We start from the raw sequence: 72089 nt of genomic DNA on the forward strand, positions 1-72089 counted from the left end.
AGACGAACACAGATGAGCCTGCGTGTGTCCACCTATTAGGGGCAATGTCTACCATACAAGCAGGACTGAAACAAGCCCTCCACACACAGAGACCTATCCTTGGTGCATTCATTCCCACCCAGAACTGGCTTTCCACATCTCCATGGCAGTGTGGAGTTAGGATCTGGTTTTGCTGTCCTGCTCCCAACTGGCTGGGACGTACCAAGCCATGAGTGTCACATCAGCAGCTCCACAGCAGCATCCTTGCTAGAACCTGATCAGCAAACAGCTCCACGCAGCATCCTAAAGGGAACAGCAAACTGGGCTTCTTCAGATACCAGCTGTTACCCTGGCATCACTGTGCATGCCTTTGTCATTCCCTGAATCCCTGCCCACTGCACAACTCTTGGAATGAGTTGAAATGACTTTTGGGATGTTTTCCTCTTGCCTTAAAGGACTCATCTGCTTTGTTTTTCCCTCAGTCACAGCAGAACACAGAAAATGATCTACATGGAAAATAGAAAGAATAGTTGCTATGTAAATTGGAGGTTGTGTCAGCCAAATTAATTTGTTAATTTACTGTCTAAAAATCATTTCGTATTCCACATTCCATAGAAAGACAGATTTATAATCTTTTTGATGGGAATGTATTTTCTCCATATTCAATCCATGTTTTAACTGTTCCAACCATTTTTCACCCTCCCACAAAGCAAGTTCATTTACAAATGAGGTTTATCAATCACGAGGGAAATTACATCTTTTATTCCTTATTCTGAGATTGAAGTCCTATCCATTTCCTGGGAAGATTATGTGGTATCTTAGCATAAATTCCTTTCAATTGAGGAATCAGGGCCCTTTGGGAAGGTCAGACAAATACTGCCAAAGGAGTAAAATTGTTAGCCCCAGTGCATTGAAGAAACCCCAGGTACAGTCTGTGGAGTAATGTGGAACAAATACATATTTATATAGTGCCACAGAAAATACAACCTTGTGTAAAATTCTGTCATGCAAATGTGTTAAAATTTAGGTGATTTATTAAGAGACCATAAACCAGGCAAGCTCTTCATAGGGTTGGTCATGCTCCTGCAGGAGGGATGAGCAACAAACTCTCACTGATACTTTCAGATTGGGAAATTCCTATCTGAAGAAAGAAATCAAAGCTTTGGATCACACATTCAAGGGCTTCTCAGTGAGAGAGAGCTGAAATAATCTGAACTAAAATTCTTAGGTATTGAATAAACACCACAGCAGCACAGACGCTGGCAGAAGGAGCTTGAACTGCAACATCCTTTCTGTGAACACATTATGGTGTTGGCTAATTACAACACCTCTGTGTATTGCCAATATCATACAAGGGATTCATACATACAAAGGATATCATACAAAGGAAGGGACCTTAAAGCTCATCCAGCTCCAACCCCTGCCACGGGCAGGGACACCTCACACTAAAGCAGCTTGCTCCAAGCCCCTGTGGCCAACCTGCCAAGGATGGGGCAGCCACAGCTTCTCTGGGCATCCTGTGCCAGCGCCTCAGCACCCTCACAGGGAAGAGCTTCTGCCTTAGATCTCACATCAACTTCCCCTGTTTCAGTGTGAAACCATCACCCCTTGTCCTATCACTACAGTCCCTGATGAAGAGTCCCTCTCCAGCACCCTTGTAGCCCCCTTCAGACACTGGAAGCTGCTCTGAGGTCTCCATTCAGCTTCTCTTCTCCAGGCTGAACAGCCCCAATGTTCTCAGCCTGTCTCCATATAGGAGCTGCTCCAGCCCCTGCTCATCCTCACTGCCTCCTCTGGACTTGCTCCAACAGCTCCATGTCTTTCTCATGTTGAGGACACCAGCACTGCATACAATGCTGCAAGTGGGGTTTCACGAGAGCAGAGCAGAGGGGCAGGATCCTCTCCTTTGATCTGCTGCTCACACTCCTGTTGATGCAGCCCCTTATATCCTTACAAACATCGTGCTCTTTTTATGAGCCACAGTGACTTCACACCAATAGTCAGAATTGGAGAAACATATCTGAGAATTAAAACCCAGCCTCCTTCTTGACTCTCCTGTGGGGCAGAGGCTCCCAGATGCTGCACACAGTGACAGGCTAGCAGCTATTTTAATGACAGCAGACAGACTCTATTTACCCAGCTGATGGTGTCCTCTGATGCCACTACAGTGGGCAATAACTCTTCCCTGGACTAACTGCCAGCGAGACAGATGTGGATTTCCTTAAAATAATAGAGGTCTGAAAAGAAAATTTATTTAAGCTCTCTTGTCAATCACAGGAAAGAAGAACAGCCCAGCAGCTATAATGTAAGGGGAGTTTGTAACAGAATGTGCTTTTGCTTCTAAAGACCAGCAGATATAGTTGGTTTTCATGTTGACTGGATGCACTATGGGCTTCCAAAAGTTTCTAAGATAAAATATTTTGCTGGAGACAAGCAAGACCAAGAGAAGTTTTCTACTGGGTCAAAATAAAATGGCTCTATCAATAACATCATTAGCACCTTCAAAGACAAAGCAGGAAGAGCTGAGCAATATGGACTTGGTGGGCAACTGGTATCTCTTGCCTTGCACACTGTTGGCACTCATGCATTGCCAGGGTTCCTGAGGATGCTAAACTGGTGGGCTATTTGGTTGTTCTGGGATGCTACTGGCGCAAAAGGTCAGCAGCCTTCCATGGTTTATGACAGAATCACAGCATCATAGAGCCATTAGGGTTGAAGGGCCCTCTGGGTATCATCCAGTCCAACTCCCTGCCAAGGCAGGGCCACCCAGAGCAGGGCACACAGGAATGTGTCCTCGTTAGGTTTCTCTCCAGCCTGTCAAGGTCCTGCTGAATGGCAGCACAGCTTCGGGTGTATCCCCAGCTTCATATCATCAGCAAACGAGCTGAGGGTGCACAATACCCCTTCATCCAGGTCAAAACTGCAGTGGTTTGAATTGTGCTGTGCTCCCCCTCATTGCCAGCAGCAAGGATGCTGCCAGCCTCAGTCATGCTGCATCATGCTGCCTCCTAAAGCAACCTCCCAGACCACTCCAAAACAGGCAGTAAGGGTACTCACTGCCAGCCCTGCAGCAGGACAAGGCAGCACAGGGCTGCACAGACAGACGCACAGTATAAAAGACTATAGAGCTTTTACACGAGACCCTCAGTGCCATGGGTTAGTGGTTCTCTTGGCAGTGCTGGGTAATGGTTGGACTCCATGATCTTAAAGGTCTTTTCCAACCTGGTTGATTCTATGATACTATGATTAAACAGAGCTTCAAAAGTACAAAAAAAAATAACACCCACCAAACCCCAGAAGCATAAAGGTCCTTTAATAGGCCTATACCACTCTTGCCATAAGCTCCAAGCACTTTGAGAGGAAGTGACCTTTACAGCATTATTGTTTATGATCTCTTCATGTGTGCTGGTATAGGCACAAAGAGTATTCCAATTTATTTAAAAGGTTACATATCAAAACTGAATATGCAGTACAACTGTGTTATCACATCGGATAGCTTCTACCCAGGAAATCCAATCCTTGGCATATATGCCTTCTAGGCATTGGGCTGGATTCCCTCACCACCAAAAGCAGAGATGAAGAAGTAATATGTAATGAAATAAGTTATTCATCCTTCTTTTCTTGTTTGTAAATAGTCTATAAAACACTTCCAAAACTCCCTAAATAATCCCTGGCTTTAAAGTACTCACAGATTTCTTCCAATAAATAGCATTTTAGCTTGCAGAATATTTGAAGATGGGATTTGAGGCACTCAGGACCTTTGCAAGCAAAGACTGTTCATGCTGAATAATTTAGTTGTCTTGGTTTCAGAAAACTGATCTGATTTCTCTTTGACCCTCTTAGAACACCTTAAACATCATAAACAATCTCCTCCTCACCTGCTGCTTGTTAGAGGCACTGGCTGTGTCTGCAGAAGGAGAATGACCCAGCACTGCCCGTTACCTGCCCTCGAGCTGGCTCTAATAATTAGGTGAGAAACCACTCCTCTGCTCCAAGGGAATACCTGTGCACTAGCATGTACTTCAGTTCTTTGCTCCCCAAGTAACCAAGTGATCTGAATCAGCCATAGGACCTGGGGAAAGTAAAAGGAGAAATCCAGACACATTTGGTCCAGCAAAATAAGTGGTTAGACTCTTAGAATCATGGAATCAGTGACATTGGAAAATCCCTTTAAGCTCATCCAGTCCAACCCTTACCCCAGCACTGCCAAGGCCACCACTAACCCATGGCACTGAGGCCTCGTCTCCACGGTGTGTGAACACTTGCAGGGACGGTGACTGCAGCCCTGTCCTGGGCTGCCTGTTCCAATGCCTGAGCACCCTCTGGGGAAGGAATTGTTCCTCAGCTCCATCCAAACCTGCCCTGGTGCAGCTTGAGGCTGTTTCCTCTTGTCCCATCCCTTGTTCCTTGGGAGCAGCATTGGATGCACTCAAAACAGAAATTAAACTAAATTTGGAGAGCACATTTCTAGGCTGCAGTTATGGATAAGGACCTCTCCTGCCTGCTCCCTGCTCCTGAGATCAGCAGCACAGTGGTCTGGCAATTGCAGGTAAAACCTCACCTAGGCTGTTCACCTGTACATGTGCCAAGCAGGACACATCTCACCCTCCCACCTTTCCCACTGTGGTTGGTTTCTTCCCCTGCTATGGAAAATTTACTGGACTATTTCTATCACCATCCTTAGTAAGAATATTCATTCCAGCTTCAGGTCTTCCTGCAAGTAGCAACATGCTCAAGATTATGCTGAAATTTCATATACCACAGGAACTGTTTTATACCAACATCTTAGTAGAGTTAGTGTGTCTTAAGTGAAGTTAGCTTCCTGTGTGAAAACAAACATCACATTTCTGAGTTCCAATGAGTTTTGCAGTTCCATTGCGTATACAGGGCTTTTTCTAACTATTAGCCATTGATTTCTATTACAATTCTTGTGTCTTAAATGGTTAAAGAAAAAATCCAACCACTTTGTTAATTCTGCTTGGACATAGTCACCGAACTTGCCAGCAACAATCTCCTGTCAGGACAAATGAGGAGAAATTGGCCTCTAAGATTCACTTTCTGCTGAAGTACAATGTCCAATACACTGAAACCCAATATTCCCCAAGTAGAACATGGAAATCTGCACAGTTTCTTATTTTTTTGTGTCTTCTAATTTGGTTCTGCTTCTGGTGAATTCTGCAGTTCACAAGGTAAAGGTTCTCCAAAGAAAAACTGCCCTAAGGTCCATCAGGTATGCAGTCTCATGGAATAGATCCCAAATACCAGGCCCCATGATGGGAAATCCAAATCTCACAATTAAATAGATCACTGAAAATGTATTTTCTGCAAGTATCCAAAAACTCTAATTGAAAATTTGCTTTGGCAAATATTCATGAAAGAGAATTTCAAGTCCTTGTATGCTCAGAGAGAGCAAACTCACAAAGTGCCATAGACATGATCAATTTGGAGCTAATTTCTGAATTGAAATGAATATTCATAGACATTTTTGACTCTTCCTTTAACTTCACTACAGACTCATCAGTGCTCATTTGTACCTAGTTTTTATTAGTGCAAATCAGGATTAAAACCACAGAAATCAAAAGTTAAGCATGTCTGAGAAGTGCTGAAAGGAGGAGAGAATTCAGCCAGATCCTTTCTTCTCTTCTGAATGGAATAAACCCAGCTCCCTTTTTTAATTAAGATTTGAGACTAATTTGTGATCTTTTGAAGTTATTGTTCTGCCGTCAGCTCCAGCTATTTATATGCTGTGATACTAAACATTCCTTTACATAATGGTGTCTCTTCCTCCCAATCCCTTAAAAAGCATTCATCTGCAAGACTTTTTTTTCCCCTCATTTCCTTGGATTCAGTTGAAATGAAGTTTATCCAACTCTCATGAAATTATCTATTTCAGGCTGTTTTCAAATGCTAGAAAGTTGAATATTAAAGATACTTTCATTTATGAAAAGATTTACACAATCAAGAGAAAGGAGGAAGATGTTTGAGACAATAAATTTAAACAGTTGCCCGTCAATGAGTTATTGAAACATTTTCCTAAAGAGCAGCAATAGTCACACTTAGTTAGATTGCTGATATGCTTCAAGGTCTCATGTGAACGAAGAACTCATGGGATATGATAATACAGTAAAAATCCCACTGTTTGGAAAAGCTTTAGTCCCACACCTTTCTTTTCTTCACATCTTGTGATTTATTCTTTCTGCCTTTGAAGCTGATCTCAGCAGCTCCTCATTTGATTTGCCTCCAAAGTTCTCTGGAAATTCTAGGATGACCCCTGAAGCTGTTTGGAAAGATGGAACTGGATTAAAGGTCACATTTTCAAAGATATTCGAGGTGATTTAGAAGTATAAAGGTCTATTGACCTATAGGATTCAAAATGTCTTAGTCACTTTTCAAAAGGGCATAAATCTGGGACTACTTGGCTCTTTCAACCATCTCCCTACTGTCACTTCGTCAACACACGCTGAATTGCATCACAAAAGCTAACAAAGACAATCACATTACAGCTAATCAAGTTTGTGCACTATGATGCCAAAAAGCCACTGGTGAGCCTGATGTCCATCATTCTTGAAGAGCAACCTATTTGTTCTTCATCATTTCCCCTGGGAAGCTGAAGGGATGTAGAACAGAGTCTTCTTAACATTATACCCTCCAATAACCACAGCACCTTCTAGAAGTTACAACTGCATCGTTCCCAGTTAGTGTTTGCATCTATATAGAGCCAGTTGCTTTTCTACAAAAGAATTTGCTGGAAAATATTGGCAACAAATAAGCAAGCTCAAAAATCCAAAATAGAGAGGAAAGGGGCTTCACTCCTCCCCCTTTTTCTGTTTTTGAACCATTTTTCTTAGATTATCCTAACATCTAAAATCAATATTCTTCTCCCTACTTATTTTCTTCAGTACCCAGCTTCTGGGCATGTTTTATACAAGGCAAAGGGAAAGGTTTGGCTTTGAAGTCACAGCAAACTCAGTGGCCAAGTGCATCAGGAATTCAGGGAAATACACATGAAGGCAGAGAGCAGAGAATTGGTACAGATCAGAGAAAGTACACAGGCTACCGCATCAGTTCAGCTTCATTTATTAAAAGGAACTGACAAGATACTCTGTAGTGGAGGCTCTGCTATATTACTTACAGAACAACAGGTCAAACTTTATGAGAAATCTCTGGTGCTGCCTTTCGGGGATGCAAAGGTCTTTCCTCAGGTGGATCATTTAATTCCCTTGAGATAAGGCATTCTGAATCCATCCAGCCTGATCACTTTCCACCTTTCTTCCTTAGATCACATTCACCATTGTTGCAATAATCGCTGATTATCTACAGTTCTGAAAAGACAATCAAAACATGCCATTTCCTTAAATCCCCTTCTATTAGTAGCATATGGAGGTGTGCATATACCTCCTATGTTAACTGATTAGCTAAGGGAGGATTGATTCCTCCCTTGGTGGAGGAAACCGGTTTAACATAGCTTTCAATTCAGACCACAAAATCCTGCACTATTCTCTCCTATTCAGTATAAATAATATTCATCCTTGTCCTCTTTGCTTCCTCATTTGCCCCACAGTCATTTACTCAACTATGGGGCTGTGAAGATTGCAGGATCTGTTAGTCTACATGAAGACACTGTTATATTCACACCAAAATATGATATGCAAATACACCATTGTAATTCATCTGTTTCTTTAGGCTAATTTGTATTTTAATGCGTTTGGTCATTGGGAATTGAAGTACTTTAGCTTCAGAAATAAAGCTTGTGGAAAACCTTTTTCTGAAACACAGAATTTTCAAGCGGGTTTTCAACCAGTTCAAATCATTGTTGAGAACCTTTATTTAGTGAACCAGCACTTCAATAAATAAGACAGAGATATGACTTTTGTATAATAGCCCATCATTTTGTATATGAGATATAGGGATAGCAGAGAAAGCCCTGTACCACTGGGATAGTCAGACAAGCTATTTCTGAGGTATAATGTAGTCATAAACCACAGTTTGATTATTCTAAAATTACTTTTTCAGAAGAAAATTTAAATCCATTTAAAAGATGTCATCAAGAATTGATAGACAAGTTCTGGTCATCACTGGGAAACAGAGTTGTGAGTGGCTTCTGTGTCAGATAGCTGACGGAATAGTGATGGGAATACTCACAATGTTAAAGTGGTGGGTGTCCCAGTCTGGCATCACCAGAGAAAAGAAGGCTCAGGGGAGACCTTATCACAGTGTTCCAGTATTTAAAGGGGGGCTACAAAGAAGAAGGAGACTCCCTTTTTACAGTGAGTCCCATGGAAAAGATGAGGGGTGATCAGCACAAATTATTCCTGGGGAGATTCTGGTTGAACACTGGGGGAAAACGTTTCCCAGTGAGAACAATCAGCCACTGGAATGATCTCCCCAGGAAAGTGGAGGATTCACCCACGCTGGACACTTAAGATTTGGCTGGACAGGATGCTGCACTTCTAGTCTGGGTCATGCTTTGCCTGGAAAGGTTGGACCAGATGATGCCTGAGGTCCCCTCCAACCTGGGATTTCAGGATTCTATGAATTCCTTTGGGAAGGGATGTAAGCCTTGTGTATGCTGGGTGTGGCACTGGCCAGCCAGTGCCTTCTGAAGTCACACAGAAGCTTGAAGACATTAATTTTCCCTATCAAAAAGCATCCAACTCAATTTTTATGTAAACTGGATTTAGTCTGACGTGAAGAAGCTGGATCCTCCATTGGCAACATTTACTGTAGGAAACCTGAGCTTTTAAAGACACACACACCAGATACCTTGGAGCTCTTGTTCATCAGCAGGGGATTGCTGAGCTCGCTGCTGCTGGAAAGCCTGCACTATTATGGTCAAGCTAGAGTGGTGCATGGTGGCAGTTGTTGGCTCTTTAAATAGATCATTTCAGTTTGGATGGGAAGAACATGCAGATTCCAAACCACAGGCTGGGAGGATGGGGAAAGAGACTGAGATTAAGAGAGCTATCACTAACAAAACTCAGGTGCTGAAAATGAGGGCAGTAGAACTGACGACAGATCATTTCTATTGTCATATTTGAGAGTTTGAGTTGAGAGTTTGAGCGAACATCGATTTAAAAGGTGCGATCAGATCCATTTATTGCAAGGACTGGGAAAAAAATATGGCAACAGTGAAAGTGAATACAAATATATCCTTTGCTATATTTCAAAACAGTAGCATAGCTTTACCCAATTAGAGTGAAATCCATCTTATAAGAAATATCTAATTAGATATGGTAAACTTATTTTCTTTTAAAAGAAAGACATTGATGACTCCTAATTATACACATACATGTTCTCTAAGTAAATTAGTTATTGTCTAAGCCATGATGCCGAACATGGCCTTATACAACAGTGTCATCTAGTGGTCAGCGGCCAGACTCTGCCTTAGCTGGGAGATGGTCCAAGGGAGAATAACCACCGGGTTTGTTGGTTGCCTGTTTAACAGATTGCATTATCCCACATAACAAAACACTTCACGGTTCATGATGTCCATGTTAATGACGAGCATTTCAGCACACGAGCAGCAGGCATGAACGGAATGATACATGGACACTGGGAGAAGAAAGGGAAAACCCATCCGCTGCCAGTTCAATAGGCTGTGCCAGGGTTGCTTTCTGCTATGTTAGCAACAGTTCTACATTTAATCTCTTTCTTTGCCTCCAGATTTGTTCCCTGTAGTGCTTTTGGTCCAGATTTATAGTTTAAGTTGGGGGATGTTTTGCTGTCGACTGTGCACAGTGCTGATGGCTCCATAGCCTCACCTTGCTGTCAGCAAACAGGTAACAGCAACCCTGCATGACTGAAGTGATTTAGATCAGCTCATGCATTCAGGTCTGCAGTCCCTCACATGGAGCTGTTCTGCTCTCTCGTATTCCAGAAAGCTGGCTAATACTTTGCTTCCTATCAGACAGCTAACAGCACTGAGTGAGAGTATAGGGAGCTTGTGATGCCTCTGAATGCGACATTAGAGACAAAACTCCCAGCGGAATAAATAATTACATCTTACAGGCCTGTATCCTGGAAGCATTCATAATTAATGGAAACAGAAAAATCCTGATGCGATGACAACATGCCCTAAAACCTCTGCATCACCGTGGCCCTGAATAACCTGCCATCAGCTGAGCCCTCTACCAGGAACTCATATTATATGAAAAAGAAGAAGTTTGTATTCTGGAACTAGGTGGAAGTTCTGAGTGACAGCATTGTGACTGTACAGTCTTGATAGAGACACCTACCACAGGCTCCAGTGAAAGCCATGTTTTAGAAGGTATATGCCTCTGAGATCCAACACTGATCATAATGGCCAAACATGCAAACCCAGACAGTACTTCTCCACTCGTCGCTGGACAGGTTCCTTCTCTTCCCAGAAAAGCCCTGTGGACCAATACCAGCAATCCTGACAAAGCCGACAATCCAAACTGTCAGACTGGCAAGCCATGACCTTTGAGATAACCAAATACAATCCAGATTCCAGCCCAAATCACAGGACTGCAGCACTATTTCCAAGGATCGACTCATTCAAACTTATTCCTGGGAGGCTCAAGCCTTATTTCTTGACAAATAAATGCCACAATTAGGATTATTAAAAGACGATTTCATTCAGAATAGGTCTTTTTGAGCACGTGCTACAAAAATTTCACAACACATTATGCACAGGTCTTCAGCATCTGGTAATTACAACTGGTATTGTCTTATATTCCCCCTGAAAAATGACATCAAAATAAGCTTCTTTGGAGGTAAGAAAGAAATGAAGGGCTGGATTTGATGCGCCAACCCTGATCTCTAACCAGCATGGGGTTTTTCCTACTCCCTGCTTCTGGGTCCCACTTACCCAGCTTTTTCCCTCAATCCAGCACTCCTGAGCAGGGCTGCACTAAGTCAGCATTCTTCCACTGGATTGTTCCTGTGATCAATAGAGAAAGGACAATGATTTATTTATAAAGCAGCAATGCAGCACTGCAAACATTAGTTCTCTTCTGGAAATGTTTCCCATTTGATGCATTTCCTACAGGAAAGAATGCACAATAAACTTCAGTGGGAATTGTAGCCTTTCGTTAACTTTACCCCTTCATTCTTTTTCCTCTTTTTTTTAAAGTACTGTTTGGGGTTTTTTACTTAAAGCTTGCTGTATATTGATTTAGCAAGGAATAGGTTATAGCCACATCAATTTTCTCCCAGTGAGATGTATTGGTAGAAAACAACTTTTTAACTAGAAACAGAAATGACAGATCTATTGGCTATTATGAGCTATTCTGGTTATATTATACATAGATCATATAGTTGATCTATATAAATAACATAGGCAAGCTTTGTACTTTAGCTATGCTTCAACTAACATAGGCAGTATTGTTAAATGTAGGAGGTCCAGGTCACAGTATAGGATACTAGAAATTGCTATTTTGCATAGGAGATGGGATCTATGTCTCCAAGATCCTTATTACGCTGATTATTACAGTTAGGAGAAATAACATTCTGTGCTATTATGGCAATTTGAGAACTAAAAATGCATCTGCAAAAAATACAGCTGGCAACAATCTGGGCACACACTCAGTGTTCCCACAAGAAGTAAATGGGGTAGAAAGTGTGTTTTAGACCTTCAAAAAGAGATGATATTTTCCCCCTTTTGGGTTGCATGTTTCTTCCTAATCATCATTTCGCAATATAATGTCAGAATGAAGCACAAAAGGGATTTTTTTTCCCCCCAACAATTGGAATTGCCATGGCAACACCCCAGATCTCAGATAAAGTTTGGTCCTGTACTGATAGTCACATTAGCATTTGTTTTTGTGCTAAGCGCAGCACTGCATGTGAAAAGCACTTTGGTCTCTCTAGCTAAATATAAGAAGGTGTCATTTGATTATTTCAGGAATGGGAACGATAGGAATTTGATAGCTCCATAGGAAGCTTCATCTACAAAATCACATCTTTTCAATAGGACACAAATCATCACAAGACAATTAGGCACAATAATTAGCTGCCAATATTAAGAGCAGCTGTTTGCACCTCTAGTCTCAATTATGCTGAATCTTAATAACTGTCCACTGTCCCTTTTCCATCAGCTTTTAAGTGTCCCAACCACGTTAATCTTCAGTCTTTGTATTCAAACCACACACACACATATATATATAAAGAGATGACATTAAATGATGCCTTTAAGCTACTGAAGAATCAAAGGAGACTATTTTTCTTAGACATATTTATGAGGAGAATTTCCTTACAGTAATGTAAAGAATCACATGAATTTAAACATAGACTTTTTCTTCCTGACGCTCCAAAATTCTCTCCAAAATATAAGGAAATCAAAATCCTTTAAATTATGACTATTCTGTCATATCTACATATTTATGCACATAAAGGTATTTAGGATGTGTCCAGGAGGTTTTTATCCTGTTGTAACACTACTCTGTAGGCTTGTAGAACAACCTCACAGAAACAAAATACAGATGGAGAATACATGACCGCTTGAGCTGAAAGCCGATTCCTCCCCAAGCAGAAAACAAACCCAGAATATACTTTCTATCAAAGCAGCATACAGCTCAGATTTCAGTCACTGATTTTCTCAACTAGTGCAGAGACAAAGGCTTTGTTTTCACAAATATCGTGCTGGAAATATCTTCAAGATAACCATACTTGTTCCCAACTAAACTGCCTGACAAACAAGAGCGTCAAAGTGCTTACTATGAGTTTCAACAGTTCTTATGGAAAAAGAAATAGTGCAAAATACAAAATGAGACTGAAACTGTATTGCAAAAATAAGTGATTTCAGACAGATTTGATTATCCATTACTGGGCAAATGTCAGGAACTATACAAACAAAACAATACAAATATGTGGTGTTGGTATACTCAAGCAGGTGCCACATATTCTGTAAAAAATGCAATAAAGAGTATAATAGGCAATGTTTCCAGCTGGAGACTGTGTAACTCAAACGTAAGATCTGTGCTTCCCTTTCTCTTCAAGGGACAGATGGCTACATAGCACTGGCTAGGAAAGGATCTTCCAGAAGCCTGACACTAAACAAGGCAGTCATGGCTGTCACTGGAAAGATCATAGAATCCTAGAATCTCAGCCTGGTTTGGGTTGGAAGGAACCCTAAAGCTTATCCAATTCCAACCCCCTGCCATACGGGTTCCACTAGAGCAGGTTGCTGTAAGCCCCTGTGTCCAACCTGGACTTGAACACTGCCAGGAATGGGGCAGCCACAGCTTCTCTCAGCACCTCAGCACCCTCACAGGGAAGAGCTTCTGCCTTAGATCTAACCTGAACTTCCCTTTAGATCTTAAATTCTAACTTTTTATACAGGGTCCACTTGAAATACTGTTGATATTAGAGGTACAACTTCATAGGTCCAGGATGACACACAGGTCCTCAAATGATAAAAGTGACAAGCTGCAAATGGTATTTAAGGGCAGAATAAGCTAACAACCAAAACCAAACCCATAAATATCTGAAAACAAAAGCAAAGCACAGAGCTAGATGCTGTTAGCTACTGCAGGGCTCAGTTTCCAAGCATCCAGAAGTACTTTAAGTCCTTATTTACTTGCCTCAAGACGTGTGCATCGCTCTTTACTAGAAATCTTGATGCCTTGATACACAGAGTCCTTCCTTGGACACATGAGTATTTTGGGTTAGATGAGGAATCCTGAAACACTTCTGAGGTCAAGAGCCTTGAGACCTCCAAAACTCTTGCCAGATAACTCCACCATTTCACAGAATCACACAATCCCAGACTGGTTTGGGTTGGAAAGGACCTTAAAGCTCATCCAGGTCCAACCCCCTGCCACAGGCAGGGACACCTCACACTGGAGCACTTAGAACCAACTTACATGTATTTCATTTTTGGTATTTACTGGTGGATACTCTGGAAGAGAAGGGGATTACTTGCTACCATTCTTCAATGCTGTTTACTTTTTTCTTTATCCTCTAGATTTTGACACTGCAGAACAGCAACTTGCTCTAGTGAAAGGTGCCCCTGCCCATTGCAGAGGGTTGGAAATGGATAACGTTAAGGTCCTTTCCAATCCAAACCATTCCATGATTCTCTGGGAAATAACTGGCATCTTCTTGAAAACATCTGCTTACCTTGAATCAACTTTTCCAGGTATCACACTTATTATTACTGTTCCCTGGGATGCAAGCAAATAAATGAGTTGAGTGATGAAAACTCAGTACTTTGGAGATTGTAAACCAAACCAGAAAAGTGGGAAGGACCTGGGAAGAAAAGACAGACAGCAGTGAGTGTCTGGGGGATTTTATACCTTTCCTTGCTCCCCTACAGTTTCTCTAGTAGTTGCTCTTTGAAGGGAACAATATGTAGGTAGCTGTGTCACTGGTAGATCTATCTGCAACCATGCAGTTGTGATTTTATTATGCAGTGTTGTGTTTTAAGAGCCATTTGAAAGCATTATTGAAATATCTCGGTGCACATTACGATGACTTCTGTACCAGTAACTAAACATGTAGTCCCCAGGAAGTGCCATTTATTTCAGTGGAGCACAGCTGCACTAGAGGAAAAAGCCTGGGGCACCCACAAGAAGCAATAGTGAAGCAGAGGAAATCAGCAGCTTCTGTCTGATTTGAAGGAAGAAACATCTCTTCTAAAGCATTTATTTGCAAACACCTTGCACAATTACAGGTATTTCTAGAGGAGCCTCCCATTTGTTTTAGTTCTGATTTATTTGGTCTTCAGCTGTTTTGGTGATTTTGCTAATCTTTCCCTTTGCAAATAAATCTACTCCTTGCAAAGAAGTCTAGCGGGTCTTTTTTTAGTATCCAACATGCCCACACATGGAGGTTACACACTGAAAAACATATGCCCCTTTTCAACTTGTGCTTGTGCTCTAATGGAGGAAAAGCAACAAGTCTCTGAAATGTCTTTCTTCCTATGTAAAAATTGGGGGTTTAATTTTGTTTCCATTTTAGACAAACACAACTGAAATGACAACTGGGAACAGCAGTTTCTGAAAAGCAGCCAATGTTGTAACTATTGCTGTAGAAAAGCACAAAAAGGATAAAAATAAAATTCAAGCCAATACCAAACCCCTCGCCTTTTTTTTTTCCCTAAAAAATGAGGATTCCATTTCTGATTACTCCAAATTTAGGAGGTTGGTCTGGGAATTTGCTTCTCCTGCTGTCAAAGTTGTGCTTTGTGTTCTGGAACAGGTCACTTTATCTGCTGTTTTTCTTCTTCCTTCCTTAGCTGTCTAATTTATACAGTGAAATATCAGGACAGACTATAGCACTCTGCTGCCAATACAGCACATAGAAAAATGAGGCATGATCTTTTAAATACAGTATTCATTATAATACTGGCATTAGAAATGCTTTGCTCTTTTACAATGCAAATGAGAACATCTCAGTTATGGAGGTTACACATACACATGTCACAGAAGCACATTTAAGGACAAGCAAATCTATGAAAAAAGCAGAAGAATCTGACTGATGAGTAAATTTCATGGGGTAAAAATCTGATCATGAAGGACACTGTCTGCACAGTGCATAATGCAGGAGACGGTACATTCATTTATGTGTCTCACTGTACGCAGTTTCAGTAATTAGAAAAGAAATATGATGCTAAAGTTGCCATAAATAACAGAAGTAATCAAGATGCCTTTTGCTCTTGTGTGGTTTCAGAGGTTTTTTTCTTTATGTCTGACTTACAATTCTCTTATTTCCTTTGTGTGATCTCAAGAGATTAAAGTCCAAACTACCCAGCTACATCACCGGCAAAATAAGTCATTATGACATGCTCAATTTTTAGAGTCATTAGCTACCTGCAGGCATCGTCTTAAGCAGTGGAGTTAAAAAACCTAAAGAGAAAAAGACAGGATATATGAGAGTAAAAAGCCTTTGTGGGTGTTGATGGAAGTATATGGAAGAAACCAGCAAGAACAGCGGATAATGGAAGATTGCTAGTGCAGGTAGTGGGCTTATCTAGATGACAAATTGATGAAGAATGAGGAGGAAAACTATGTTGATTTAATGCTGGCAATTTGAAGCATAGGCTGCACAGCTGTTTCAGACAGAAATACCAAGATAAATTCAGAAGCAACCTCTGCTCTGACAGATTAATAAAATACCAAGAATTATTTGAGCTTCTTGGAGGAAGGGATCACTAAAGAGCCCTTCGAATACCCAAGATACTGCATGTAAGAATAAAAGAAGAACTCACCCAGCCCTTGCCTGACTATTATCATGAACATTCTTTAAACTGATAGCCAAGCTTTTCTAAAAGACGTGAAAAAATACATACTAGAAGTGAAAAAGTAAAGAATAAAGTTAACACCTTCAGCCTTAGATCTAACCTGAACTTCCCCTGTTTCAGTTTGAACCCATCACCCCTTGTCCTGTTGCTACAGTCCCTGATGAAGAGTCCCTCTCCAGCGTCCTTGGACCTCCCTTCAGACACTGGAAGCTGCTCCAAGGTCTCCACACAGCTTCTCTTTTCCAGGCTGAACAGGCTTAGGGTTGCTGCTCCAGCCCCTGATCATCCTCGTGGCCTCCTCTGGGCTTGCTCCAACAGCTCCATGTCCTTATGTTGCAGACACCAGCACCGCACACAGTGCTGCAAGTGGGGTCCTTAAACTCATTACACTACTACCGTTTATCCTGGTAAATGAGAAATCCGAGCTTTTTACACTTCCCAGAGAAGACAAACTGATTCCAGGTAAACATTTTCACTGCTGCTTTAAACATGCTTGTGCATGCTGAGCCCTCCAGTCCCTCACCAAATATGAAAGCCCACAGTTCTGCCAGGCATGTACTATGGGGTCTGAATGCTCACTGCTAACAGTGCCAGTCTACTCAGCCATTACACATTACATTCTAGCACATTTTATTCAGCAGCCAGCCATGCCTTTTGCCTGGAATTATGAGAGAAAGTTTGATTTAGCAGCATTTTTGCCCAGTTGCAGACAATCCAGCCCTCTTAGAAAGGCTATACCACTGCATCAGCAGCTTTCCACTGCTCTGCTCCAGAACTCTTTGGCAAAACAACATGGATTACCTTGCAGACCTAAAAGATCAGAGCTGAGAGCTTGCTCTTTGCTGGGAGAGAAACTTGCTATGGAAGAATGCTTAGGCAATGGTAAGACCACAGGAAAACATATCAAGTCTGCCAGGAAATACCAATGGTGTGGAGTAATTCTACCAGAAATGGTACAGTTGCCTCTCTAATGATATGAGCCCTTTTGAGGAGTGTATCTGAACTACATTCCTATAAAAGATGTCAGGCATTCCCAATGATTTTTTATCAGCATTCCCTAAACTTATTATTCATTGCACAGCCCTCTTCCAGCACTACCTGTAACAGTATAAGCACTCTAAGCATTAATTAAATACTAAGATGGCCTATGCTGTAAAACTGCCCACCACCTCCTCATCTCAGTTCTGGGAAGAACTGCTCAAGCCTCAGTCCAACATACAGTCCAAAAGGGTGGGGAAGAGCAGAGGATACAACATGTAAATGACTTGCCCTTGATATCTGGGTTGAACCTATTTTTCTTGCAGTCCCTATAGATGTAGTACAGAAAATGTGGCATTTGCTATGCTTTTTTGTCAGGCTGTTGGTTGGTTCTGGTGGTCAAGAAGGAAACTCCTTTATGAAGGAACCTATTGGGAAAAGCCTGTTGTGATTTCTCACCTCATTTGCAGCACCAGTGCTTAAATACAATTTGAAAATCAATTTAAGTTGCAAATTACATCTTAATTGATGCTTAGTGCTAAGAAGAGGTATAAAGCACTTGCCTTTCAGGACCAAACTTGACATTTATCTAGGAGACTTCATTCTTATGGGAAAACCTCTGTAGACTCAAATGTGTCCTTCACAGTCTTTGTCATGAGCTTGTCTCCTTCTGGTCATGAAACTTGATTGCCATCCTTCACTAATTGCTTGTGTTTTACTTGTGTACCAGTTGCAATGACCTTGATTTTAAAGCCTGTGCACTCATTCCTATGGGGTAACTTCCATTTCCCACCACGGTCAGCAGCAGCATTTCCTGAAGAGAGAATTAAGGATTTTCTTCTTTTTAGGGTCACATATTTAATTTCTGAGCAGTGACCCCATATTCTTCTTTCTGATTTGTTTCTGAAATTGCTTGCTTAAGGCTGGGTAATTTTATCATGTTTAATATCCAGTACAAGGTCTAACTCTGCTTGACGTTTGTTCAGTTCATCTTAGTCCTGTGCTTCTTCACCTCTTTTGCATAGATTTCTTGGCCTGTCAGTCCTTTCTGCAATTTCGTTTCATTCTCCTCATTTATTTTTAACAATGTGGCCTTTTCTCCAGTTAGGTTTTTCACTACAATGTTTCCTTCTTTGTTCTGGATATTAACTCCAGATAATTTGCTACCTTTTGAGTAACAAAGTTCCAGACCTCCTCCATATTTGAGTTCCTGAGCTTCTGCAGTAGATTGATTTAATCATTCACACCTGTACAGTCTTGAGCTTTGAAATCCTCAGTTACCTACCTATTTGTTTTACTCCTGTCATTTAATGTTATCTGAATCACACATCAAAAGTTCTTTAATCATGACTTAAATGAAACCTTAAAATTGGTCTCTTATCGATGAAGTGAAAAACTGGCAGCTCTTACCAGCAGAAATAAGCAGTATTATTAGCATTTGTTCTCCAAGCTCTACTGAAGAAATTAAATACTTCCATATGTGGGGCTGCCCACCAGTATGGTCACAGCTCCTGGGAGTACTTAAAGCTTTAACTATGCACAAAATGTCAAAACACAAAATGCTTTAAAAAGATCCCCTTTAGTAACCAAACCCAACCCTTCAATACCTTCCAGATTGATGGCATTTTTATAATCATCATCCCCTGATTATGAAGCACTTTTGATTCAAACAACATAGTTACAACTATTGCTGCTTCATATTTTAACCTGCCTCATAAATTAACATGCAATTTTCTTTTTTGATGACCACATCCCATTCCATATGCTTGTACACTGTAAATCTTGTAATCCTTCTGAAATCCCACATTTTGCCAGTACAGCTCAGTTTATGTGAATACAAACATTTCAATCACTGTTTCCTAAAATTCAGTTTTTACCCAGATGAATCAAAATCCTTCTGCTAATTACAACACCTAACTATACTCCTGAAGAACTGCTCCAGCCTGTTGCTTTTTCCTCTGGCTACTGCAATTCCCTTGACAAATCCATCCCAGTGGATGCAAGTGGGGTCTCACCAGAACAGGCAAAGTCATCTTGACATAAAGTCTTGAAATTCACGTTGTTTCCTCTGCTGTTCTTTTCTAGAATTTGGCAACGGTTCTTCTTAGCATTTGGAGACAAATACTTTTCAGTTTTGAAGACAAAGAGCCTCCAAAACTGTACACGGTGCAAACACATCATTCTAAGAGAACATCAAATTTGGGCTACAAAATAAATGAAGTCTAGTCTCCCATGTGCTCATGCCACAACTCACTCACACATTCACTAAACAGCATTCCCACCAGATACACCAGATGTCTTAGCTAATCCTGAGCAAGATATGCAGTGGTGGCAGAACAGGCAGTAGTTCGTTCATTGCATTTCATTGGGTATAGGCACAGGGAAACAAACACCCTCCAACACTTAACTTGTCAAGTAGTAGCAACTGATATTTTTAAAACATAAAGATATTTGGTATGGGGTTATATATAAAATAAGTGGATATTAGTAGAACAGCTGTCTACTCCACTATCAGTTTCATGTATGTATGTATGCCATCAGTTTGCCAAGACACTTTGCTTAAGTAAGGGGTAAAAGATCAAGGCAAAATGTAAAAACTATTCTTCCATCTAGAAATCAATCTTGGCTCTTTTTTTTTGGGTACAGGAGGCTTCCCTTTTAATGGTGTTGAAACTATTTTGAGCTGTTTTCGCAATTTTGTAGCAAATACTGCATGGAGAAGAAGAATTTTCTGTTGGACCAACTGCCAAGTTTTCACACAAGGGCTTTCCCACATGTTAATATTTGATAACGAAACTATCCTAAAATGTTGTAAACACAGCTGTTTCCATCCTAGGATTGATGTCTACTATGCTGGGCAAAGCCCAGCACTCACAAAGTTCCTAATATTACTGCTTTTTATTTATTCATAAGCCTGCTTCTCTGGCTAATCATATTGTGTGATAACACACATTGTTCTTTTGGTCACTTATGTGTTTCAGCAGTTTCCAGGTTTCTAAACCAACCTCCACTCCTAACTGACATGCATCATTTGTTTGCAAGGACTTATCAACAGATCTTCATAAACTGAGCCTGACAGGCTGCAAAAGAAACCAGTTACAGTCTATGTAAATGGCAAGAAAGGCATCCATGACGCAAATTCAGAATTTACACCTGAAGAAACTATCAGACCCTGTGGATTTCCTTCCAACTCCAGCAGCCTCCCATTGTTTGCTCAACCTGGATATTGATTGTAGTTAGACTGCTGGCTTGCTTCCTTCAGCTGCGATTCTCAGGTTGGCAGTTCCACATACATCATTCAAATTCCTCTCTGCAGCCATGTTGTTCACATTCTTTCCTCTGAGTCATAATCCACTCTCCATGATCATTCCTTCTTATCTGCATAATAATGTGATGTTTGGGTTTTTTTTTTTTATTTTCTGATCTCTGGAGAACAAAAAATGGCAGGTTTTAAGCACTGTCCTTTACAATTAGCAGTACAGAGTTCTATGAAAGAGAAGAGCTCAGTGACACAAGATAGAAGTGAGAGATTCTGTGGCCACAGAGCTGTAGAATGAACTATCTATGTGTGTTCTTATGACTATCTACATCAAATTTTCTATCAATAAGTATTAAAATATTAGGTCCCATATAGATCCTAATTTTATGTCACTAGTTTCACACCTTTTATATGAAAAACTTTCTTATTAGTCATCCTGGTACTGAACTAAGGCAAGATGTACAAAAAGTTTCTGTCTAAGAAGAAAAGAAATCTATTAAAGCATCATGAGTAGGGAGAGTTAATTCACACACCAGTCTGTAAACCTGGATTGGTTTATGTAGGCTCACCTACCTGCCCTTGATTAACTGGGTCACTGAAAGCATGTGTGAACAAAAGATTGCTAAATCCTCATGAAGCAAATCTGAAAAGTCTAACAACAGCCTAAAAAAGATAAACTAAAGATCACAGGTTTGCATAATACTTTCAGAGCCTGTTCATTACACTGCAAGAGCTAAACCAGAGAATTGTTCCATTTTGATGGGTTATAAACAGACATTGGTAAATGAATAACACTCCTATCAGTCACTGTCGCTTCTTTTCAGTTATTTAACAACCAGAACCACACCTGGTCATTGATAAACAGGTTCACTGACGTACAGTGTTAATCTGTTTCCTTCTCCCTAAAGTTCAGAGCTCCCAAATGAGGCATCAGGGAAATTAAAAATAGAAAGAACACAGATTCATGTATCAAATGGATTCAATAAGCCTTTAAAGGTAAGTTAAATATTAATATATTGGTTGCATACTTTGGGCCTAGGAGATACTCTAGTATTTCATGGCATGAAGGACAGATTGCTAAATATGCTATTCATCACAAAGCAAGGACAGCAGCAATTATTTGGAAACGTGAAACCATTCCTTCAGCAGAAGAGACAATGCAAGATTAGAACAGATGGACTCGATCTGACAAGAGTGCAAAGTATTAAAAACAAAAAAAATCGATGCTTTCATATCCAATGAAGCTTGGCAACTGTTCTTAGATATTGTAAAAATTATGAAACCCAATAACGCTTCACCTGGAACATTTTCATGTCTGAAATTTGGCAGAGTCACATCACTTAAAAGGATAGCACATCTCTCGCTATCGATCAGGGCTTTGTATATCTACAGTGTCGTAAAAATGATCTGCAGCTATAAAAGAGATAACACGATTATGAGTACCCTACATTGTAATTTCCTTTGGGCAGTCAGAAAGCAAAGACAGTCCTCTGAAAGAAAATCACCTTGGAGGCTATCCGCTGTCTGACAGAGAAATCATTGTACAATATTCCAGTCAAAGCACCTTCCCAACTTACAGAAGAGCTTAACAGTCACCTTTCAACCAAAAAGCTAAGCAGCTCACAACTGATCTGAGAGCTTTAATGCTCTGCCTTGGTAGTTCAGCCATGGAACACAAAGTTAGCCTTATTTATTTTGAACCACAGTATGGAGCTTACTATAAAGCTTGCTCTAATAAATGGTATGATATGAAGGTCAGCCTTTAATTTACCATCAAGCTGTCTTCTGAGTGTAAACATAATGCCTTCTGCTTACACACTACACAACCCTGAACAAGAACTCTACTTGACAACGCATTTCGGTCCTGAAAAAATGTCCTCTTTGAGTCAAGGTGCCCAATATCAGCACATTTACTAATATGCTGATTATTTGCACTGCAGTGGTGGAACAGAGTCAAACACCAGGAGCCTTCCATACCCTGCTTCTGCCTGCCTACGGAGCCGATGGAATAAAACAAGATTTAATCCTGTCCGTATCACTGTGCAGTTGGTGAAACTCGACAAGTCAACATTAAGCATTCCAAGTGGGATTGTAGCCTAAAGGGATCGCATGCAGGCTGCACATGAGAGTGAAGGAATAGCTTGGTTCTGCTTCAGTGTTTGTAAATTTAATTTGTTCAAGAAAAAGCAGCTCTGGAAGGGATTATGAGCTAGGATCAACACTCTAACCAAAGGAAAAGGGGAAGTGCAAGTAGGAATAATATTGACATTTCTGTCATACAAAATAGCTTTTTGGGCTTAAGTGAATAAATAAAAGTTGGAGGCAACTGCAGCTCAGCCCTGGCATACGTGAATTGGTGGTCCTGAGTAGGAGGGCCTAGAAAGGCTGAGTATTTCATGGAGATTGTACAGGCATCTAGAAAAATGCACACTTTACAAAATGCTCAAATTTATTTAGCAAACTACTGCCCAGTATTGTCTCAGTGCAATAGCTATTTCTTTAAATAAGGGGGTAGTAATATTCATGGCATAACAACTTCTGACATATTGACCCTTAATTATTTCAAGATCTAATTCCACAGATTCAGGGAAGAATCACAGAATCCCAGGCTGGTTTGGGTTGGAAGAGACCCTAAATCTCATCCAGTTCCAGGCCCTGCCATGGGCAGGGACACCTCACACCAGAGCAGCTTGCTCTGAGCCCCTGTGTCCAACCTGGCCTTGAGCACTGCCAGGAATGGGGCAGCCACAGCTTCTCTGGGCACCCTGTGCCAGCACCTCAGCACCCTCACAGGGAAGAGCTTCTGCCTTAGATCTAACCTGAACTTCCCCTGTTTCAGTGTGAACCCATCACCCCATGTCCTGTCACTACAGTCCCTGATGAAGAGTCCCTCACCAGCATCCAAACATCTGTGGTTAAATGTGTAAAAATCCCAGGCACTCTGGAGCCTGTCATCATACATGTGCACAATAACACATTGAAATGAAGAATAACTAGGATCTGCACTTGTAAATCCCCTCTAGCAAGCGTAGCTCTGTATTTATGCTACCTGCAGTATCTCTGAATAGCACAATCAAAGTGTTTCAAGTCACATCTGGTCCTACAGCAGAAAATGAGGAACAAATTATTGGATCTGTACAAAGCTCTTGTTGCTAAACACTAAAGAGGGAGAGGTGCTGGAAACCCCACTGGAAAATCCCATTTGGATTTGCTCCCTGGGCCCTTTTGATAGAGATTAGGGACAATTTGGGTAGAGGGTGGGGAGGACAGGTGGAAGTGATGGCAGAACAGTCTCCTGTTTTGTTTTACCATGGGTCTTTATGATGGTTAAACTCCAAATCACTGTTAAACGTAATGCATATTTTCCTAGAGCCAAGGACAATGCATACCTTTTCCTTCCAGATTGGTACTTCAAATAGAAAGCATGAGAGATAAGCACTGCCAGTAAAGAATCTAAAAATTTGCCTTCTTAAGCTTGATTAACAAGCTAATAAAACGCTAGAATAAGAAAAAAATCCAATTAAAGCATCTTGTGAGCTTTCTCTCAAACAGAAATAAAGAACCCAAGAGAATGGTAAAACTTTGAAACTTCAGTATGATCCAGATGACAGCTTTAATATCCAAGCCTATAGTACATCAGTTTTATGCTTTCTTTGACTAGCTGTCCTTTATTTATCATCTCTGGTGTGTGTGGTCTAGAATTCTCATCTTTGATGAGTTTTGTTATTGCCTCACAAGGATAACACCTGAATTTAAATACAGACATTGAAAAACTCAGGCAATAGATGGGTTGTAGGTACTTGATTCAGAAAACCTGTAGGCCTCTGGCACAACACATAGAAACAGTGAAATACAGACAAAACCAGGAAAGAAAACTCATCCATCACATACATAAAGTCAGAAACCAAACTAGTTACACTTGCCTTATCATTGATGTACAAAGGACAGAGGAGAGAATAGAAAATTAATATTGATATTTACTCTTTTTCAGCATCTGGTACTACAGGGTAACCAGAGGATGTGGGAGCCGTGAGGACACTGGAAAGCAACTGTAAAGGACAAAGAATTGGGAAGAGCTGTAGATTTAGATCTGGATGAGAAGAACCTGCACCACAAGGAACCCGACGCTGTGCCTTGCAGAGCCTGGAGGTGAGCAGCAGCTGGGCAATGGCTAGTAGCAGCCTCCAAGGAAGGCAGTGCATAGGAGAAATGCCAAGTTCCCCAGAGGCACAGAGCAGGGCACAGCAAACAGCCGCAGGGCAGGGCCCGTTTACACAGGGTTGGAAGGGCAAGAAGCCTGGGGTTCTCGCACCAGCGCCAATTGTTATTGTAAAACCACGGAAACTGTCTATTTTAACTTAAACCGTATTCTTGTCATCAGTGAGCATCCAGGACAAACGCATCCCATCTCCCTCTGGTGGCTGGCCCATAGAAGTCCAGCAAGAGGTTGCCTGCCAAAATGTGTGCTCAGATCTGTGTAAAGCCCCAACCTACAGTTCCCCCTAAATTTTAGACTCTGGGGCTCTTACAAGCAAACACGAAAATGTCTTAGTATGCATTTAGTAAATGTATATATAGTAAAATGCCTTACACATTCTCTAATTACACAAGCATCTCCTTACATGCTTTTCTTTGCACAGCTCAGTGAACAGTTTAACTCCTTCTTTCAAGTCGTGACTCAAGACTTCACTGAAAAGCAGGAATCACTGCATGAGTTTTCTCCTTAACTGCCTGGAGCGCTTCCCGGATGAATGCTTTTCAAAACAGTTTCCTTTGATTTCCTGGTTTGTCTGTTCTAATTTGACTGTGAGGGAACCAAGGTACACAGAGATCATGTGGTGTCCACAATAACCTGCTGAAGTACCCACCCAGGGCTCTCCAAGCCTACGTTAACAACAAAAGCTCCATTGACTTCAGATGTTTCAGACAGAGCCTGTAAAGACTTGCCTTGTTTTTTTCCAGTGATGCCCTGCAACAACACGAGGAGCAGTGGCCATAAATTAACACAGGACAAGTGTCACCTCAACATGAGGAAGAACTTCTTTACATGAGGGTGTCAGAGCCCTGGCACAGGCTGCCCAGGGGGTTGTGGAGTCTCCCTCTCTGGAGCCGTCCCAAACCCACCTGGACACATTCCTGTGTGCCCTGCTCTGGGTGGGCAGGGAGGTTGGACTGGGTGAACTCCAGAGGGCCCTTCCAGCACTGATGGTCCTGGGATTCTACACCATACAAACAATTGATTGTCCAGGGAGACTGTGATTGCTCCATCCCTGGCAGTGTTCAAGGGCAGGTTGGGCAGAGCCTTGGGTGACCTGGTTTAGTGTGAGGTATCCCTGCCCATGGCAGGGGGATTGGAACTGGATGATCTTAAGGTCCTTTCCCACCCAAACCAGTCTGGGATTCTATGGCCTTGCTGACGAGGAGAAGCTCCGTTCTCAGCACAGAAGCTGATTGTTTAGGGTGGTGGGGAACCCCACCACAGGTCAGACCAGCCTTCCCCTCCCTCACCTTGGCAGCCCACTTAGTACACACCCCTGGCTTTTGCAATTAGCAGCGCTGCTCATTACTTCTTATTGAACACTGGCAACTCCAAATCCCCAGTTCTGATATTTGTACTTTCTGCAGCTTTTCAAGGTTTGGCATCCCTTTCCCTGCTCCTTTTCAGACATAACGTGGTGTCAATTTGTACTCACAAGTAAATCTCTGACCCCAAAGTAGTATCTGTCCTCAGTACCAGGAAGTGCACCAGACTGTATGATGGAGTGAGTAAGCCTCCAGTTACAAAGGGCAGAACAGCTATTCAAGGCAAGAAACAAGGCCAATTTTGTGTCTGCTGCCTCAGTCGCAGCACTGAGTGATGTGGGACCTGCAACCTGGAGGGAGGAGACCATCAACCCAGAGAAAGAAGGAAAGTCTGGTTATGCCCACCCCTGCTGAGGAATGTCAGGGCTTCTGAAGACACCGTCTGGTGCAGTTTGGCTCCCCAAGGCTCTGATGTTCTGACTGGGGGCACCTGCAGTAAATCTGCAGATGACACCAAGTTGGGTGGGAGCATTGATCTGCTGGAGGGTAGGAAGTTCTGTAGATATTTGGCTAGGCTGGATCTATGGGTTGTGGCCAAAGGGATGAGGTTCAAGAAGGCAAAGTGTGGGTCCTGCACTTGGGCCACAACCCCCTGCAACGTTCCAGACATGGGGAAGAGTGACTGGAAACTGCTCATGGGAAGGGAGCTGGGGGTGCTGACTGATGGAGCTGAACACGAGCAGCTTGTGCCCAGGCAGCCAGGAAGCCACCAGCATCCTGGCCTGTATTAGGGACTGTGCCCCTGCACTGGGCACTGGTGAGGCCGCACCTCGAAGCCTCGGCAGTGCTGGGAACGGGTGGATTGCATGATCTCAAAGGTCTTTCCCAACCCAAGCCTCCCCAGTGACCCGGACCCGCAGCAGCGCTCCCCGCTAACCAAGGGCCGCTCCCGCCGGCCGCACCGGCCCTTCGGCAGCCCCGGCGGCTGGAATCCGGGACACCGCAAGGAGCTCGCCGCCTGCACGCACCCGGCTGTGGGCGTTGTGAGCCGCCGCCTGCTCCCACCCCTTCACGGGAGAGGCTGCGGCCTCCTCCATAGCCCCAGTGCCCTGCCAGGGGCAGGCCCGCTCCGCTTGCCGCTTCCTCCCGACCCCGCGGGGCTGCCCTCCCGCCGCCGCTTCCACTCCTGCGCACTGGGGTGGGCGGCGGGCGGCCCATCGCAGCCCCCAGGGTAGCGGCTGCGGCGGTGCCGCCGCCCGCGCTCGCCGGGCAGGATGGCGGCTGAGGGCCGGGTGCTGGCTCCGCCGCTCCTCCCGCCTCCCCCCGGCGGTGGAGGGGCCGGAGCCACCGGCGCGGTGCCGGGGCCGCTGCTCGCTGCTGAGGTGCTGGCGTTGGACGATGAGGAGGACCTGGAGGTGTTCAGCAAGGTACGGAGCGCGCTCGCCGACGGGGCGGGAGCGAGCGCGGCCTCTGCCCGGCTGCCCCGGGCCATGCAGCGCCGGGCGGGGCACGGAGGAGGAGGCACGGGGACCGCCGAGCCCTGGGGGCCTCTGTGCTTGAGCACGGCAAGGGGGTGAGAGGGTCCTGGTGTGTGACGGGATGTGTGACACTGGGGACAATGAGCAGATGTGTTCCCATGGTATTTTAAGGGGATTTTATGGATTAAATGTGCATGTTGTTCTGTTTCTGTCAATGAAATGCACCGTGAGATGAGATGAGCAAGTCCTGACTGCGCTTACCTTCCATTTGCTAGGTGATCGCTGTAACCATCGCTTACGTTTGGCATGTGCCAAGTATGTGTCTGTAAATGTCGATACATTTCGTAGTTGCCGTTGTATTTAAATATAGACAAGTAGTGCCAGAGTTTTCTTTTAAAAGATGAAGGGAAGCCCAGCTCCTTTGCAGAGATGGTTTAATGAGAAGGTCATGTCTGTTTTAATGATGAGAATAAGGTGAGGTATTAGGGTCCATGTTCCACAAGCACACAGGGTTAGCTAGCTACATGGGCCCAGGCTTGCCAAATTGCTCATTTTCATTAAAGCAGTGAAGTGAGGCTACCATGTATATTGTTTCTCTTTTCATACTCATTTGGCTAAGATGAGACCCCTTGCCTTTGCCTCCCTTAAAGAAAGCATGTATTGGATCTATTTGCCTTATCAAGGCAGCAATTAAAATACAAGGACATGCAGAGCGCTAAGGTGGAAAATATATATATATATATAGGGAGCTAAGGCCCCATTCACCTTCTGAGGCTTATGAACTGCTGTGTGACAGGATGTGTGACACTGGAGAGATACGTTTCCTGTTTAAAAATGTGACATCAAATGTATTTTCAGGAGGTCATACAAATTAAAGGTGCAGCCCTAACTATTCTATGATTCTATGATTTTGCTATATTTCTGTAAATGAGGTTTATTTTTTTGGTATACGTAAATATAGACATTGCAGTAGGAGCTTCGTTTTTAGATGCTGTGTATTTAAACTTTGACTGTAGTAAAATTCATGGATTTAAGGCCAGAAAGGGCTATTAGGTGAAGTAATGGTCTGTAACATGCATGAGGGCAGGGTGAAGTATAACTATGGTCTGGCTAAATCATATTCTCTAGTCTTGATTTGACATAAAGAGATGAACGATTCACTGAACTTGCATGCAAAAGTGGTGCTAAAGTATGATTTTAGTGGTTTGTTTCTTCCTTTGGATTCTTTTGCTTTTACTGGGTGAGCTCAGGCAGTTGTGCGTGCAGGTTATGCTGCTTGCTTGTCGTGAGCAATGCTTCTTGTGAATCAAAGATAAAACCAAGTGTAGCTGATGCAAGTTACTGCTGCTGTATGGCAAATTCATGCCAAATACTTCTTCCTTATATTAAATCTTAGCTGCTATTAATGTGTGATGGTAACTTATTCCTGCAAACAAGACCTTCTGTCATGCAATGTGAAAACACAGCATTCTTTCCAAAGCTTGGACAACTGCATGTGGTGGCTATAGGTAGACCAGAAATTCAGGCTTTACTTTCAAGTGCAATTTGAGGGCTGATCTTTTGAGCTGATGAAAGAAAATCTGCGAGGTTCATTGGGCATTACACCCCATTTTTGTTCATTTTCCATGTATTCACGGGAAACTGACAGCCTAAGTGGAGCTTCATACTAAGTTTTGTAAACCTCATTTTTCCATAACCTACTGTTCCAGGATCGCCTTGTTTTAAATTGCATCCTAATGGGGTTTCTCATACCACTGTCTTAAAGGTAGTGGTGGAGCATTTGCAAGCAAGGGGGACAGTGCAGGGCTCGGTGCTTGTCATTAACATCAACTTTATCGTTCTCCGTTTAGTCAGTGAAATGTACCAGCTACCAAAATGGTGAAAAATGAGATTCTTAAAGCTTGTCAACCTCAATACCAGAAGTTATTACTCAAGATGTAAACACAGGGCTTTTATTTTATGAACATTTGTAGAGATTTAACCTGAGAGCATCAGAAACTGTTGATCCAGTATCCTGTGACATAGCTCAAATATTACAGACTACCATCATCGGAGTCCTGGTTTCAGCTGGGATGGAGTTAATCTTCCTAGTAGCTGGTTCAGTTCTGTGTTTTGGCTTTAGTCTGCTTTATCAACTCTGCTAAAGCACTTCATGATGTGATGTGCACTTTACCCTGGTTTCCATTACCATCAAAAATGTTCTGGATACTTCTTAGCAGAGACAACTTCTGGGGTGGAGTCACACAAACGCAGTGTTTCCAACCTGCTTTCTTCTATTAGCTTCCAAGTACAGAGTACCACATGTATCCATTCCTTTGTTAACCGATACAATGACCTAGCATTGACAAGGCTGTCAGCACTTTGGTTAATCCTTAAAACCTTCAGCAGCTCTTCTTTCAGACTCTGTTTCACAGTGTTTGTCTCCATTTCATAGTTACAGGAAACTTAATTAATGGTATTCCTGGAAACATGCCACTTCATAATTGCACAGGGGCTAATTTTTCTTCTATAACAAGTTGATAAAGGATTTGAGGCTGATTTATAAGTGATTCTTTTGGCCAAGGAACTAGTCTGTCTTCCTGAACCTCTTTGCTTCTTTGAAGAATGTGCCAACAATGAAGTTCTTCTCTTCTAAGACAAACTCTGTCACCACATCCTTTAGCTCCAGACCTGCTTTGGATGCCTGGCCTCAGAAGGCTGCAAATTCTGGATCCTCCTTGGGAGGGATGGATGAAGGGAGAGATGGATGAGGCATGGAGGCACCCTGAGTCGAGGATCTGTGCTCTGGGGAGGGCTTTAATGTGATCAGGCTGTGGAACAGGCTGCAAATGTTCACACACCATGGAGACGAGGCCTCAGTGCCATGGGTTAGTGGTGGCCTTGGCAGGGCTGGGGAATAGTTGGACTGGATGAGCTTAAAGGGCTTTTCCAATCTGGTTGATTCTGTGATTCTTCTACAGAGAGCTGAGGCTCAGTGGTGTGCTCAGCCTACTTTGAGGCTGCTCCTGCTCTCCTGCTGTATGAGTGTTTTACTTCCCTTATTTTGGAGTCTTAATGACCGATTGCAGCCGAATGTAAGAGTGAGATACAGTAACCGCAAGTATTAGAAGAAGGAGACCCAGAACAAGGCCCTAATGCTGCCAGGAGCTCATTGATTTTCTATCTGCTTGGTCTACTGGCTGGTAAATGAAAATGCATTAACCTTTTTGCTAATTGGCACAAACAGCTCTACCAACTGCCATCTATACAGCCCAAGAGCTAGAAGAGTTGCCTGTCTTGTGCCACAAAACTCCTTCTGCCCTCATCTGTATGCACACAAAACCAGAGTTCCAACCACAAAATTACCCTGTTTAGAAAACAATCACCTTTTTTTACTGTGTTTCTGTGATGTCATCAGACTTCTATCACATGAACTTCAAGAACTACTGGAATTAAACCTCAAGTATCATAAGGACAAAGAGGAACAGATGCTTGTTTGAAACTCCCATGCATTCATTCATGTGCAGATGAACACTAGAGATGTATTACAACAAAACAAGGGTTTTATTGCCCGTGTTTTGTTTCACAAACCACATATTCATAAGCCCTCCCAGATCAAAATAGACTTTCAGAAACCTGCTTGTGTAGAGCAATTTTTAGTAGCAAGCTAGCAGGAGGAATGAGACATTAAGATATCAATGGCACATGGAAAATTAAAAAATATGAAGCACATTTACCTTGATCCAATTTAGGCCTTGCTGAGTCCTTATTCCTTAAGTTATATGGCCATTCAAATCCTGTAGATGCTCACAGGCATTCTTCTTTCCCTGGAAATTTCCTTTTGTCTCAGTACTTTGAGCTGCTCTGAACCAGCAGTCCTCATGCTTTATGCAGAACATGGCCAGTTAGTACTTCTCTATCATACTTGGGACAGTGCTGGCTGGATACCAGTATAGAAATGGTGTAGGAACACACTGAGTGAAAGAAAAATGACTGTCAGATGTATAAATGCATATATTTATATAATATTTGAAGAGTAGTTGTAGTTTTGCATCTTGTTTTTGTTTCCCTGTTCAGAGAACTGCACATAAATGATAGGAGGAGAACTGGTACATCAATGTTTTCCAGGCATAATTCCCAATATCAATTTCTACTCTTTATTTGTGGGGGTACACTGATAAATATACTGATAAATGCACGATAAAGGAGAGAGAGATGACAGTAGGCAGGAAAAGAGCAAGAGAGAACATGTTCCAGAGGAAGTTTCGATCCAGATGAATTCAAAGGGAAGACAACTTTCAGCAAGCCCAGCAGCAGTGCTGTGCTCTTCGCTCCCATGGAATCGGCCTTGGGATGATGCCGTGACTCTTTGTTTGTGTGGACTTCTAGGTTTCTACTCCTGGCATTTGAGTGGGTTTTTGTTTTCTCCTTGCTCCATAGTTAGCAAGGCACCAGAAAGGGCAAGCCTGTGCAACTGGGTAGTTAGTGTAGTCTAACTACACCTTTAGAAAATTTTGAGGTGAATTTTAAAGTTTGTATTGTCATAAATTTTAAAGTTGTTGAATTTTAAAGTTTGTATTTTCATAAAAATACTTCATTGCATTGGATATATTAGGAAAAATACGTAAAATGCATCGAAAGGAACATGAGCAGCAGGTCAAAGGAGGTGATTCTGCCCCTCTACTCTGCTCTTGTGAGACCTCACTCTTGTGAGGCACCACAGTTCTAATGTCCTCAATATAAGGACATGCAGCTGTTGGAGCAAGTCCAGAGGAGGCCACGAGGATGATGAGGAGCTGGAGCACTTCTTGTATGGGGACAGGCTGAGAACACTGAGGCTGTTCAGCCTGGAGAAGAGAAGCTGCGTGGAGACCTCAAAGCAGCTTCCAGTGTCTGAAAGGGGCTACAAGAATGCTGGGGAGGGACTCTCCATGAGGGACTGCAGCGACAGGACAAGGGGTGATGGGTTCACACTGAAACAGAGGAAGTTCAGGTTAGATCTAAGGCAGAAGCTCTTCCCTGTGAGGGTGCTGAGGCGCTGGCACAGGGTGCCCAGAGAAGCTGTGGCTGCCCCATCCCTGGCAGTGTTCAAAGCAGGGAGTTGGAGCTGGATCAGCTTAAGGTCCTTTCCAACCAAAACCGGCCTGGGATTCTATGAAAATAGCTGGTATTTAAAATATAGTGATCTACCTTACTTGCCCTAACTTGTTATTTTTAATGACATTCTTTTATTATGCTCTTTTATAGAGTTGGTTAATTTAATTAATTTTCCTAGTCACTGCATCCTTCAGATTTTAGATGAGTAGATCTCATCTGGACTCACATCTAGGTAAGATTTCTCGCCTGTTCCCATCTTCCTCTCTCTGTTACTCGGCATTTGAGTAACTGCTGTTGAAGAGACTGAACAGCAGCAGCTGCTATGGGGACATATTCTTAGAGAGCTGTGGTGGAAGTGGCTGATGCTATCAAAAAGTGGTTTCTCACTTCAGCAAAACTGTGGTTTGACTTTTTGTTTGAGAAATGAAGCAGCAAATTTGTCCTGCTCCTTCCTGGTTTTCTTTGTGAAAAAGATGATGGCTCTGTAAACATTTTCCATTTCAAATTTCATATTGAAATAGATGCAAACTGAAGCACCCAATTCCAATCAAAACTGTGATTCAGATTTTTTCTTGTTTTTCTTTTAATATCGTCAGGTTTTTATCCATCCTGGTCAGGTTAATAGAGATAATAATTCAAAATTCATAAGTCTTGAATAACTGGTTTCTACCAATTTTAATCAAGCTGGTAGGTATCCTACTGGGTGCTTGGATTCATAACTGATTTTAATACTCAGTGGTGAGTTCTCTTTCTTATCTATGCATCACATCCTTCTCAAATGGTGGGATTTTGCTTTTTCATCAGTTTTAGAATAAATCTCATTTCTTACCTCCACACTGCAGCAAATACTGAAAAGGAAATGGATTTGCCATGTACTGTAGAATTCTTCCATCTACTCTGTTTTACATGGTTTATCAGATTATTTAAAAGCTTGCCATTTTGGCATCTGAGACATATGTGCATGTGTGTGTTTGTATACAAAGATGTAGTGAGATTGATATGTCCTGTTTTATCTATAGGATACATCACTGGCTGAGGTAAACTCATTCAGTTCTTCAGTGCCAATATCCCCCTCATCAATGATAAACCAGTATAAATTGGAAGATGAACCAGAATTAAGAGATCTCTTCGTTACAGTCGATGATCCTGAAAGCCACATTACAGCCATCGAAACATTTATTACATACAGAGTAGTCACAAAGGTAAGAATCTATTCGTGGCTATAATGGTGTACACTGCTAACAGTAGGAGCATTTTCACTCTTCTTGCTTACCATTCCCTGGGATATTGTTAAGTTTACATTATACTCTGATTTTGCTATGAGCTACAGACCACCAAAACTATGAAACTGTGCAGCAGGTTCTGGAAAAACCTCAGTGTAAGTCTACATACATCAGTGCTTAAGTTCTTTATGTCCCTGCCCGTGGGGGGGTGGAACTGTATGATCTTAAGGTCCCTTCCAACCCAAACCATTCTATGATTCTATGAGTCTACGAAAATAGCTACTAATTCTTCCATGGCAACATCAGCTCTGTGTGAGAATAACATACTCTGTTGTGATCTACAGCACGAATATGAAACAGCAGCAGGACAGATTCAGTTTGAAGGCAGAATATTAGCCAAAGTATTTGTGACCTTTGTCTTGCTTAAATGTGACCAGCTACAATGTCTTTTAATTCCATTCCTTTCTAATTGCAGTGTCCACTATCACATGAATGTTTGTTTCCCATTGACAGTTGCATATGATTTCTGGGGAAGCTGCCGTAATTGTGCAATGTAAAAGTAAATCTTAGGAAACAACCAGGTATATTTTTAGCTGTCCTGAATGCAAATTATTGATGAGAAAGAAGGAAGAAAGTCAGCCTTGTGAGATCAGCCAGCTTCTTCTGGGATTATCAGCAAATACTCTGCAGGCTGCATGTTGAGGCTTGCACTGTTAATTTATTTTACTTTGAGTTCCTTTGAAAAGATTCATTTAAACCCAAATTTCCAAATGGGAATTACTCATCCTTAAATACAAGGAGATATCAATTCTTCATGAAATGTTTAAAGAGTAGGAAGAGAGCTATCTTCAGGAGATTGCTAGCAATCATTTTCACTTTATGCATGCTTTTGAAGACGAGAGAACATTTTCTCTTCAGGCAAATATGGCAGGGCTTTAAGGTGGATTGCTTTTGCTTTTTTATCTCTTCTATCCTTTCTAATCATATTTAATTTGAAGTGCTGGTTGTTGATGATAAAGTAATAGCTTTCCTCCCACATACCTCAAAGAATTCTTATTCAACCCTCAAAATTGTCGCATACAAAAGCATGTTTAGAGGTTTGTTGAATTTACTTGTGTTGCGTTATAAATCTCTGTGCAACAATGCATGCTAAACAGCACACATTAATGAAAACATGGGCTCTTTGTGGCTTGATATGAGAAAATAGAGCAGTGATAAAATAAACCTCATGGTCTGACAACTTTGCAACCTTGTAATAAGCATTTTTTCCTGCTCATTAAAGGTTTGTTGGCGAGTTCTAACAAAGGGCTACAAAACTAGAAGTGATGATGGAACACAGAGTCCGTTAAGCAGTGCAGGAAGTGTTACTGCTATGATATGCTGAAGTTTTCATTTCTTGAATGTGGGGATTGTTGCCTAGTGTCAGCAAGTCCTGAGGATGTATGGCAGCTATTCGAGGCTTTTATTTGGAATGATAAAAAATGGACTTTCCTCACTGCTGGATTATTAATAACTTGCAAAGAAGTGCCCTAAAAGTAAGGAACACAACCATGATTACTGAGAGGAAAACACCACACTAAAATAATGACTGAAATCTTTTGAAACGTTTTGGGAGGCTAATATTATAAGTGACTTTTTTTACAACAAAACTTTGATTTCTTGCTCAAATGAGATGTGTTTTATCTCTTCAAGTAGTTGATCATTGACCTTTAAGACCCAGCAAGCAAATAGCACAGGCAAAATAGAATCACATATGCGTTCCCTTCAAGTATTCAGTTTTCTTTTAAGTCCAATGCTATTTTGTTCATCTTTTATTTTTGGCACCTTAACCTAGGCCTTTTTTTTTTCTGCCTTTGTTTTTCAGACATCCCGGGGTGAATTTGACTCCAGTGAATATGAAGTTCGAAGACGGTACCAGGATTTCCTTTGGTTGAAGAGCAAACTTGAAGAAGCACATCCAACACTGATTATTCCTGTTTGTTCAATTATTTGTTAAAATATTGCTTAAAATATTGGTTAATTTATTTGTATTTGTTTATAAGATGGCTCCAGTTTTATACTGAGATGCTTGAGGCCTTTCTTCAGTTTCTGAAGTCTCACAAGCATCAAACTCAACCTCTTTTTATTAGCTCTACATGTATGTGATAGTTAAAAATCCCACAAAGGTATCCCATAAATACCCAGAAAGGTATTATGGGTATAATTGTGCCATTTGCAGTAATTTATTCCCTTCTTTCTTAGTTGTACTTGTATTCTTCTACACTGTGTGTTAAAAGAACCATGTTCTTTTAGCACCACTGTTGAATATGATAACTTTATAACAGTTTGTTCAAAGCCAGGCTGGATGAAGCCTTGGGTGATATGGTTTAGTGTGAGGTGTCCCTGCCCATGGAAGGGGGGTTGGAACTTGATGATCTTAAGGTCCTTTCCAACCCAAACTATTCTATGATTCTATGATTTTACAAGGGTTTTTTACCTGTTTTTTTTAGTAAGTGGAAGAACTGTTATAATACCCATGATATTATGCAAATGATACAATCTATTTCTTCTTCTTTTCTTAGCCATTGCCTGAAAAGTTCATCATGAAAGGAATGGTGGAACGATTCAGTGATGAATTCATTGAGACTAGAAGGAAAGCTTTACATAAATTCCTGAACCGCATTGCTGATCATTCAACTTTAACTTTTAATGAAGATTTCAAAATTTTTCTTACTGCACAGGCCTGGGTAAAATGACTTCATTTTGTATTTACAGATGCGTGAAACCCAGCTTGCATTAGTAGAGTATGGAATGCCATTCAGAGTGACCTTGACACACTTGTGAGGTGGGCTGATGCCAACCTCATAAAGTTTAACCATGCCAAGTGCAAGGTCCTACACCTGGGTCGGAGAAATCCTAGGCACAGCTACAGGTTGGGCAAAAAGGAAATTCATTGTAGTCCTGTGGAGAAGGACTTGGGGGTGTTAGTCAATGAGAAAATGAACATGAGCCAGCAGTGTGCACTCACAGCCCAGAAAGCCAACTGTATCCTGGGCTGCATCAAAAGGAGTGTGACCAGCAGGTCAAAGGAGGTGATCCTGCCCCTCTACTCTGCTCTCATGAGACCTCACTTGGAGTATTGTGTGCAGTTCTGGTGTCCTCAACATAGAAAGGACATGGAAATGTTAGAACAAGTCCAGAGGAGGGCCACGAGGATGATCAGGGGACTGGAGTACCTCTCATATGAAGACAGGCTGAGAAAGTTGGAGCTGTTCAGCCTGGAGAAGAGAAGGCTGCGTGGAGACCTCATAGCAGCCTTCCAGTATCTGAAGCGGGCCTACTGGGATGCTGGGGAGGGACTATTCATTAGGGACTGTAGTGATAGGACAAGGGGTAACGGGTTGAAACTTAAACAGCAGAGGTTTAGACTGGATATAAGGAAGAAATTCTTTCCTGTGAGGGTGGTGAGGTACTGGAATGGGTTGCCCAGGGAGGTTGTGAATGCTCCATCCCTGGTAGTGTTCAAGACCATGTTGGATGAAGCCTTGAGTGATATGGTTTAGTGTGAGGTGTCCCTGGCCATGGCAGGGGGGTTGGAACTAGATGATCTTGAGGTCCTTTCCAATCCTAACTATTCCATGATTCTATATCAGGAGTCTCTTAGTGTCAGTAGATTCAATAGTGTCCTCCCACAGCTTGTGACAGATGTGTCAGAGGAAGGCAGGGGATTTATGGAATATTCATTCCCTGTCATAACCTTTTCTTCTGTGCTTTTTGTACATAAAAACTATATTTATAGTTACAAATTGTGTTGCCATAAATATTGCTGTATCTTCCATAGTAGCTTTTCTTGCTCCATTTTAGATTTCTGTGTCAAATTCACAGTATCTCAACTCTGCATGCTTTTTGGTATACAGATAAACTTCCAAGATGATATGAAAAGTAGTATTTAAAATTAATTCTTGTTTTGGGATGGCACTGTCTTTTTCATTTGCTTTTCTCAAAAGAGTTATGCTAGTCTCATAAAACTCAGATGCAGCCTTTGAATTTCCTGTTGTAGTTTTGCATGATGTATCTAGTTGAAAATTGAAGGTTTGTACTTAGCAAAAGCTCTGAACTTCAGGAAATATTATTCTAGCAACAAGAAAAAGAATTAAAGAAAACAAAGAGATGGATTACTTCTTCCAGTAGGAACACTGTTTGCTTTTCTCAATGACATATTCCTGCAGTCATAACCTCTGCTTTCCTCTCAAAAGGCTAAATTGCAAACCAGCTATCTCACCCTAAGTAGTGAAAGGGTAAAGGTTCTTGGGAGAGTGTGATACACAGTATGCTTGTGTTTGCCCAGAAAGGCTTAGCTAATAAATGCACGTGACAGGAAGGGTTCTGACACTGATCTCATAAGTTTAAAGTAAAGATTTCTATGCTAAAAAAACACATGCAGAGGTTAAAGTAGTTTTGTTGGTTTTTTTTTTAATAAAAAGCTTTAAAATATGCATTATTTGTAGAGAATTTAAAAAGAAAGTACTTGGAAGTAAACACTTGTTCTGTCTTTAGGAACTCTCCTCCCACAAGAAGCAGGGTCCTGGTTTGCTGAGCAGGATGGGACAAACTGTCAGAGCTGTAGCATCCTCAGTGAGAGGAGGAGGAGTTAAAAATCGGCCTGAAATGTTTACAGAAATGAACAGCTATATGGAAGTATTTAGTCAGAAAATCAATGTACTTGACAAAATCGCACATAGAATTTACAAGGAAGAAAGGGGTAAGTGGAAAACAAGTATCAGTTTTATTGATGAAAGAAATTAGTATATTGGCAAATTAAATTAGTTTTCATTATGCCAGGCAAAATTCTCTTCCCAGCAAGCAGAAGAGAGATTGGTGTTTCTACTGTGCTTTTCATAATGGTTATTGTTTTGGCAGCCCTTCAAATTAGTTTGAGTAACTTGTTAATAGGAAGAGTTTTAATTTATCATTGAACTACTTGATCAGGAATTTAGAAGAAAACATAGCAAGCTGGGCTCTATTTTTACTTGTGCTTTTTGGAAAGCTGTGTGACCTTTTGTTTTGTACGTTGAGTGGAATGTGAATAGTCACAGTTTTCTGGGCTGTCTCATACTGGCATAATGCTGTCTAGAGTCCAGATCTCTAAACATCTTTTTCCTGAGTTTCATTCTGCACGTTTTTTTGTGTCGACCAAGGAGATTTTGGGGCTTCTTAAATAGCTTTACCATTGGCCATAATTTCTGTTATTTAAAAAGGATGGCTTAATCTCATTTTTGTCCTTAAGTAACAGCAGTTTGCACCTGTTTGGAACGTTACATTTCTGACTTTCTGAGTTTAACCCTCATCTCAGACTAGTCCTGTTCAGTAGAACTTCCACTGGTCAGCACTTGAACAGATTTTATTGTCTGTATAATATAATTTGAAGGACTGCACTGTGTTCTTTAAGAACCGAGCCTGTTTTCTTTGTTGTGCAGTACCAGACCTCAGTGTGTCCTCACTAAAATTGAGAGGGTCTTATAAAAGGAATTGTTTCTTTTGATATAATTTGTTTCAGTGGAAATAGCTGGTTGAGGTACATAGGATGAAGGCATCGATGCCAAAATATTTCTTGGAAAACCTTATGAATTTTGACATGCTCCTAAATGCTGTAGATCATATCTTTCTAGATTTTCCAAATAGCACTCATGTGCTGGGCTGTATTGTTATGGATATGAACTGGTGATAACTGATTCAGACAACATTCGTGCTTGCAGTAGCTTAACATGGGATTCTTAATGACATCTTTCATGGAGGTTTTGTTGTCCATTTAATCTCAAAGTAAGCATTACGCTCTTCATGCCACATGGCTGCTTTGCACATTTTCTTGGACATTTCTTTATTATCACTTTAGTTGTGATGAAATTTGAGTTTTCAATATATGACCAGCATGTTCATAATACCCTCCTGTAAACATTCAGCTTCCAGATCATATCCAGCCTTGCCCAAGTTTGGCCCTACCAAATGGCACAGTGGTGAATTCTGGGCTTTTTATCTGCTTACAGATTATCACTTGACTTAGAGACAGAAGTAATTTGTAGGACATCCTAGTATTTAGATCCATAAAAACTACTAAATAAGCTAACACCTGCAGAACTGGAATCAACTTCAATGTGTCTTCTGAAGCCTGGGGGACATACCAAGGCTTAGTAACTAAGACAGGACTTGGAGCACTACTGTAGCAGAGGAATTCAGGGCAGTAGAAGCGAATCAGACTGACTTCTACCCAGAGATGCTATGGCTCCTGTCTCTCTATGAAGACTACATGAACTAATTCAGTGATTGGGTAGTCTTGAATACAGCTCTTGAGGTCTACCTGAGTATGTGTGTCCTTTTGAAATGACTGGGGCATTTTTGCTGATAGGTTTCTAGGAACTACTTAATTACAAGACATTCGTTGCTTAGTTTATTCATAAGCAATGAACTGCAGTTTATTTACCTCAGTCACTTGCACAGATTTAAACCGTAGCCTCAGTCTCTTACTTTGTTCACAGCAAAGAGGAGGTTGCAATTAGTATCACTTAGACATCTATTAATGAACAAAAGACTAATATGCATATATTGTTCTTGTTAAGAGTATTTTAATGAAATGAAGGAATATGGCCCCATCCACACACTATGGTCAGCATCAGAAGAAGATATAGCAGAGTCCCTGAAAGGTGTTGCCAGCTGTATTGACAAGTGTTGCAAGGCTACAGAGAAGAAGATGGCAGGGCTCTCGGAAAACCTGCTGCCCATTCTACATGAATATGTCCTCTACAGTGAAACTCTGATGGTAAGTGTTCCTTAAGGATTGCTTATGGCTGTATATAAAACTGGTATGGTCCAGTAACAGACTCTAGAAGAGAATTTGTAACTGTTATTGGTAGTTGTGCTAAAGAGCATGAGGTTTTGCCATCTGCATTGTAGCAGAGAGACAGGATCACAGAAGGGTTTGAGGAAGAGCAGCTGGGAAAGACCTCCTCTGAAAGGAGTCTGAAAGACCTTCCTTTCTGCTGAAATATGAACTCATTGAGCAACAGATTGTGTGGGGGAAAAGGAGTGGAGAGGTTTTTCCCTTTCTAGAGAGGTTCTTGAGCTATGTTTTCTTTTTCCAGAACAGCAGGGAGCTTCCAGTCCCCGTGTCATTATATAAGCATGTGTTAGTCTTTGCCATAAGCTGATGCTTTCAGTTCCCTTTATGTACGTGTTTTTCTCACACTTGGAGAGAATGGAAAAAATCTCACTACAGAGTTAACAAAGTCAGTGCTGATGGGTAATCAACACAATTAAGTAACTGAATTCAGCATATAATTCCTACTCTGCTGCCTCCAGGAAGCAGAAAATGTGTACAAACCCCTCTGTCTAGGTTTTGAGCAATGCAAGCTGCAGGATCTGTTCTTGCCTTACTGCTGGGAACCCAGCTGCTACTGTAGTGGTTTCAGTGTAGGAGCTGAGAGTGTGTTACAGGCCATGGGTAGAGCAAGACCCAAGTTAACTGAGCCTTTCCTGGCACTGAGCAGAGCATTGCCAGTTTCTCAGTACGGCTTAAGAATTATTGCTGCAATGCCTGCAGGGACATGCAGGTAGATGGGGGTAGGAACTGCTTTGCTTAAAGATCTGAACTGATTCCTACCAGTTGCAGGTCTTACTCCTCTGCCCCTCCCCCCCCCCCCTACAGACTTCACATTTTCTGTTATCCACGAGCATTCCTAGCCTTCATGCTATTGAAGAGATGCTGCCTGCACCATTGCCTTCTAGTTTGCATCACCCTTTCTCTATTTTCCACTATCTGGAATTTTACTCTTGAATATCACTCTTTTTTCCAGATCTGAAGTCCCCTTCAGAAGGATGCTGAAGAGGGACTCTTCATTAGGGATTATGTAGTGACAGGAGAAGGGGTGATGGGTTCACACTGAAACAGGGGAAGTTCAGTTTAGATCTAAGGCAGAAACTCTTCCCTGTGAGGGTGCTGAGGCGCTGGCACAGGGTGCCCAGAGAAGCTGTGGCTGCCCCATCCCTGGCAGTGTTCAAGGCCAGGTTGGACACAGGGGCTTGGAGTACCCTGCTCTAGTGTGAGATGACCCTGCCCATGGCAGGGGTTGGAACTGGATGATCTTAAGGTTCTTTCCAACCAAAACCATTCTGTGATTCTGATTATCAGGTATTCTCTTTTGTCCAGAGCACAGAGATGTTCCTGTGGACAAGCCCCAGAGTGACTACCTAGCTCTTTATGCACGTGTTACAAATAGCTGTTGCCCATGACCTTGTTTCTTTCTGCTTACAGTGTTATTTATTCAACATTTGCAACACAGGATTTGGCTGCCATGTAGTCCTGTCCAGAAGAAAATCTTCCTTCGCTTGCTCATTCCTGTTCTACAGCTGTTCCTTTCCCTTCATTCACAATGGACTTTTCTTTTTCCTACAGCTTGTTTCCCTCTTGCAGTTTGGAGAGGGCAAACTTCTACTCACACTAAAAACACAAGAAGGGAAGTCACACACTAGTAAGACCTGCTTTCAGGGGTGTGTTTAACCCCTCATCACAGGGACTTTTGTGCTCTGCTGCTAGGGTCATGGGCAGATGAGCAGGAGAAGGTGTGTTGGATAGAATACTATCCTTGCATTTTCCAGGTTTGGAAGTTCAGTCTGAATCTGGGAAAAGCAGTGAATTCATAGCTAAAATACATACATATGGATTGGCTCCTTCATAAGTGACTAACAACAAATCTGGGGAGTGCAGAGTCCTGCTGTGCCTCAGGGTACAAACTGCAGCATTAAATGGGTTATGGGTTCACATATCATTATTTGAGGGTTTTGTGGCAGGGTACCATTAAATACTACACAAAAAACTTTGTAGAAGTATAATAATATGCTTTAAAAACTTTTAAAAGTCCATCTCTTTGCCATTAGAAGTCAGTACTTGTCTGCTGTTGTAGCACATTAATATTAAAGTAATTGGGTTTATCTTGTAATTTAAGGACTAATGATAAAAATTGCCAAATAGTCATTAAAAGACTTTTAAAAGAGGCAAAAGAAATAGAAAAAGCATTTTTAAGGACAGCTTTTTCAAACATACTCATTTTGCTAAACATTTTCTCTATTTATCTAACCAAAAGATACCCTGAGCTATAAAGATACAGATTGATGAACATTAGTGTGTATTGCTAATCTGTTACTACTCACATTTGTCCATTTAGGTTCACCAATATTTTTCTAGTGAGTACCTGTTCAAAAAGAAATGTTGAAAAGTTATTTGAGAATTAACCTCCTAAATTCTTCTGTTGTGTTTGTTAAAGTAACAAGATTTCAAAGCGAACTCAGTCAGATAAGACAGCTAGAGAAGGTAGAGCTGTGTGTGCCCTCTGCTATTTCAACATGCCCTCTGCTAGAGGTGAGTTCTCAGAATCTCTTCAGTATATGCAGAAGAAGCAGTAAAACCAGTTGTGGCAAGGTGATGTAAAAGAAGGGTTTGAGATTTGTATTCTATGTCTGCTTCTGACTTTTCTTTTTTTTTGAAGAGGATGAAAGCCTTGTAACATTTCTGCAAGATAAGCACACCTGAGTGTGCTTTTCCAGATGAGGAAACTAAGGCTTCAACAAGGTCACAGAGCAAGTGAGCATTGGAAATGGAAATCTAATCATAATACCATTCCTATTTTGTAGTTCAAGTAACATTTCTTCCCCTTTCTATTTTTTGACATTATGCTAAAAAGCCAATATCTACTAAGACAATTTTAAAGGAGGTAATAATTACATATGCTGAAAATAAGCACATGTATCAGTGTTAGCACATCTCTCATTTTCATGATAATTTCATCTGATTTTTCTGAACTACTTCTGGCACTTACAAAATAATATTGAAGGTTAAACTCACAATTGCAGGAATACCATTTTTAGTCATTTTTTTCTACTCTATACTGTAACTTTTTTCTCAAAGAAGATAATTTTGTTCCTGAGATTGGGCAAACTCATGCTGCTGGTTTCAAATCTGAATCTGTACTAAGTTAAGCTGATACTAAGTAAACTGCTGTTGTAGATTTTCTCATACAAGCATACAGTGACACTATGTATGGCAGATTCTTGTGGCACTGATTTGGTATTTACCAAGATTCTTGAAGAACATGTAAGATAGATAAATTACAAGTATTGAAAAGTAAGTTCATGATTTTAAGGTTTGTTTTTTTTTTTTTTTTCTGGAGAGTACATGTAACATGTCCAAAGTACTAAATGACATAATTCTGTGATCTTGCTTCATTTCTTAAATAGCCAAGTTGTTTGATGGTTTTCTGTGCAGATGGCTAAAATTTGGTGAATTTTACTACTTTCTTTCTTTCTTTCTCTTTTTCTCTGTGAAGGGCGTTTTGAAAAGGAGAGACCAGATTCAAGCTGAGCTCGACTCCAAAGTTGATGCTAATAAAAAGGCAGAAAAGGATCTGGTGAGTACAGAAAGTTGAAATCTTCCAGGCCTTATTCTAACTGTAAAAGATGATCCCCTGAAGAAAGCATGTCATAGAACCATAGAATGGTTTTGGTTGGAATGGACCTTAAAGAGCATCCAGTTCCAACCCCTGCCATGGGCAGGGACACCTTCCACTAGAGCAGGTTGCTCCAAGCCCCATCCAACCTGGCCTTGAACACTGCCAGGGATGGCTCTTACTTCTGGTCAACCTGTGGCAGCGCCTCAGCACCCTCACAGGGAGGAACTTCTGCCTAAGATCTTATCTCAGTCTCCCAGGTTGAAGCCATTCCCCTTGTCCTGTCCCTACAGGCCCTTGTCCAAAGCCCCTCTCCAGGTTTCATGTAGCCCCTTTAGGCACTGGAGCTGCTCCGAGGTTTCCCCTTAAGGAGCCTTCCCTTCTACAGGCTGAACAAGCCCAGCTGTCTCCATAGGAGAAGCCTGTCTCCATAGGAGAAGCCTGTCTCCATAGGAGAGGTGCTCCAGTCCTCAGAGCATCATTGTGGTCCTCCTTTTGACTGCTCCAACAGCTCCATGTCCATATGAGTACTGAACACAGTACTCCATGTAGGATCTCACAGGAGCAGAGCAGATGGGTAGAATCACCTCCCTTGACATGCTGGCCACATTCCTTTGGATGCAGCCCAGCATACAGTTGTCCTCTGAAGCCATGCTTTATAACTGCATAATCCCTGTAATTCTGATCCTATGATGACTTGGTCTTGGTAGCTCTGCATGTCCTGTAAAGGCAGTCATGAGAAAGATGCACAACTTCAGAAGATAGGATACTGAAGCAAACGAAAAGCAAACAGTGCATGACCACTCTTGTTTTGTCAACATAGTCTGTACCATAGCTAAATATTGGCACTTCTCTTTACTTCCACACTGGGAGGTAAAGGAGGATTTGCTGCAGTGCTCTTGGAGCTGATGCTCCAAGGATGGATATTGGCATTTTAAAAATTCTTGTTTAATTTTCCAGCACAAATAGTGTTCTTTTAGAGCAGTGTTATCACAAAGTGTTACACAGAATACATAAAAATGACTAATAACTTTTTAGTACCTCAAAGGAAAAAGTCCTTGACATTTCAGGTACTTTTAATTAGGGTTGTTGTAATCAGCTTTCATGTAAAGATGAGCTGTTTAGATTGGGTTTGGCACTTGCAATGCATATTTTTCTGTGATTTCTTGTCACTGAGCTGAATAATTCAATTATTAGCACTGTCTGAGCTCTGCGATGGCTATAGCATATTTTGTACCAATTTGCCTTTCTGTCCTGCAGTAGGACAGTGAGTAAATACCTCTAGGCTTGTTTATTCCTGAAGTAGAAATTCTGTTCTCTTTTATCTTCTTGTCCTGTGGTTTCACAGAATATTGCCTGGCAGGATGTGGTCTTTTCAGAAAGTATTTCTGATGCAGATCTGATGGAGTCCTCAGACAAGGCACATTCACCCTCTCTTCCAGAACTGGGACAGACAAAAAGGAGTATTTTTCCTTTAGCACAGTATTGATCACACAATGTTGAGTTCATCTCGACAGTGGTTACTCCGTAAGGAGGTGTTTGTACTTGCTTCCAGTAAAATTTTGAGGTCTTGTTTTCACTGTTTCTGTGTTTCCAAAGCCACGTTTACAGTTTCAGTAAAAGCCTTTGGCCATTGGGATTATCCAGGTGTTCTGGACATTGGGATTATCCAGGTGTTCAGATCTTGGCTTTATATTCCCAACACCTCTTATTTCTTACTCAATTCAAAAGCCCCTTTTTCTAGAGCCTGATTCTCCCTTCAGTCTCACAAGAGCAGTAGAACAGATGTCTGTCTGTCTAATCTGATCATAAACCCCTGTGCTATCCAATGGAGGGGCAGGTGTATCCTGAAGACTTTTTCTTCATTGGAAGTTGAAGGCTTTTTCTATGAATTTTAGTTTGGCCACTGCTATTTTTAACCATTCAAGTAACTTGTAACCACTTTCTTCATCTGCTTTTTTTTAGTGTTATAATTTGCATTATATATATATATATGTTGAAATACTCTGCTCACATTTCTAACTAGACTGATTTTAGAACCAAAGGTGGTCATACTACATGTTAGTGTCATTGGAATTGATGTCAAACACTGAGTTTGGCTGTACTTGCACATTTCTATTCCTAAGCAGAACTTATGTAGCTTCTAATGATCTCATATATGTCAGATTGAACTTGTCAGTGCAATTTAGTAGCCAGAAATTCTGCTGACAACGAGTGGCATGAACTCTAATCTCCTTCGAAGTGTATTTCCACCATAGATAAGGAATCTCAGACTGTCATTATAGCCGATAAAAGCCTGCAAGATCCTTAGCATTGGTCATGACAACCATTAGATGATTTAACCAACAGGAGGTTATACAGCAGGAGAATGCAAAACATCTCCAAGGTCAGTGCAGCTGAAAGAGGCTGGAATCACAAACTTAGGAGATGTCAGTTTCATTGGCTGAGAAAAACTTGTTTTCTTGAGTTATACTTCTGCCACTGGGCTTTTACTAAGTTGCTGGTAGTGCTGCTAAAAAGCCAAAACCTCATCTCCAAAAGTTAGTCCATGAAGAAGGCAGTTGTTCACAGTATCTAAGGTTTGAAAACTGTGAGTTTGGATGCAGGCTCTGACAGAGGTATCTGGGAGGACTTTGCTTATCTAGACTTTTCTTGCCTCCAGGCTGAAAAGATGTTGGGAGTTTGTGGCTCTTTCACTCCCACACTCCATTCTGAAAGCATAAACAGCAATGCTAGAGCATCCCTCTGTGGGTTGGGAGGTTTTAAGTTTTGGTACTGCCACTAGTGCTTTTGACAGCAGGTTGATATAATGTGCTCTGACAGAGACAGATGAGCATTAAATGCTAACTTCAGGATTTTCGTGTTCAGGCTTGAAACTGAGTAGTAAAGAGATGAATTGCTTAATCTATCACATTCTGAATATATCTTACTTTTTAATTCACAGAATCACAGACTCACCAAGCATAGGCCTACAAGGATGCTAGAGAGGGACTCTTCATCAGGGACTGTAGTGATAGGACAAGGGGTAATGGGTTCAAACTTAAACAGAGGAAGTTTAGATCCTGGTGCTGCGCACCAACTCCAGGCTAAGAAGGGTTAGTATTACCAAGCTGTAGGATTAATTCATAGAGCAGATAGGAATTTGTGCTGTTTTGCCTAGTGTGACTGTAAAATACTGTGTCACTTTCCAGGTAATTTGGCTGTTAGGCCAAGTCTCTTTGGCTACAGGTTCTCATGTGGTTGTGTTCTGCCCTAGCAGTGCCTGCTTCCCACTTCCTGTCCCATGGTCTGAGATCTGATGAGCACTATGCTGTCTTTCACTGATAGATTTAATTTATCCTACTAGCTGCTTCAGTGAGATCAGTGTAAGAAAACTGATTCAGAATCATACTTAATTTGCAGGATAAGTTGTGTAAATGAGGAACACATTAGGTAGATGGCTTTGTTGGACTAAGCCATTCTTCTTTGGTTTCTGCTGTCGTGGCAGCTGACGAGGGTAGCATTTATATTATCAGTTGTGAAAAAGTAGACCTTAAGCCTCTCTATTTCAGATGAAGAAGCGTGGTATAACACTGTCTTTAGACCTAAGTCCAACCCTTACCTTGATAGAGCGCACAGTTTCTTCTGCATTGTAGAGGGTGATGTTTAAACCACGTATCAGGCAGGAATGGAGTACAGAGTCTGCCTCTCCACATCATGTTGTGACTACACTGTGGAAGAAATTCAGAGTTCCTAGAAAAGGCAAGACAAAAACACCCTGTAAAATAAATGTCTCAAATATATGAAGAATGAGATAAGAGGAAGCTGCCACAACCAAGAGTTCGGAGTCAGAGAGGTTCTTTATATGTGCAGCCTAACTCATTCCCATACAGAGGCTTTTTTCTTGTAAAAGCAGAATATGGATTCAGCTGCCTTTCCTACACCAAATCATCTGAAAATATTCAGTTGTCAGTATTCTGTGTGCATTCAGTTTTGGTATTTGAAGGAAATGCAGTTAACATGGGATGTGCCCAAGATACCAAATCCAGCCTCCTGTAATTCCTTTAAAGGTGATTTCCCCACACTTAAACTTTAGATTAACCTTTTCATATTGAGTACAGTGTTGGCAGTTGAAATTACCTATGTCCATAGTCTTATTGCTGATCTGGCTAAATAATTGAACTTGGGCTTTTCAGCTCTATCTACTTCCTCATTCCTATTAGCTAAAAAGTCACTTTGTGTATGTACAGTGAGTAGAAGCAAATGATAGCTGTAGAATAGCTCTCAAGGTTTTGGGCCTGGATCACTGTAGAAGAGTTTCTTCTTTGCAGAAGTCCTTTGGTTTACTTTCTTTCTCTGCATTTCTCTCATATGGTCACACAGACATTAGTTCCACAGGAAGACAGCAATGTGACAGGCAAGAAATCAAGCAGTTTATGATTTTGATTTCTGCTGTCTTCTCCCCATTCTGTTTTCTCCTGAGGTTCTCAAATGTTCTGTCAGGGTTTCCTCAGTTTTTTTCTGGCCAAATCTACTGTGTGTAGTTGATTTGGCATATTCTTTTTTAGATGCATTACTGTCAATTGCTAGTGATGACGTGCCAGAGTCTGTAACTTCTCAGTCAATACAAGTACCTTTAGCATCACTTCTGGTCTAGAATTTCTATTATTAATATCTCAGACTTTTCCCCAGGTTATTCATTAAGAATAAAACTTATATTTTCTCTTGGGGCATGATTTTCTGTGCTAGGTTCAACACCAACCTCGGTTCTGCACTTCTCTTTCCATGTACTACAAACACTTGATTTCAATCCCTTTGAAATAGTGCCTTTACTAATTTTTTCATGTTTACAATTCATATTTAGCTCTCAGAAGAGATTGGGAAACTTGAAGACAAAGTCGAATGTGCCAATAATGCCCTGAAAGCAGACTGGGACAGGTGGAAACAAAACATGCAGTGTGACATGAGATCAGCATTCACTAATGTGGCTGAGAATAATCTCCATTATTATGAAGAGGTAAAACCACTTTTACAATAGCAATGTTATTCTCTCATTGATTATTTCAGTGGAGAAGTTCATGTGTTGTCTGTAAAGAGGAATTTTTGCATTTTAGTCCAGACCTGTGTTAAGTTCAGGATCAGTTTTTGTGGGAAGAGGGAGGCCATTATCCTTAACTGGACATGTTTCAAGCCATATGTGTTTTATTTGTTCCCAAGTGCTTGATCCTGAGTTCATCATCGACAGAGGGCACTCTAGTTTTACTAACCATTTAACCACATAATTTGGACCATATTTTGTAGCTCAGTGTCAGTTGCTACAGTTCGATTTGTAAATCTTTTGCTGTAACTGAATGAAGAAGCCCTCTGGAAAGCTCAAACTTCTGTTAAATGTATGAGAAAAACATTGAAATGTAATTCCATTTCAGACAGCACGTTCAGGAAATCCTTGTTATTTTTCTAAAGGAATTGTCTTTAGTGAAATAATCAGACTTTAGGAGGAGAAAGAAGAACAATACAGTTTTTAGAAGTTAATATGAAAAGCTTAAAAATACAAATGCTGCAAGTATGTAAAGTGAACAAATCAAATCTCTTTATAATGGAAACTTACTCCTTCAGAAAGGAAGAAAAGTGGTTGAAATTAGATTCTTATTTTCACATCAAATGCCACAGATAATATTCTTGTTGAGACTTCCCTTTTACAAGGATGTATACTAAGGCAGAGAACTTGAAAACATATACCCAAATATGTTAAGCATTCTGTAAGGTTTATTCCTGAGGAACATGCTGTTGATTGAAGAGCACATTTTGAAGACATCCCGATGTCTTGAAATGATTTAAAGAATTTCTTCTTCTTTTGAGAAAATAATTGCAATATATAAGCCATCTATTAACCATAAATCATTGATTTCACAGGTCTGTGTGGCTAGCTGTAATTTCCAATCCTGTACGCTGAACTTTTTATGGCCAGTGACAGTGTCCTGATTTTACAAATCACTTTGTTAAAACATAATTGTAAAGACAGAGCTCTTGATCATAATCTAATTAATTAACATCCAGTCCATGAGATGCATGGACATTGACAAGCTGTTGTTCCATATTAAAATCAAAATATCTCCTGAAATCAGGCAGCAAGCTTTTGGCATCTTTTCACATTTTCCTCAGTTATTGATGATTTCTGACTTCTATCTCAGCAATACATATGTAAAAATGATGCTGAGTGGATTGGAATATTTTGTTAATGAACAATTTGTTAATTAAACCCCCCAAATAATAATTTATTTCTCTTTCCTGTCTAGAAATGTTTTTTTGCTGATTAGATTTTTAATTCAGAATAGCAAAGCTCGTCCTGTACATTAAATTACTCTCAATAAGTCACAAACTGGGTTAGCTCTCACATGTCCAAAATTAAACCACTTTCAAGTGTTACCTGTAATTATATTTCTCCAGATTTAGTCATTTGAAACAAGTAGAGGTATTTCTGTAGCCTTCCAGTTTATTGACTGTCTGAATTCAATGTACTTGAATAAGAAGTGATCATTTGCTTTAGAGGCACAATTTGGTGCTTACTAGGTTTTCCCTTGCTGCAGCATCCCTCATCTTATTTCCTGCCTTTTTTTTTTCCCCAAAGTATGTTCTCTGCATGCTCCCAGGCCATGGATGCCATGGATAGGATTCATGCCCAGCTCTTCTGTTCATCTTCTGCAAGATATCATCTCTTACTTTCTAATTTGGTCAGTACTTGCTTCTCCTGCTTTCCACAGCTTCCTCCCCCTCCAATTAAACTCCCATTCTTGCCTCTCCACAAGCACTGTCCCATGTTCTTCTCTACATCAACATTTCACAGTGGTTTGTTCTTCCCCAGTCTCGCTGACTTCATTTTCCATGCACACAACAAATTCTTGTTGGTGACCATTCTCTGCATCCCTTACATTGCTGAGAACTACAGAGTAATGAGAGACATCTCATGTTTTCTGGTGGATTTTGCAGTAGAGAATCCAGTCCTTCAAGAGTATATAAAACTAACAAACACCAGTGTGATCAAGTCCAACAGTCATGCATCAAAGTGCACTAGAACATCTAAAATGTTATTTTGTCTTTGTCACAATATGAGGAAAGAGTATGACCTTACATTTGTTTGGATTTTTCCTTATTTGTAGTTGTCTAAGAGTTCTTCTGTCAATCTGTCAAGCATCACTTGAAAGATGTACTTAAAAGAGTATGTCTTATCACATGAAAGAGAACGTCTCCTTTAAGCTGAATTGATGGTCATGTTACATGAAGTGCTGCTTTCAAGTGCTACCTGTAATTTTATTTCTCCAGATTTATTCATTCAAAACAAGTAGAGGCATTTCTGTAGAATTCCACTTTATTGACTACCTGAATTTAACGTACTTGAATAAGAAGTGTTCCTTTGATTCTACAGCTGTGGTGTTTCTACACCAATCTGTTTGTGTCACTCAAAGCTGTGGCAACAAAGATAACTAAAGCCCCATGTTGCAAATGTACAGGGTTATGAGAGTGAAGGTTTTGCTGTGATAATGTGCAAGCTATCTTGGAATTTTATTTAAATATAATCATAGAATAGTTAGAGTTGGAAAGGACCTTAAGATCATCCAGTTCCAACCCCCCTGTAATTTAGAAGCCAAGAATTACCATAACTTAGTATTTGGTATTCCTGTAGCTGGTCTCAAAAGTTCATAGGGTTTTCTACTTCCTTTTCTGGAAAACAGTTGAACACACACTTAAGTCTCTCTGTATTCCACAAAGGCTTAAAGCCAGTAATATTCTGTATTAGTAATGACTGTAAATGCCCTGCTAAAATAGGGAGACTTTCTGAAACAAGATTTCAAAATCCGGAACCTGATTTCTGAAGTAAATAGTAGTGATTCTTTAGTCTTACAGGGAAAAATGCTTGAACGAAGTATGTGTTAACACCCTACCCTTTATTTTATTCCTTTTCCCCATGCCTTATTTGCAATGCTATTGTCTGCAATAGCACACCTTAGCCCAGACAAGGTGTCTGCCACACAGTTGAAATCACAGACTGTTCTCAAAGTGGAGCTTACAGCTGAGAAGGATGACTGTCACTGGGAGTATTTTCATTAAGTTAGATACAGATGCTCTGCAGACTAAAACCAAACCAAGAACTGAAGTTGGTGCTGGTGGTGGTATTATTTAGCCAGCATGTCTAAAGTGTTCCTGGTACAAGTGAGCAAAACCAAGCCAGGCAATGCTGAACTGTAGCTTCAAAGAGCAATGGAAATTAAACATTTACTATATTTCTCCTTTTGCTTTTCTCACGTGCTTACTATAGTCTTGGGGATATTTACAGCAGCGAAGACAAAGAAACACTTTACATGTTTTTCAGCAAGGATCTTTGTTAACCTGTTCTCTCCAGAACAAACACCAGAAGAAGTGGTGAGATTTTGCAGCCCAATCCAAAGATTAGTTAAACATTATAAATCCAGCAAATACACCAGAGTTTGGTTTTCCACTGCGCATGAGGCACTGTAGTAAATGCAGGAAGACCGTTTTTTTGTCATAATGTAGGATGATGTTTAATTAGTTTTGGCATGGAAAGAACATGCTTTTCTCTTGTGCATGGATGAGCCTTTTTTCTTTTACAGCATAGCCTCTGATTTTCTCATGTCAAACTAATCCTGTTACAATCTTTGCGGCTTAATCAAATCAAAGCTACAGTCATCTTTGCTATAGTGAGATTCTTGTTGGTAATGACACAACTTACTCTTTTCCCACTTCCTCATTTTCTTAATTATTTCAAGTTTATTTCTGTGACCTACGTTGTAGTACAGGCATAAATTTAGCCAGAATATTCACTGGGGCAAAGCAATACTCCTTCCCCATTACAACAACTTCCTTTGAACTCCAAAGCCCTCCTGTGCCTCACTAGCTAGTAAAAGCTCTAGAAAAATATATGAGATTTGTTGTTTGCCCTAGAGGCCTCTGTAGCAATGCATTTAACTAGTCATTTGGTTGCACAGCAAAAAGTTAGCTGCTCATGCATGTTGATTACATCCTGCCTTAACAGTGCCTGGGATTTTAGCTAACAAACTTCATGTGATTTCCCAAAGCTTCCAGATGCCTGAGCCCATTTGTAACTGTCACTTCAAAACCACTATCCATCCTTGACCCCTCAATCATGTCAACCGTAAACATTTCTCTTAAATACTTTGAGGAAGGTGGTTTTCCTTGCAGTTGGGATCACCGTTTCTGTGCACTCCAGTTTTCGTTTCCGTGGGCCCAGGACTATGACAATATTTTTGGTCACTTTCTCAGGCACACGTAAAATTGTATTTTCAGTTTTTACTCCAGAAAATGCTACCAGAAAAGGTATTTTTAAGGTTTCAACCTTGGAGAAGAGGCAACTGGGACAGAAACACACATGGCACATGACACACTGCTTCTTCTGTTATCCCTACTACGGGCTCTATTTTTACATCTTCTTTTTACTTAGCTGTGCAGTTGTACTAGATATGAAAACCTTTCTGCTGTTGATGTTGCAGAATCAATGTATGACCTACAGTAGTAATCAGAATATTTTAGGTAAAGTAGGCTTATTTAGCTTCTTGCTATTTCATTTTGTGTATTTAGGCTTTTTTATGTCTTCTACCAGGCTTTCACAAGTAATTGGATGATGAGTTTCAATCCTCATTGAATTTCCTAGGTTTAGTTTTCCTTTTTCTTCCCTTCTTTTCTGTCTCCTTTGTGAAAGCTGGCTGCTCCTCTATTTCCATCTCAGTTTTCCAACTTCCGGGAAAATTAAGTAAAATCATTCCATAATAATGTTGAAATATCCATCACTAACAAATGTTGTTTATGCAGCTCATGCTTCACAGTAGAAAAACCTTGAGCCTAAGACTCAGAGACCTAGTTTTAGGTTGGTGTGGTTAATTATAAAGCTTGTCAGCTGTGATGTCTAACAGTGAAATGAGCCACCATTGCTCTTACAGTTTGGGAAATGTGTTTTGGTTACATAAAGGAGGATGAATTAAAAACTGAATAACTTGTGTAACTGAAAATGTTTTGCATCTTTTGCCTGGAAAGACTTCAGGAGAATGTATCAGTCTGGGTAATGAACATCCTGGGATTGCATTTGAAGATGTGCAGTTTGGCTCAGCACTGCAAAGATAACAGAAAGTAATTTTTTGCATCCCAGCCAGTGCTGATACATGCGTTTTAATTCACATGGCTGAAATTACAGAATAACAAACCATGGAGTTACAGGCTAGAAATTAAACTCTTGTTCAGGAAAAGCAAAAGTCAGCCATTGCCAACAAAAGACTCTTCAAGAAAGAGTGATCATTTCTTGTCCCACACCTAGAAAAAGCCTAAGAAAACATGTGCCTTGCAGCTGTCTAGGATGCTAATCCAGGCTGAGCTCAATAAGGCAGAAATCAGAGTCCAAGTACCACAGTGAAGACACTGTGCTAGCAGCTGTTGACATTTTAAAACCAAGATGCCACCTTCCAGCTCAAGCATTTCAGTTAGACTTGCCTGCCACAGTGTCACATGAAGCAGGGGAGAAGCTGTTGATCAAACCTTTAAGGCTTTATACAAAAGGTCAAATAGACCTTTTAAGCTAGAAATCAGTTTGCAGCACTTGCAGTTTGTGCTAGTGCTGTTTTCGCTGTTTCTCCCTGATTTACCATGTCAAAATAACACTTCTCCAAAAAGTCAATAAAGACATAGATTTCCACACAGCTCTTTCTTAGCCTGTGGGTCTTCTCTTTTCACAGTAATTCGAATCATACATGTGCTCTGAACAGCAACACAACCTTGTCGTGTGCTCAAGCAACAGAAGTTACTTGGGGATTTTGTCAGCCACATCAGAAAAAGACTGGAGTAGGTTGGAACTGGATGAACTTTAAGGCCCTTTCCAACCCAAACCAGTCTGTGATTCTATGAGTAGAACAGGGCAGGCAAATTCATGCCATCATTCTATTGCTGTGATGCTATTGAAAAAAAGAACCTGTTTCAAATGAAAAACAGTTTGTACAATTATAAACACATTTTGCCATGACGAGAGAAATGCCACTTGTTGTAAGGATAACAGTTTCCTCAGCCCCTGCCGTTCTGGTCGCATTTCTTTCCTATTACTTAGGGGCAAAAAGATTTTTTGGTGTGTTTAGAATATAACCTTTTCATTTAAGTTGGAAGCAAAATTAGGTATACAGTAGGAAGCCACAAGGATTACAAGGGAACTGTACCTGACAGTGTGCTTCCTATTTGGTAGAGATCTTTGTAACTAAAGGGGGAGATGAAAGAAGAATGTAATTAATGTTAGCGTCTTCCATGCTAACACATACTATTACAATACTCACTGTGCTCTTGTCATTATGTAAAAGAAGTGACCTTTATAGCTCACTTGGCTTGTTGGCTAACGTTCTGCACATCACTGAGCTGCTTAGGAAACCATATTTTGCTCTTACCATAGTCCCACGAGAGCAGCTTGGGACAATGTGGATGTATTCTGCTTTTTTCTTCTCCTTGGTTACCAGTTTGACAGGAATCTATTTATCTGCTGTATTCACATGTATTTGTATTGTCTTTTGGTTTTTTTTAAGTGCCTTGCTACATGGGAGTCCTTCCTAGCATCTCAAACAGTGGAACTTCGTATGGAAGAAGATTCTGAAGATAGACCTTGAGTAATATCTCTGCTCAACCTCTGCATAGTCCATGCAATGTTTCTCAACCAAAGTGCTTTATACAAGATCAAATACATCATTAAATTTAACTGTTAAGAATCAGTGAAACCAGCTTATTAAAAACTCAGGTATCCTAGTCCTGAAGTACATTTGGAACATGCTATATATTGCTTTATATTGCTTAGCTGTGATTTTACATATTTTTATGCAAGGGTTTGCATACAATTGTTTTCGTAAATATTGCATAATTTGGATATAAAGTATTTTAAAAATGTGAAAATAGCTTCATTTTAATAAAAAGTTTAATAAGAAAAGCTTGGTTTTGTTGTGGCTCTTAGCCTGGAAGAAGTATTTTGGTATTTTAGCATGCTTGTTCCGTTCTCTTTGTTGGTAATTTCCTGTGAAATTACCTAGTGTAGTCTTCAAGGAGCTCTTTAGGATTACTTTACTAGCTTGTGCTACTCACCCGATGGCAACTTGGTACGGAAAGATGCTGAACATGTTCTTGTGAGATTAATGCTGCTTTAAAGTACTGGTAATTCACTATTCAGTTTGCTGTATTTCCATGCCTATTAAACATATTCAATTTGACGTTTTATAAAGGATAAACCCCCCCGACAGGTCATGAAACAGACTGTTTCTACAGTGATACAACATTAGTCACAGCACTGATCCTGCCAACACAAGAGCTCCATTTGGAGTTTGCGGGATCAAACCTTGTATTCCCATGGTTGACCTTCCTGTAATCCTGAACTTCCTCCATCTTTGGATAGGTAGTGTGGTAAAGAAAGGGATAAAGAAGGGAAAGAGAGTTTTGCATTAAAATGGTGGGCTGAGTGGCTGTGGACCTGTCCAGGCTGGATGAGCCATTGGGAACTGTAGATTCTAAGTGAGACCTGGAATACTAGCATGGCCTTTTCAGCACTGCAAGGAACACTGCTTTCATGCTTCCCCTATCAGGTATTAATGAAAGTTCAGCTATTTCTTTCTGTCAGCTATAAAATAGCATTTAAGATACTTCTGCAATATTGCAAGAAGAATGCATCTCTCTCAGCATGGACAACTCAGATGAGAGGCAAGCCCGTGTTAGGAGGAATTTGGTATGGGTATGGATGCTCACAGGAGGCATGGAATAACATGGTTGGACTTTTCCCACTGCACCCTTCCCACTCATTGTTTTTAATATCAGAGCTTCTATCAATGTGCTTAATAGCCCTTGATGTCTTTCCTTGTGCTTTATTTTCTTTTGATTTCCATCTAAACCTTTCATATTTACTGTGCTGGATATCAGTGGATTCCACAATTTAATTGGCAGGAAAAAATCCAGTTCATTTTGAGATTTCCTAAACCAGCTACCCAATAATTTCAGGTAATGCCCTCTTCCTCTTAAGCTGGGAGAAGAGGTGACCAACCGCTTCCTATTTGTCTTCCCTGTGCCACTCATGAATTGACAAACCTCTAGTGTGCCTTCCAAGTGCTGCCTCTTTTCCCAGAGGAAAAGCCATAGCTCAGCATCATCTTGTACAACAGGCATCTAACATCTGTGTTCATGGCTGCTGCTTTCCTCTCTATTTTCTAGTTCTGAGACTGGGATTCGAAGCGCAGGCACACCAGACATATAAATGTTGTTGGAATTACACCTTTGATTACTTTTCCTCATTCTTTCCTACTCATTTCTAATTTAAAGTAGCACTGAACGCTGAGCCACCATCCCACATAACTGTCCACTAACATTACGAGCTATTCTGAAGATTACTAAATAACTGAATTTCCATCATCAGTGTGTATATATAAGAGAACTGGCTTTTCCCCAGGGAGCATTCATTTGCATTTATTAATACTCAGTTTTGCCTGCTGTTTTTAGCTCCTAATCTCCCAGTAGTTTACACTCCTATAAACAGGATTCCAACGAGATAGACAGCAGGAACACTCTGAATACCAGATAAGCAAGAGTTAATGAGATTCAGCTGGAACAGGCTTACCTGGAAGGATATGAATGGTTAAATGGAATACAAAGTTAAATACTGAGCCTCTAATTTAGGCTCCTCCAAGAACGTGTAATGCCTGGTGAGCTGAGATGGGGAATACCAGTGTGCTTTGCACTGATTTTACCCATATGTTCAGCAGAAAGCTGCTCTTTGAGGTATTGGGAAATCAGAAGCATTTTGCATCCTTGGTAAGAACATGGGCTGTGGTTCATTATGTTCATAGAATCATAGAATCATAGAATAGTCAGGATTGGAAAGGACCTCAAGATCATCTAGTTCCAACCCCCCTGCCATGGGCAGGGACACCTCACACTAAACCATATCACTCAAGGCTTCATCCAACATGGTCTTGAACACTGCCAGGGATGGAGCATTCACTGCCTCCCTGGGCAACCCATTCCAGTACCTCACCACCCTCACAGGAAAGAATTTCTTCCTTATATCCAGTCTAAACTTCTGCTGTTTAAGTTTCAACCCGTTACCCCCTGTCCTATCACTACAGTCCCTAATGAATAGTCCCTCCCCAGCATCCCAGTAGGCCCCCTTCAGATACTGGAAGGCTGCTATGAGGTCTCCATGCAGCCTTCTCTTCGGGCTGAACAGCCCCAACTTTCTCAGCCTGTCTTCATATGAAAGGTGCTCCAGTCCCCTGATCATCCTCGTGGCCCTCCTCTGGACTTGTTCTAACAGTTCCATGTCCTTTTTATGTTGAGGACACCAGAACTGCACACAGTACTCCAAGTGAGGTCTCATGAGAGCAGAGTAGAGGGGCAGGATCACCTCCTTCGACCTGCTGGTCACGCTCCTCTTGATGCAGCCCAGGATACGGTTGGTTTTCTGGGCTGTGAGTGCACACTGAAGCTGGCTCATGTTCATTTTCTCATTGACTAACACCCCCAAGTCCTTCTCTGCAGGACTACCATGAATTTCCTTTTTGCCCAACCTGTAGCTGTGCCTGGGATTGCTCCCACCCAGGTGTAGGACCTTGCACTTGTCATGGTTAAACTTCATGAGGTTGGCATCAGCCCACCTCACAAGTGTGTCAAGGTCCCTCTGGATGGCATTCCTTCCCTCTAGCGTTATCAACAGAACCACACAGCTTGGTGTCATCGGCAAAATTGCTGAGGGCACACTCAATTCCATTGTCCATGTCAGCGACAAAGATGTTAAACAAGACCGGTCCCAACACCGATCCCTGAGGGACACCACTCGTTACTGGTCTCCAGCCAGACATTGAACCGTTGACCACAACTCTTTGAGTGCGACCATCCAGCCAGTTCTTTATCCACTGAGTGGTCCACCTATCAAATTGATGACACTCCAATTTAGAGACAAGGATGTCATGTGGGACAGTGTCAAACGCTTTGCACAAGTCCAGGTAGATGACGTCAACTGCTCCACCCCTGTCCATCACTTTTTGTAGCCCCATCATAGAAGGCCACCAAATTGGTCAGGCAGGATTTTCCCCTAGTAAAGCCATGCTGGCTGTCACCAAGCACCTTGTTGTTTTTCATGTGCCCTAGCATGCCTTCCAAGAGAATCTGCTCCCAGATTTTGCCAGGCACAGAGGTGAGACTGACTGGTCTGTAATTCCCCGGGTCATCCATTTTCCCCTTCTTGAAAATGGGGGTTATATTTCCCTTTTTCCAGTCATCAGGAACTTCACCTGACAGCCATGATTTTTCAAATATGATGGCCAGTGGCTTTGCAACTTCATTCGCCAGCTCCTTCAGGACCCGTGGATGGATTTCATCAGGTCCCATGGACTTGTGTACATCCAGGGTCTCGAACCAGATCCTCTCGTACAGTGGGCCCAAGGTCTAGGTTTTCTCAGTCCCTGCGTCTGCCTTCCAAGACTTGGGTGGTGTGGTCAGAGCCTTTGCCAGTAAAGACCGAGGCAAAGAAGCCATTCAGAACCTCAGCCTTCTCCAAGTCCTGTGTAGCCAGTTCTCCTGAAAGTTTCCAGAGGGGGCCTACATTGTCCTTAGTCTGTTTTTTAGCCACTACATACCTATAAAATCCCTTCCTATTATCTTTAACCTCCCTTGTCAAGTTTAGCTCCAATTGGGCCTTAGCTTTTCTAACCTGGTCCCTAACTTCCCAGACAACATCCCTGTATTCATCCCAGGCCACCTGTCCTTACTTCCACCTTTTATAAGCCTCTTTTTTTCCTGTGAAATTTCCTCAGCAGCTCCTTGTCCATCCAAGGGGGTCTCCTGGCCCTCCTGCTGCACTTCCTTCTGGTTGGGATGCAACACTCCTGAGCTTGTAGCAGGTGATCCTTGAATATTAACCACATCCTTGACAAGTCTTGGGCCCCCTTACACTCAACGGCTATATCCCATGGAACCTTGCTAAGCAGGTTCCTGAAGAGGCCAAAGTCTGTTCTCTTGAAGTCCAGGGCAGTGAGCTTACTGCACACTCTTCTCATGGTCTTGAGGACCTCGAATTCAACCATCTGGTGATCACTGCATCCAAGACTTCCCTGGAGAGTCACATTTCCAACAAGCCCTTCCCTGTTGGTGAGCACGAGGTCAAGCAGGGCACCTCTCCTCGTCGGCTCCTCTATTGCTTGCAGAGGAAGTTGTCTTCCACACAAGTGAGAAACCTCCTGGATTGTTTGTGCTGGGCTGTACCGTCGCTCCAACAGATGTCAGGGTGGTTGAAGTCCCCCATGAGAACAAGGGCCCGTGAGCATGAGGCTTTTCCTATTTGTCTGTAGAGTTCTTCATCCACAGGTTCCTCTTGATCAGGCGGTCTGTAACATATCCCCACAGTAATGTCTCCCGTTACCGATTTCCCCTTAATCCTGACCCACAAACTTTCTGTTAACTGATCACCTGTCCCCAGACAGAGTTCCATACTCTCCAGCCTATCCCTAACATAAAGGGCAACTCCCCTTCCCCTCCTACCGGGCCTGTCTTTTCTAAAAAGCCTGTAACCTTCCATTCCAACACTCCAGTCAAAGGAGCCATCCCACCATGTTTCGGTGATGCCTATTATATCATAGCCCCGTAGATGTGCCCACATCTCTAATTCCTCTTGTTTATTCCCCATGCTACGGGCACTTGTATAGAGGCATCTGATCCGAGCTCCAAATGAAGCCGGCTCATTGGCTGGAGTGGCTAGAATATTACTACATTGCTTAGAGTATTTATTGTAGGTGCTGGCAGCTGACTGGGTGCGTTGGGATGGAATGATGCTCCCCTCCCCCAACACAACTAGTTTAAAGCATCCTTGACAAGTCTGGCAAGCCTCCCAGCAAAGCCACTCTTCCCTTTCTTTATCAGAGCAGTTCCACCAGCCCCCAGTAGGCCTGGCCTACAAATGTGGGCCCCATGTCCAAGACACCCAAACCCTTGACTATGACACCACCCTTTTAACTATTTATTAACCTGTCCAATCCTCCTTGCCTTTGGAAGGTCCTCCCCTGTGTCTTGGAGAATTGTCGAAAAGACTATCTGAGCTCCAGAGCCCCTGACCACCTCTCCCAGAGCTCTGTAGTTCTTCTTTATACACCTCAGGCTACTACTTTCTATATCCTTAGCACCCACATGGACCACAAGAAGTGGGTAATAGTCCGTGGGACTTACTAGAGCAGGCAGCCTCTCCACAACATCCCTGATCCGTGCCCCAGGTTGCACACCACCCTTGCGACTAGGTCAGGCCAACAGATGAGCGCTTCTGTCCCTTTTAAGGCAGAGTCCCCTACAGCAGTTCCTGGTGGCACCAGTAGAGATCTTCTGTACCAGTGCACCAGCCGACTGTTTCTGATGCAAGTGCATTTCCTCATCAGCCCCCTGCAGGACAGCAAAGCAGTTCTGGGTGGGTACAGCAGATTTAGGAGGAAGCCCCTTGCTTTTAATTGCTCTCTTCCTCCTTTTGTTGGTTTTTTTTTTTTGTTACTAATTCCCAGCTTCCCTGATCAACAGCCTCCTTCTTTCCTCCATGAGTTAGAGGGGAATCTTGAGGCCCCTGTGCTGTTTGGTCCTGGAGCAAGCAGTCCTGCTTCCTCTCTGCTCCCTGACATCTTGCAGCTTACTGACAGCATCCCATAGCTCAGCCACCCGCTGGAGGAGGACCTCCATCAGGGAGCAGCGAGCGCAGCCCTGCCCATTCTGCACCTTTCCCTCACCAGACCAGTGCAGGCACTCTCTACACTCCAAGCTCTGCACCGCAACCTCCGCACTTACCGGCTCTGTCTGGGTGCCTACGCTGGCCACCACCAGGCCGGCCTGGGCAGAGTTCCCAGACTTGACCCTGATCATACGGCGAGTGCTCACCATCCCGCTCGCCTGCCCGCGCAAACTGCCTCGACCCGCTGTTTGCCTGCTCTGTTGGCCGCGCTCCTGCTCGCCGCGCTCCCTGGGTAGGTTTTTAACCACTCACAGTTGGTGCCCCTCCTCCTGTCTCCGCCCCCGGTGAGTCACCTCCTCGCGGGAGCTGAGCTCTTTGCAAGTCCTGTCGAGGACTTGGGGCTCCTTCCTCAGTGACTCTTGTTGCTCTGTGGTGAGGCTTCTGGACGCTGATCTCTTCCCGCTCCGGTGTTACAGGTGTCCTCTCTCCAGCTACTCCATGTTTTAGTTTTAATTTCTTTTCCTTTTTAGCTAGGCCATAACTTATGGGGGAAAGACTTTGGTAATCGACTATATAGAGGCTGATTCTCTAGTAACACTATCACCATGCAAAACCAATTGAGTACAATCTACCATTGTCCTTCCTGTGTCATGAGAATACTTCTGACACAATTTTAGTCTATTGTATATTTAGACCTATTACCAAAAGTCTTTCTTGTATGGAGTCACCTTCCTTAGCCTAATGCTTAGCAAGTGCTTAAACTATTTGATTACTCAAAATCAGTCTCAGTGGATTTTCTTTCTGCTGTTTTCAGACAGCTCTGGTTACATCTTGTTAGAGCCCAGCCACTTCAAATCAGTTCTGAAGTACCAGAAGTCTGACAAGGAATTCAGCTTCCAGCTGCTTCCAGCTAACAGCTCCTGTGTGGAGGCCTCCACTCCCTTTTGTGCATTTGCAGACTGAATATAATGAACCACAAGACAAGTCTGCAAGAAAAGAAATCAGTATAAAAACAGGGCAATGTTTTATTGTGTCTGCCTGCAGAGAGCAAGAAACACCAGCACTAAGTGGTACTACGCTTCCTGGGTGGGTTTTGTTGCACAAACCAGGGTGAATGTGATTGCACAGCTTGTATGGCTGAAAGATTTAGGTGTCATGGTGAGGGTCTCGACCAGAAAGAGGAAACAATTCCAAGCCAGAAGAAAAGGTCAGTTGTTGGGAACATGCTGCCTCTTTCTGTGTTAGTGGTTGAAACCTTGGGCTGCAAATTTGCATTTCTTAGTCTGAAAACAAGAACAAAAAGCTTCTCAGCTGCCTGAGAGGGGAGCTGTCACCAGTGCAGACTGCTGGTAATAGAGGTAAACCAGACAGCTTGTATGGGTAAAGCATCAGTGGCTTTAACCACTGTATGCTTGTTTGGTACAGACTCCATAGCTTCAAAAGTGACATGAGGTAAGATGCATGTCCAGAGAAAAAGGATGTATGGACAGAAAGATCTGCTGGCTCTTGCTGCTGCCAGTGTGCACCCAAAATAGGGACTTCAAAATGATGTGGGGTTTATATACTGAAATCAATTAATTTGCCTGATAGCTATGAGCAGCTATGGATCTCACTGAGAGCAGTACTAAAACAAGGGTAAAACAAGGGTAACACTGGCACAAATGAATCACGAAACCAACCTTCCAGCAGGAGCTGTGCACACCAGGAGGAAGATGAAGGCCAAATCACACTGAATATCTGCATTATTTAAATATTGCACAGTTTCTTGCAGCCTCATGATGAGGGCAGAGGTTGTTTAATAGGCTCTGATACGTTTTGAGTTTAGTCAAGGCGAACAGCTAAATAAACCTCTGCTGACCGATGGAGGAGTTCCTACCTGCCACTGACTGAGGGACTAGGGGAACAAACAGCAAAGCCTTAGCAGAAGGTAAAACAGAAAGTAACAGCCCCATGGCAGGGGTTGGAACTGGATGATCTGAAGGTCCTTCCCAACCCAAACCAGCCTAGGATTCTATGAAAGCACTTGGACAGCAGAACATTCATGAAGCTTTGAAGCTTATAGCAGTTATGAACTGTTGGCTTTCTGTTTCCTCCACTCTCGCCCTGCTATCATCATGAAGAGATAAGCTCTCCCACAGAGGCAGCTGATTGAATACAGGGTCATGAATGAAATGTTGCTCAACAAATGGAACCTGAAAGTCCTTCAAGAAACCAACTGTGTTGCTTTTCCAAGCTGCAGCAGTGATTGGTACAGCCCCACTCTTGGCAGTGGCTCTGCCTTGCTGGGGGATCTGAGAGGCCACTGCTCATCTGAACCTGAAAGGGGCAGCCACAAACTCAGTCGATTTGTGCGGTTTTGGGGACCTGACAAGTGAAGGCACCTCCTGTTCTAGGGAAGATGCACCATGAAAGACATGTAGAACTGTAAAAGGATGTCTTTGTTTAATTGGAAAGAGTATCAAAACCCCATTGTATTCCTCAAGGCAAAGAGACAGACTTTCAGATTTAACAGTTTTTGATCTAGACTGTGATATGACACTGAGTTTTCAGCAGGAAGAATTCCTTTGATAACTGGATTGCTTAGACGGTTAGTTAACGAATAAGCATTATGGTGTCTGCATTAATAATTAACCAAGAGTTGCCAGTAAGCCATTAACTGTGAAAGCCAAACTAAGAAACATCCTTGGAATCAAGGCAATGTTGATTACACTGTGTGGGGAACACGCACTGTTTTATAACGCTGCATCAGCTTAAAGAGCATATTCCAAATTAACTTCTTTAATCAAATCCTAAGTGGCTGCAATGTTATAATGGGATGTTTTGTTTTTCCAAAAGGAAAACATCTCACCAGGCTCTTCCGCAAATGAAAAGAAATGAGGTGTTTAGTTCTCAGTTGTGCTCTGGAACTGCCTTCATTTAAGTAAGAAGTTAAGCTTGCACCAGGAGGTAAAAAGCAGTAACGTAAAAGGAGAGCTGAGCTTGAAGCTCCACACATGTACAACTATCATAAGGCTCCTTGTATCTGCCTCACTGGCGTTTCAGAATGCTTTTTCATCTCTTTTCACTGCTTGATACTTCAGTATACACAGCTGGAGAGTCCAAAATTCCTACCTAATAAAAGCAAAAGAGGAAAAGTTATGAAGGTCCCTTTCAACCTAAAAAGTATTTTATGAGTCTATGAAATAGAGTGAAAATCGAGAGTAATGATATGAACAGAAAAACTACTATGGGCATTTAGTGTATCCTCTTCTACTCTTGTCCACCAGCAGCACATTTTGCCATAGCTAAAACAACCTGGTGGATTCTCTGCTGACATAAAAGCAGGCTCAGGTAAGGTGAGAGGAGGGTTTGTAATTGGGTTTGAGAGAAAACAAAGTGAGAAGCTCTCTTTGGACACTGTGTTCATTCACTGACAGAACAGTCCATGGACTATAAGCAAATCAATTGTGACAGCTTAGCCTAGTAAAGTCACTTGTTCAATAGCTGTTGGTGCCTTCCAGCATGGTGCCTTCATCATGTGAGTGCACAGATTTTGTAACCACCTCATTGTGAGAGCAAAAAAAAGAAGGGAGAAAAAAGGAGGCACACAAGGGGAAAAAGCACTTAACTTACTTAATATCCTCTGAGATGATGGCTGTGCCCTATGGCACTGTTGAGAGCCTCATTTTGTCATATATGAGTACAGTTAATGAAGAAACAAACTTCTGCTGGACATTGAACCCAGAACCTTTGCTTTCTAGTAGCCTTGTCTTCAGTTCTGAGTGTCTTTGCTGAAGCAGAAAGACTCAGTACAGACCACATCAGCCTTATCCAGAGTATCTAATGCAGAAGGCAGCACTGGGTCAAACTGGCAAATCTGAGCCAGCTTCTTCTAACCAAGGCAAAAAAACCATGCCCTGCCTGGTTAAATGCAGAGATGCCAATAGAAGATATTCCCTAATTCTGTTTTCCCCCCTCCTTTTCCATTGGAGCTGCAAAGCCACTTAATACAGGTCCCACCCTGGTTCCTGCTTACCCCCTGAACACCTCACTCAGGTTTATGATGGCATTTAGAGCTACATTCAGGCAGGGTACACAGTCCTCTGATGGAGGACCTGGCAAAGAGCAAGGTGTGGAGAGCTGGGAGGCAAGAACACACTGGGAAGAAGTAATCATGGAATCATAGAATCCCAGACTGGTTTGTGTTGAAAGGGACCTTAAAGCTCATCCAGTTCCAACCCCTGCCATGAGCAGGGACATCTCACACTAGAGACTGGGGTAGCCACAGCTTCTCTGGGCACCCTGTGCCAGCGCCTCAGCACCCTCACAGGGAAGAGCTTCTGCCTTAGATCTAACCTGAACTTCCCGTTTCAGTTTGAACCCATCACCCCTTGTCCTGTTGCTGCAGTCCCAGAGGAAGAGTCCCTCTCCAGCATCCTTGTAGCCCCCTTCAGACACTGGAAGCTGCTCTGGGGTCTCCATGCAGCTTCTTTTCTCCAGGCTGAACAGCCCCAATATTCTCAGCCCCGGTTCTCTTGTCTGCAGCACTGCCCCAGTGCTGTGGGGTGCTGAGGAGCAAAAGGAGCAGCTGTACCCTGTCTCTTTACTCAGGCGCTGGGAGTGATACAAAGATGAATGTCATCTGTCACTTTAATTGCAGTCTATACATAGATTTCAGAATATAGAACAGCAAAAAATAGCAAGGAAAGGGAAAAAAATGACTCGGATACAATTTGAAGGATATTTGCTTTCATGATTTAATTTACATTTAGCTTACTTTTAACCCTTAACTCCAGATGTTTCTGTTCCTGCTTTATATGGCTTGCTACCTACACCTGCATCTTGTGAGGGTTGCTATGGGAATTCTGGCTTCATTGCTCAGAAAGTCACTGTCTGCAACATGGTAAAACTGAATAGTGGTATTGCTATCTATGTTTACCTGCCCTTAGAAGGACATCAATGACCCTTATGGAAACCAGTATTATAAGGAGGACATGGAGCTGTTGGAGCAAGCCCAGAGGAAGCCACAAGGATGCTCAGGGGCTGGATCAACTTCTGTATGGAGACAGGCTGAGAACACTGGGGCTGTTCAGCCTGGGGAAGAGCCATTCTAACCATGCAAATGTATTTATATGGTGCCTCTTGGTTTTTGGTCTGTTTATTCACTGTGGAACACATGAAGATCCCCAATGTGATTGCTAACCACACCAGCATCAAGCTGTTCTCCAGGTTCCACAGAAATGAATGAAAAGACCAAAGACTCTGTTCAGCCATTCTAAAACAAAGAGTCCCAATAAAGCAACATTCAATCTATTAATAGTGTTTGGGGGAAATTTGCACATTAAAAAGAAACTGGAGCAGAAAAATACAATCAGTATCTTGACTTATGCTTATATTTGGTAGTTCCATTTGTTTCTAGAAGGCTGAGGGGTGATTTCTTTGTTCGGGGGGGACGCATTTTCTACTGTCTCATATTCAGTATCTCAGCTGTTCTCCAGCAGCATCAGCAATGTGTTTAGAATGGAAGCAATAAAGCCTTAATTACAGGGCAGTGTAACAGCTACAAATGTCTACTGTGACATGGTCTTCAGAAGGATGTAATCATTCACACTGTTGTTGAATGATGTTTCATATTGTGATCTTCTAAAGAGATCTTAAAATAGCTGTATTATAAAGCAAGCTAAAGCTCTATAATTAGGAAAGCTTTTCTTTTTCCCCCGTTAATCCTAAAGGAAAAAGAGGAAGATGGAGGTTGAGTAGCTTTGATTTGGAACCACTTCCTGGAGTAAAAGAACACTGCTAATTTGATAAGTTGATTTGTTTTGGGTTCTGTTTTAAGGTGCAGCCATTGAACCACACATACAATGGCTGAATAGGGAGTGCTAGAGATGAAATTCCAATGGTGTTTCTGCAATGCTGAATCACCATCAGGTTGTTCAGACAGTGAAAGGTGACACATTGGTTTGGATTTCAGTCAGAAACTAAGACAACAGTTGACAGAAATCAGCATTTTCAGACCTCTGTTTGGTACCCTCTCATTTAATTAGTGGTCAATGACTTCTGCTCCCCACTGTGGCACTGAGGTCCTGCTGAAAGCTCAGATCTCTTGTGAATTGAATTGCAATCCTGGGTTTTAAACATGCCACTGGCTGAGGTTCATAATGGACCATGCGGGTCCATTATGAATCATAGAATAGTTAGGGTTGGAAAGGACCTTAATATCATAGAGTTCCACCCCCCCTGCCATGGGCAGGGACACCTCACACTAAACCAGGTCACCCAAGGCTTCATCCAACCTGTCCCTGAACACTGCCAGGGATGGCGCATTTGAAGCCTCCCTGGGCAACCCATTCCAGTACCTCACCACCCTAACAGTAAGGAATTTCTTCCTTATATCCAATCTAAACCTCCCCTGTCTAAGTTTTAACCCATTACCCCTTGTCCCTAATGAAGTCCATCCCCAGAATCCCTGTAGGCCCCCTTCACTTACTGGAAGGCTGCTATGAGGTTTCCACGCAGCCTTCTCTTCTCCAGGCTAAACAGCCCCAACTTTCTCAGCCTGTCTTCATACGGGAGGTGCTCCAGTCCCAACTGAACTGATGTTTCATTACAGCAGATACTGAGGACAGCTGCCAGCCCCTTGTCATGGAGATGGAAACAGAGTATATTCAGAGTCTATCTCATTCTTTAACTTAGAAGAAGCTACCATTAATAGATAAATCATAGTTACAATAGCTCTATTCCTGTATCTATAGCCTTTAACTATAGTGTCATAAGAAAGAAGAGCCTAATATAAATGCCAAGTAATTGATTTTTCTTAGTGAATAAAGCAGATTTTAGAGGACCCTGTAGCTGAGTAAAGTCTAAGGCAGTAACACCAGCCCTCTGCTTGGCCTTTTTGCAGAGACATGGCCACTGAATGCAGGGCTGAACACACCAGCCAAATGGTACCAAGGTGTCACTGAAGCAACTTTGAGTTGCTGCAGCATACCTTGGTTTGGGATTGGAGCCCCTCTCTCCTTTGCCATTTGCCACCAAAATTAAGTCCAGCTGTCAAAAAGGTGACCAACAAGCTCAGAGTTTCCATATTTGCTACATTTGAGTGTCATTTTTCATCGCAAGAGCTTCTCATCTGGGTCTTCCATGTCACAGAACTGCAGATAAGGATCCCTGTCCATCCTATTTATCATTTCTTTGCAAGAACAAGTTATCAAGTATGATGCTAATGATTTACTAAAGGGAAGAAGCTATGTCTGTGTGGGGAATATTACATCTCTTCAGAGTATAAATCACTGTTCTTGAGTGAATACCTGACAGGAGGATGGAGCCAGGAGGGGGCTGGGCTCTGCTGCCAAGGAACAAGGGATGGGACAAGTGGAAACGTCCTCAAGCTGCACCAGGGCAGGTTTGGATGGAGCTGAGGAACAATTCCTTCCCCAGAGGGTGCTCAGGCATTGGAACAGGCTGCCCAGGGCAGGGCTGCAGTCACCGTCCCTGCAAGTGTTCACACACCGTGGAGACGAGGCCTCAGTGCCATGGGTTAGTGGTGGCCTTGGCACTGCTGGGGTAAGGGTTGGACTGCATGAGCTTAAAGGCTCTTCCAATCTAGTGTCAGAATAAATGATAAATTGCTTTTGCCTCATCTCCTGATGGTGCTTAGGACACAGTGATATCCCCACCGTGTGGCAGAGGGCAAGAAAAGCTTCTCATTTGCCTACATGTCTGACAAAACACACATAGCAGGAAGGAGAAGGGCTGTCACGTCTCTTGGCCCTTTCTATTCCTTAAGTTTTATCATGTACTTCTGCAGCATATGGGTGTAACTAATGACATTTTCTGAGCAGATGTGCAAGGGATGGATTGATATGCCAAAGCTGGGAAATGACCAGTGAGGAGGAGACTGGCCTGCCCATGACAGATCTTGTCTGTGAGACATTCATGACAATGACAAACATTAAGCATTGCACTTGAATATTAGGCTTCAGGTTAAAAGAAGCCCAAGTCCATTGTCAACAGGGAAAAAAGTGTGTCGTGCCTCTGGGGTTTAGAAAAATCACAGTTTTTCAACACCTGTTTCGAATATGTTGGGGTTCCTTCGCTTGTCTCCTCTCTTCTTGCCCATTTCCTTCTGGAAAAGGAAGTTTGAGGAGGAAGGGATTTGGAAGTGAAAAACAAAGTTAAATCAATCTCCCACAAAACTAAGATTTAAAATTAGTGAGTTTTGAGCTGTTAACATGAAGAGTCGACTACTAAGACCAATGAGAATCTGTACACATCACACCTGAGCACACCAGGAGTAAAAGTGGTGTTCCTTTATGTGGTGCCACAGCAGATCCTTTATGGCACAGCAGCTATTGCTGCTGGATGTGCCTGTCCCAAGCACAACAGAAGCCCTGTATATTCTATCCTTAAAAACCACACAATTGTCCTAATTCAATGTTCAGCTTCTGAGAAAAGTCACTCTGGAAAATCCAAGTAACACATCATTATTTGATACTCCAAATGGATTTCTCTCCCAAAGTTATCCCCTTGTCGTAAATCACTGCTCCCGAACATGTAATTCCTTTAGCAGGATCTAGGGATGTCCTCCCCTGGCTAACTCCCAGGTAATTATTTTGTTTTCTTTGCTTTGTTTCTAAACAGAACTAAAGGAAGCTTGAAAAGTTTGTATATTGTCTGTAGAGAAAGAACCACAGAGGAAGAGCTGCCTCTGAACGTGAGCCGCAGCTTCCATGCTTTGCATTTCCCCCTGCTAGTCTCATCATTATTATTCAAATACCCCAGATCTGTGTATTCACCTTTCAGGTGCATTTCCTTCATAGTTAATTTCTTTCTTCATTTCAAACCCCTTCATGTCCCTCTGACACCATGGAATATTTATTACATGTGTGCTAAAGCTGCATGAATAATTTACCAACTCTTCCGCCTCCTTTCCTGATCAAGTCTGGCCCAGAATGATTCACTCGAAATATTCATTATCTGAAACGTGTTGCTGAGTAATTTTGGCAAACAATTCCTCTTGTATTGTCCAGAGGGGTGACCAAGAATCCCGGTGGCAAAAAACCCAACTTGCATCCAACTGTCCCCTGGTGGAAGCTCTTCTGATCCAGTGAAGATGTCCCCGCTTCAAACTGGCTCCCTGAAAACAATGTTGAAGGAGGTGATTCTGCCCCTCTACTGCACTCTCATGAGACCCCCCCTTGCTGCCCAAAAGCATGGCCAGGTAAACACAGCATGGAACCATAGAACAGCTCCACGTCCTTCTCATGCTGAGGACACCAGCACTGCACAAAGTGCTGCAAGCAGGGTCTCACAGGAGCAAAGCATCTATGTGGTGTTTCTGCACCACACAGAGAGGTGTCTGTACTTTCCTGGCCACTTTGGCTTCTTCTGTTGCCACAAATAAATAGTGACACCACATTCTAGCAGTAGTTTTTACTTCTTCCAAGCATTTGTGGAAGCACAGATGTAAATACTACAGGTCCTCAGATGATCAGCTTAAAGGCTGGGGGGAGGGTTGTTCAGCTTTGTTGCTGAAGCACCTAACCCAGCATTAGCTGTTGTGAACTTGAGACTAGCTGCTGCAGTGGGATTAATAATTACCTCTGCATGTGTAGTTTTGGAATGTCCTATGGATGCAAACCCTAGGATCATATGGATGCAAACCCTTAGGCAGGAGCAAGTAGTCATCACGAACTCAGGACTAGCCCTGAGAAAAGTGTCCCCTATAAGCTGTTTGGCAAACACCATCAGGTGTAAAGTTAATCCTTGGTGACATCTCTGACAGCGAGGAGGCTGCTTTTAATTTAACCACTAATTAAAAGTTCAATCATTTACTGCTTAATATTCCCACTGTAGCACTAAATGAACATGAAGGGATCTAATTGCTGCTCAAGTCCCTGACCAAACTGGAAGAGGACAGTGAGGAGGTGCCATGTTCTATAGCAAAGCAAACCAGTGGCACTCATGTGGAAGACAGTGAAGAAAACAAATCTAGCTTTACTTTCTCAGCTTCTAATCAAACCTTGAGACATAGAAATACACATAAGGATGATGATTTAATAGGCAATGGGTACTGAGAAGTGGTGTGTAAATAACTGACTGTAGAAGCTGTGACTATTTGGACTCATCAGGCTGCTCCAACCCTGGCAGTATTCAAGGGACAGGGCTTGGAGCAACCTGTTCTAGTATGAGGTTTCCCTGCCCGT

The 72089-nt window shown here is 42.0% G+C and overlaps 1 protein-coding gene across 1 annotated transcript; it reads left to right on the forward strand.

Annotated features, from left to right (window-relative positions):
* The first annotated feature begins 27012 nt into the window (after nt 1–27012).
* SNX7 (sorting nexin 7) lies at nt 27013–56115 on the forward strand. The gene is made up of 9 exons (XM_005153972.3): nt 27013–27370; nt 33517–33699; nt 35585–35695; nt 36282–36446; nt 38257–38461; nt 40314–40513; nt 44073–44153; nt 49036–49188; nt 55757–56115. The coding sequence occupies exons 1-9, from the start codon at nt 27218–27220 to the stop codon at nt 55835–55837; spliced, it is 1332 nt and encodes a 443-aa protein (XP_005154029.2). The 5' UTR covers nt 27013–27217; the 3' UTR covers nt 55838–56115.
* Nucleotides 56116–72089: the final 15974 nt, after the last annotated feature.

The sequence above is a fragment of the Melopsittacus undulatus genome, chromosome 6, assembly GCF_012275295.1.
Source record: "Melopsittacus undulatus isolate bMelUnd1 chromosome 6, bMelUnd1.mat.Z, whole genome shotgun sequence".
NCBI lineage: Eukaryota > Metazoa > Chordata > Aves > Psittaciformes > Psittaculidae > Melopsittacus > Melopsittacus undulatus.

What these genes read in the sequence shown, in the direction of transcription:
- SNX7 (XM_005153972.3), top strand. Translation starts at nt 27,218, where the DNA reads ATGGCGGCTGAGGGCCGGGTGCTGGCTCCGCCGCTCCTCCCGCCTCCC. An exon ending in ACCTGGAGGTGTTCAGCAAG is followed by an intron (nt 27,371 to 33,516) that starts GTACGGAGCGCG and finishes TTTTATCTATAG; the next exon opens with GATACATCACTGGCTGAGGT. An exon ending in ATCCAACACTGATTATTCCT is followed by an intron (nt 35,696 to 36,281) that starts GTTTGTTCAATT and finishes TTCTTTTCTTAG; the next exon opens with CCATTGCCTGAAAAGTTCAT.